At 39.8% G+C, this 71,696-nt stretch overlaps 2 protein-coding genes and 1 long non-coding RNA gene across 8 annotated transcripts; 1 reads left to right on the top strand and 2 right to left on the bottom strand.

Annotated features, from left to right (window-relative positions):
- Window positions 1-20,730: 20,730 nt before the first annotated feature.
- Window positions 20,731-25,118, bottom strand: LOC103155636 (uncharacterized). Its single transcript, XR_001659501.1, has 2 exons — window positions 24,610-25,118; window positions 20,731-20,971 (listed from the first exon to the last, which is right to left on the bottom strand). It is a non-coding gene; the product is annotated as an uncharacterized LOC103155636 (long non-coding RNA).
- Window positions 25,119-30,717: 5,599 nt separating this feature from the next.
- On the top strand, window positions 30,718-48,897 carry LOC103155635 (atlastin-2-like). 3 transcript variants are annotated; one of them, XM_016663731.1, is made up of 16 exons: window positions 30,868-30,949; window positions 37,773-37,939; window positions 38,188-38,397; window positions 39,927-39,944; window positions 40,354-40,488; window positions 40,585-40,689; window positions 40,788-40,838; window positions 40,921-40,977; window positions 42,142-42,234; window positions 42,396-42,534; window positions 42,629-42,756; window positions 43,017-43,073; window positions 43,491-43,562; window positions 44,969-45,400; window positions 46,558-46,572; window positions 46,815-47,000. In XM_016663731.1, exons 1-16 carry the CDS (start codon window positions 30,877-30,879, stop codon window positions 46,950-46,952), a joined length of 1,890 nt encoding a protein of 629 aa, XP_016519217.1. In that variant the 5' UTR covers window positions 30,868-30,876; the 3' UTR covers window positions 46,953-47,000. The 3 variants fall into 3 exon arrangements, with proteins under 3 accessions (XP_007577445.1, XP_016519217.1, XP_016519218.1); XM_016663732.1 differs by lacking the exon at window positions 39,927-39,944; XM_007577383.1 differs by lacking the exons at window positions 39,927-39,944; window positions 46,558-46,572; window positions 46,815-47,000 and adding an exon at window positions 47,274-48,897 and having other exon boundaries at window positions 30,718-30,949.
- A 723-nt stretch (window positions 48,898-49,620) lies between these two features.
- LOC103155634 (equilibrative nucleoside transporter 1) lies at window positions 49,621-69,850 on the bottom strand. 4 transcript variants are annotated; one of them, XM_007577378.2, is made up of 13 exons: window positions 69,734-69,848; window positions 60,772-60,854; window positions 60,528-60,609; window positions 59,543-59,697; window positions 58,896-59,035; window positions 57,502-57,636; window positions 55,888-55,985; window positions 55,724-55,805; window positions 54,885-54,970; window positions 54,506-54,617; window positions 53,289-53,374; window positions 51,094-51,293; window positions 49,621-50,840 (listed from the first exon to the last, which is right to left on the bottom strand). In XM_007577378.2, exons 2-13 carry the CDS (start codon window positions 60,798-60,800, stop codon window positions 50,729-50,731), a joined length of 1,317 nt encoding a protein of 438 aa, XP_007577440.1. In that variant the 5' UTR covers window positions 60,801-60,854; window positions 69,734-69,848; the 3' UTR covers window positions 49,621-50,728. The 4 variants fall into 4 exon arrangements, 3 of the variants coding, with proteins under 3 accessions (XP_007577440.1, XP_007577442.1, XP_007577441.1); XM_007577380.2 differs by lacking the exon at window positions 69,734-69,848 and adding an exon at window positions 69,559-69,583; XM_007577379.2 differs by lacking the exon at window positions 69,734-69,848 and adding an exon at window positions 62,476-62,577.
- Window positions 69,851-71,696: the final 1,846 nt, after the last annotated feature.

Raw genomic sequence — 71,696 nt, 5'->3', positions numbered from 1 at the left:
GCCGAGATTGTCAGCACCGCCGGTGCGCGATCGGGGCCAAGTGAATGATGATGTCGCTTAAAGCTCGCTGACAGATGACTTAGTGGGCTCGGCGAGGCTTCTTCCAGATACTCGTCTTCTCCTCGCCTCGCTCTCCCTCCGTCTCCAGGGACGGACCCTTCGTCCGGAGCTATTTTTCAGCCAATTTATTTCTTGATGTGGCCTAACCTGGGGCATCTCCCGCTGGGAGGGCTTTATGTGGTGATTAATGACGGGCATTTAGCTCAGGTACCTGGGGGAAAACCGGAGCCCATCTGTACACACACTGACAGGTACAGCGCTGCGCTCCAGGATGGGGCAGGACTGCGGCCGACTGGAGAGTGGCAGACGGGTGTGTGCCGAGTGTCATCGTGACACCACCAACCACGCGACGTCTCCTTCTCCTTTGGACGGACTTTTTCCTTCTCCTCTTTGTTTTTGCAGCTTCCAAATGTCTCGCCCAAACCATTAAAGCAACGGAAGCTGCGCGATTTAGACATCCATTATACGCTTGAACGGCTTGTCTTCTTCACTCCATCACGGCGCATCTCTCAGCAGGGCAGGCCCAGATGCCGGGACCCTAATGAGATTAGGCCGCGGACAGGTTGGTGGCCAGTTACCTGTCACAACCGCTCTGTCTGCGTGTGGAGAGATTTATGAGTGTGCGCGTTTGCGTGGAGGCAGACTTTTGCGAGCTCTCTCGGTGCTAGCGTGTCGGCTGCGAGTCTGCTGCCATGTTGATGGTGATTAATGAGCGAGGTAATCCATAGTCTCGTTCTGTCAGTGATAGACACATCAGCGGACCCCCAGAGCCCAATGGGCAGGCGGACCCACATGCAAGTACCGCAAAGCAGGCGGAAAAGCCGCTGCTGACTTTCTGACAGATTCTTGATTGTTTTCCAGTTTGTTGTTGTCTCAGAGGCTTTTGGATATTATCGCTTTAAAGTGAGTCTCACCGGAGCAAATTTTCATACTGAGGCTAATTTTGCTAGGATCTCGGGTTGGTTAGTTTAGTGTGGTTCCTTTTCTTTCATTAGATCAGCTGTGTTTCTGTTTTGCTTTGGTTCAGTTGCTACTTAGTGATTCTAGTTATGTTTACTTCAACTTTATGTCTAGTCCATTACTCTAGTTATTTCTTAGTGGTTGATTTATTTCCTGCTCCCTTGTGTACATTCCTCAGTCTGTCTTCTGCTCTGAATGAATGCTGAACAAGTTTTGTTCAGCATTCATCCTTCCCAGTATTTAAGCACCTTATCATCAGTCACTCCTTGCTGGTTCCTCCTGTTAGTTACTCATTCCGCCACATGTTCTCCTTGCTGGTTTCTTTCCTTTAGATTTTCCTGTGCTCCCATGGATTTTTGTAAGTTTTTGTTCTTATATTTTCATTAAATCTTCACCATCAGCTCAACGCCTCTGTTGAATCAATCATTCAAAATGAAACAAAATGTAAATCTACAAAGATGTAGTGAATTTCAAAAAATTACAATCGATAATCTTAAATAAGAAAGAAGCTTCTTTAGTGAAATTGAAAGAAGCACAGATAAGGTCAAGGACAGGTTGCGGTCCAGTTCCACAGACCTGTCCAGCCCCGAGAAGCTCGTCTGTGGCTGTCCGGTCTGATGATTAATGACCGAAGGGATGCGCTGGTCCACCGCAAACCTCTGCCCCAGTGACACCGGTCCATCTTGTGCCGTATTCTCCAGCACCTCCGGGCGGTACCGAGCCTTCAGGTGTCAGCTGCAACCCATCACACATAATGAGGATGATGACGTCTTAAACGGACACAAATCAAAACCTGTAGATGACGGATTAAAATTGCTTCTTAGTAGTGTATCTCCAGTACTGAACCTAATTTTCAATGTTTACTCGTAGCAACAGGGAGCAATGTTCCTACGTTATAGGAAATTCCTTTAAGGGCTTTTGTGTTTGTGTTACAGCCGGTGCTTTAAAATGTTGTACAGCAGAACAATAAAGATTGAAATTCTTTGGTAAGTCTATGGAAATGCTCTTTATTTAAGCAGTAATGTATCAAACAGGTTTTTGATGGCGAGGATATTTGATGTGGGCGATATGGGTCACTGCCAGAGCAGATTCCTTAATTACTGGCAAATCCTGTGTTATGTTCATAAACCGAGGATTACTAATGAAGACAAAACTGGTATTTGATCTGCTCCTTTCGCTTTCACTCTAAAATAAAGAGGTATTTTACTTTCTTCTTTAATGATGGATTCTTTTACATCCTTTACTTAGACAAGGCAAAACTTGCCTGAATACTTTCAAACTGAACAGAGATTGTTCAGAAAATAGTTTGATAGGCTTTTTTCTGTCTGTGAGAAAAACCTGAAAGCCCGTAAAGCGTTGAATAAGCAGCTGAAAGTTTGATTATCATTTTGACCAAAGCTTCTTTAAAATTCTGATCAGTAGAAGTCAGAAATCTTTATGAATTACAAACATAATGACTTTATACTCTACTTGGAAGCATACAGACTTTGGAGTTGGCTTTTGAAACACCACGTTGCAGAAACCCTGAGCCTCCTACCTGACCACCACTGAAAATAAAATAAGCAAATATAAGATTCTGCTATGAAATTACAAGTTGCAAATTAGTACTGGTTTTCCATGAAAACCCAAATTGGCATTACTCACTGACACTTTGGACATTGTGTCAATAATAAATATCTACTTGGTAATTGAGATTTTTAAAATTATTTCAAACAAAAAAAACAAAACAAAGGAAAACAATAAAAACAAACACAAATTTATGTACACAGTTTGATGCAAGCCATATTCAAATTGACACAGATGATGGTTTGCTTCGGTGAACGGTTTTAAATGTTTGACAATAATCTCTGCAGACGCTCCACCTTTGATCAAGTCTCAGTCATTTAAAAGGACGGCAGGCCATTACGCACTTTAAAAGGAGAGGCATGGTGAGCAGCCAGGTTATGCTCTTCTATTCTCCGTATTCTTTTTTCAGCGGAGCGGCCGGTGTCAGTAGGAGACGGCAGAACAATAGAGGTGAGCTCTCTGATCTCAGTGCTCCTATTGTGGCTCGTCATATTATTAATGTTCGTCTCTGAGAAAAGTCACGGCCTCTGCCTCGCAGCTCCTGCGTCGCTCTGTCATCTCCGCTCTGCTGGACTTCCTATCTTCTCTCTGTTGTCCTTCATCCACATGCGGCTCTGCATCCTCTGTGCCAGATCACGCAATAAATCTCAGAGAATTAAAGGGCACTGGGAGAAATTCGTGACAATCTCGCAAATCTTCTTGAAACGTTTTGGGCGTTTTAGACCAAAGTGATTGAGGTAAAAGCAAACCTGTTAAGTCTTTAATGAACTATAGCTGTGGGATAGTAATAAGTTTAAAGAACAATCCTGAAAAACTATTTTTTTTGTTCTTTTACAGTTCTGCTAGAGGGGGAATATTTTATGAGTATATCATCTGAATTCCTTTTGGAATACAGCAGGAGGAGCTGCTGTTCATTTATCAGTGCTACCATGGACTGCCTGTGCCTTGCTGTGCTGTGCTCCAGGTCAGGCGTCCTTCACTGAGGACTCAAAGTAATTATTAACCTTATGGGATTGCCCCAAAGCCCGCAGGTCAATCACTACCAAGAGTCAATCATCAAAGGTCATGACATGCCAACACCGTCGTAGAGATAAAGACTCAGGTTGGAAAAACCCAAGTAAAACCAACAATTTACACAAGCTCATGAATGGCCGCAGTTGAAAATATTAACTGACGACAATGTGCTTAGAAATTAGCATGGTTGTTTTTAAATTGCAAGTTTAAAATATATTTTGAAGCGTAGCAGAGAGGAGAGAGGTTAGACTTTCAGCAGAACTCACTATGACATCTGAGGAGTTTTTTCATTATTTTATGTCATTTTGATGTATTCAGCATTAGAGGTCTCAGCCCTGATTAACACGTCCATCCCTCTCTGAAACGTGTCTTTAATGAAATATAAAGAGGCAAATAAAAAAGTGATTATGATCTGACAAATTAAATGTTGAAGAAAAATATTCATGATCATGTTGCTGTCATCCAACAAAGTAATTTAAATCAGAACTACTGAAACAGAGAAAACTACTCTTCTAAATTTAAGGTGTTGATAAATATAGCAATACATTTATTGGTTGAGAAAACATTTATCAGATTCATTGCTAAGCAACACAGATCTCCTTTTTGTTCAGGTGTAATATTAAAGATTTTTGTTATGCTGCAGCTTTCAAACGGAAGAACGTCAGACACGACAAATATCCTGCAGCCTCTTGAGTGTGACACAACATGGGGAAAAGCTTATCTTTTTTCTTTTCCTAATCATGGGAACAGAAGACTGTGAATGTTCTCTACATAAAACTCCCTACCTTATACTGAAGGTAATTTATGCTGCTGCGGCATTTGTTGCCCACGGAGTCTTTGTGATGCGGCCAACAACTCTCCCAAGAGATGTTCGGGTTTCGCGGGGAATAAAGCGCCCGGTTCCTCCGGTCCAGCTCTATATCATATTCGGCTGGCTTGTTGGTGCCGCTGCGACGGTGAATGGGATGCCGGAGGCCCAGCCGCTGGCGGGTGGTCTGACGCCGAAAGGTTAAATATGGTTCAGCCGTGGACTCTCTCAAAAGATGTTGCTGTTGGATAATAAGTTATGTGGGTTGTACGTCTTCTCGCAGTCAGGAAATTGACAATACTGCCGCAGCGAGGCAGAGGTCTGTCCTGGAGCTGAACTTCATGGTTGACCATCCAGTTGGGACAAAAAAAAAAAAGAGAGAGAGAGAATCCCAAGATCAGTTTCACGGGGTGGATTTATTGACGGCTCATCAAAGCCCGGGCTAGACGAGAGGTGTAAAATCGGCACAATTGACCAAGCCTCTAAAATTGTTATATGGTTATATTCCGTGAACTCCTTGGCAGCTGAAACTATGACAACATATTTGAACTCTGTGACATGATGCAATTAAACAAAATGAATAGCTAAAATCCCAACAAAGGACAAGCATTTGGTGCCTCAACTCACATTTATTGCAACTGCATTACTTGTATAGTTGCAATTCTTTTATCATCAAAACATCATTAACATGTCACCAACATGAAATAGCATTTGTTTCTTTATATGTTTTTTTTATATATATCTTTTCCCCTGTGATGGATGTAAAGTCTTCATCTGAACAATTATTATAAACTTGTCAATTCTTCACTTGTGATAAAGTTACATTTTTCCAATCCACAGTTTAAAATCAGTGGTACCTAGCGCTGGCCCTTGAGGAACGGCCTGCATTTCTATGCCTGTTCAGTGTGTTATCTTCTACAAAGGTTTGTTAAAGACCCAATTATTTAATTTGGGTGTTTTCACCTGGTTTAAATTTCATCGATAGTTACTAAACTGAACTGTCTACAAAGATATTTACATATTAAAATTAAATAAATGATGGTCTTGACCTTGACAGGTTTATGTTCGTAGAGTAAATAAAAGTCTGATAAAACTCAAAGTTTGCAGCGTAAACACATGTTGCCAACGTGGTATGATGGAAATGTTTGGTGTTTCTGAAGTGAGGATTTGTCAAAGAGTTATAAGCCATTAATAATACGCCACGAGTGTGTCTTCAATCAGTGAAAATCCAGATTAGTTAGTCGTGGAGACTCGTGCAAAAGGGCCCAAAACCAAAGCAAACCACCTTAAAATGATGCAAGTCTTGGGGTTCTGTAGTGGCACAAGGGTTAAGCCCAACACACATAAGGAGGCCTTAATCCTCGACGCGGCTGTCACAGGTTTGATTCCCGGCCTGGTGACCTTTGTCTCATGTCTTCCCTCTCTCTCATTACCCTACTTTCCTGTCATAGCACTTTCAAATAAAGAGCCAAAAAACATTTAAAAATAAAATTACACAAGTCTCAAAAACATCAGAGCAATTGAATCAACATTTAAACAGTCAACATGTTTCATTTGGAAGTCACTTAGTAATTAGATTAGACTTCTAATCAATTAGAAGTCACTTTGCGTTTACAAAATGAATGGAAACAGGAAGTGGTGCACTACCTTACAGAGAAGTAATGATCACTAAAATAAAGTTAAATTGCTGAATGGTTGTACTTTTCTACTTCCCATGTAAATTATGACTGGCTTCAGAGTAAATAACCACCCAATGCAAACATGATGATAATTAAAAAGGGACATAAAACACAGCTCCTTTGAGCCATTCTGACATTTATCTTGACCCCTGTTGGACTAGCTGTTGGCTAGTCCAATCAGTCCAGACTCGTTGTTCTCTGGGAACAACGAGTCTGGATTCAGACCAAAAGAAACATTCAGTTTACCTCGGACATCCAAACTCTGCTGTAACTTGTTAACTTAGGAAATAAATAGCTTATTCAACAAATTTTGTCTATATGTTGTGTTTGTGGGGAACAAAGGCAGGAATAAAAAAACTCATGGAGCATTCACGCAAATTTTGCCTCTATTGTTAACTTTCTTCTTTCTCTCGTTTTAAAGCACTAGCAATAACAGGAACTTGTTTTGTATTAAATGTCGTCTTCTGAGCACTACCTCACATTAAGTGAGGATGTTAAAAATCACATTTGTGAATTAAATTTTGTGTAACGTGTCAGGACAAAAAAACGAATGGTAACTCCCACAGAACAGCTTTGACAAATAATGAATCAGGAAGGATTAAACATTCTTTAAATACTACTCTAGTCTACACACGTTAAAATAATCTGAAAATAGAGGTGCAATTAAAGGGCTGGACTTGCAGAGAAGAGGTGTGTGTGTGTTTGTGCAGAATGGTTCACAGGACGGGAAGGATCTTCAAAGTTTGGGGAAGGGGTCTCTTGCCCCCTACTGCAGCCTTGTTCACATGAGAATCAATCTGGTCCCAGTGTTTGATGTGAACCGCAGATAAAAGAAACGCAACAAAGAGCGACAGCGGGAAGATTTGGAAAGATGGGGAACAAACAGACAGAAAGATTAATGGGACACGCAAATAAAATCTGGAAGGTTATGAGGAGTGCCAGAGGTCAAATTTTACTACTTGGTTAGAGTTTAAGAAAAAAGAAAACAACCGGGGTTATAATATTGGTGAGAATTCAAAGAGGGATGATCAAACCAACTGATTGACAGGAGCATGCAGGCAGACTGATGAAGTGTCAGTCTGACACAACCCATCAGTCAGAAAGACATCAGAGGTTCAAAGCCAGCATGGTGGACACTAGCGCAGCGTCTCCTCACAGTGTCCCCCGTGACGCCAGGAACTCAAATTATCATCACAATACAAACTGCCTTATCATCATCACCATCACCATTATCATGAAAAATGAAAATCGGATTGAGCTTGCCGCAAAGCTTTCAAAAAAGGGACTCGTCCGTTTAAATCGCTATCTGTCTCGCCGATGAAGGCCTTCGCTGTAGCTCGTCTTTCCCCCTCGTGGACTTGTGTAGGAATGTTGTTTTATTTGTTCTCACCTCAATAAGACACCATTGGACTACATGGGGACAATGAGAGTCGAAGAGAGCAGATTTTTTTTGTTTTTATCTCATCTAAAACCGGCTCCAACAATGTTGTTCTTTCTGCTAATTAAGATGTTAGAGAGAGGGGCTGGTCTGACAGGGCCCTGCTTGGCAGGGAAGCAAAGAGTCAATGGTCCGGAGCTGAACAGGAGACATTTATGGGCTGCCTCCAGCCTTTGTCTCACCCCCCCACCACCGCCGCCACGGATCTTTTCAGGCCGGCTGCCTCTGTCTCGGTGACCTGTACAATGGGAAGAATGACACACCGAGATCTCAGAGTTGACCACAAAGAGCAGTCCCGCCGAACGAAGATTTCACGGCACTGAGACGAATCCGGACGCTGCCAAGATTCCACGGATGGTTATCACTTCTTCTCGGCTACTCCGTCCCTCTGCGAATGTGTCCCTACATGAAGACGGAACAAAATTACGTGTGCAGCTACGCACTCACTGGCCACTTTAGTCCGTACACCAATACAATTGTTTGTTGACACAAATGAGTCAATCACATGGCAATGACTGACTGCATTTAGGCATCTAGACATGGTGAAGATGACTTACGAAAGTTCAAACAGAAGGAGGGAGAAAGTGTTTTCACACCTGAAAGTCCAGTAGACCCAGTTCAATTTGGGACCAAAATTGCAACATTTGTTACATTTTCAAGTGCTGCAGTTCACATTCACACATCACTGTGTCAAACGATCCAAACCCTGTGGAAAACCTGCTTACCCCCTCGCCTCTGGTGATGCCTCACCAAGAACCACTGCAGGAAATGACATAAAATCCTAAGAAGACACTGAGCGCAATTTCTTACTTCACAAAATGCAATAAAAAATGGAGTGGCATCAGAGTTTAGCTGATGTAGGATTTCGCTGTTATTTTTGGTAAAAGGGCACAAGCCGTTTCTTCTCTAGCGCTAGATTTACACGATTGTTTTAGTTGTATTTACCCAAAATGCCTTGTGCTACACTTATTGCTTTTGGTAACGGTCTCCGATCCGCTTGGCGTTCACATATGATTTCAAACCATTTCAACTGAATGCATATTTTTGGGTGGGCCAGTTAGTTGTTTTTTTTTTGGTCCACATCAGAGTCCAATAGCACACTTGGAACTCCCCAAATGAACCAGACTTTCTAGGCAAATGGACAAGAGTTCAACTAAAGTGGACTAAACAGAGCTGGTGTGAATGCACCCTAAGTGACTTTGGACGTGATATAGTTGCTGGTCCCAACTGAGCATTTCAGATACTGTTGATGTTCTGAGATTTTCATGCCCTAACATCTCTCAGGTTTCTAGAAAATAAGTCAGTAAAAGCAACAAGTGCAGCCGACAAATCTGTAGGAACTGAGTGATGCAATAACGTCAATGTGGACCAAAATCTCTGAGAAATCTTTTGGATACCTTCTTGAATCTATGCCATGAAAACTTAAAACAAGTCTGAACACAAAAGATATCTTAACTGCGTATTTGTAAGTTGTACCTCAAAAGCATTACATCTAAGGCAAGATCATACCACATCTGCTGTAAAAAGTAATGCAAAATGAAGTAGAAATACAGACGAGCATCAAATCTGAAAAAGCTAATGGTAAAATATATCTTTCCAGAAGGGATTAAAAGAAATAGTAGACTTTCAACACAGTTTTCTCTTTTGCAGCAAGTGTTTGAGCCACCTGTCTTGCTGCAGAAGCGTCAGATCACCCCAGCAGGTTAAACAGGTGAGACTAAGGCAAAGCTCTGCATGGGCAGCTTGCAGAACATCCCTGTGCATGGGTTATGCACATTCCTTCTGTGATTGCGTGTGTTTTATGTGTGTATTTGAGCAGAATCCAGTCCATTTGATGGTCATCCAAGCATCTCAGTGTGTCAACTTGGACTTAGAGGCCGATCATTTTTCTCTCTTCAAGTCACTCGGCTCTGTCGCTGGCTCGAAGATGAAACTGTGTTCTGCTCAGGAAGACTTTTTTCTTTTCCTTTCTTTAAATTGAAGCTTTCTGTCGACTTAAAACAAATCATTTCCATGTCAACACCACCTGTTCCTGTCTTATCTGCTTGCCAGTTTCGGCTCCTTTAGTAACGGCCATGTGTTGTCGTAATGTAACTCCATTTACCACAAAGTGTTGAACAGCACTTTCAGACGAGCCCGCGCCTCGCACAACAAAGCGGCCCAATTATAGAGCCATTTATGTGTTTGTCAGGGGCTTCAAATGGGCACTGGTTTCTCAGGGTGGACATATTGGCGAGGTCAGGCGCGGCATCTAAAAAGGCAGCTTTATTACAAAACGACCCGTCCCTCTCTTAGATGAACACCCAAGAAGAAGAAGAACACACACAAAAAATAGGAAGAAATAAAAAAATGACAACTTTGTTCTTCACAACAGTTTGGCTCAGGCTGTCTGTCTGGCTGCTCTGCGGAGCGCAGCAGCATGTGTTTCAGGGATTGTTCTGGAAGGGGGAGAGCAGAAACAGCAGGGAGCAGAAGACAAACAGGCAATTCGTGACTCATTAAACACTGCTACTGTGGCCAGCACAGCGTAGGGGTGTGAGGACCACGTTCCAACCGGGTGATAAACCCCACCCCCAGCACCAGCTGGAGCAAGCATCTGTCTGCCGCACGCCGCACAACGCCTCGCCGCCGATTACCAGCAACAAGCCACATCCCTGCGGCTGGCCGCCGCCATTTTCAAAAGCCCTTACATAACCCGCTTGATTGGCCCACATGGGACCTTCAGGTCCACCAACCTGACTGGATTGTTAACCCAATCCCTTTGACGACAGAGGAGCAAGACTGCCTTTCTACTGTAGGTGTAGGTGGTGCACAAAATAGCCACTTGTTATCATCGGTCTCACTTTCAGGGTACGAAGTTAAGTCCAGAACACACTCTTAATGTCTTCCTAACCCATTAGCTGTTATTACCAATTAAGTGAAAGCCATGTGAAACCCCAACAAGGAGCAGAACTGGGACAGTGCCTTGCAAAAAACATGTTTGCCCCACTTGAATATTTTCACATTTTCTCACTTTATAACCACTAAACCTCCGTGTGTTTTATTGGGATTTTATGTGATGGATAAAACACAATCTAATGCATGATGGTCAGGTGAAAACAAAACGATGAATAGTTTTATATTTTCACATTTAAAAAAATCCTTAAAAGTCCATCTTTTACTTCAATACACTAAAATAAATTCCAGTATGACCAATTGCCTTCAGAAACCACCTAATTAGTAAACAAACAGAATTGACTGCTGTGTGATTTCATCTCCGTATAAATCCAGCAGCTCTATAAAGGCCTCAGACGAACTTTAAAAAATATATAAAAAAAACAGCATCATGAAGACGAAGAAACCCTGCAGACAAGTCAGGGAGGACGTTGTCTGCTGCACGCAGTGATAAAAACAATATCCCAAGCTTTGAGCAGCTCCAGGATCACAGTTTAAGTCAATCATCCAGAAAAGAAGAGTGTGGTACAACCTCAAGCTGACGAGCTGGGCGAGGAGCGTACAGGGATCCACTGCGGTGTGCCATATTGGCTAAATAATGATGTGTGTTGTGACTAACTATTTTCCCCATCATGCAGATATCAACAGTCACTGGTGAACATTTTGTTTAGTCGTTCGGTTTTGCACAAAACTCATCTATCAAGTGATGTCCATAATTTAATGTCACAATATGAATCCTATGAAAGGCAAAGCCATGACACCAAGTGCTTAGTTTATCTTTTTTTTTCTTCTTTTTTCACTGATTTTATTATCCAAACAACAACAGGCATTTCAAAGTAACCGTTCTGCTAGTGGACGTTTTTCATTCAGGAACTCTCCATTAGACCATCTGCCTCAGCAAGAAGAAACAGAGATCAGAGCAGAATATTAAAACAGTCGAGCTAAAGCACAAAGACATCATTAATCGACAATAACTTATGGACGCAAGGTAATTAAAAGCCTCCCTCAACTGGAAAAGCTCAATATCAGCACAACTTTGCAACGCTTTAAAAGTTTGGTCCCAGTAGAATTTAATGAGCTGCTAACTGCCTAATTAAATGCTGAGAGCAGATAAAAGCATGAAATATAGATAAGCTGGAAATGCTGCCTATGGCTTTGTGGTCCTTGTAGAGAAAGACTGTGATGTCTCCTGAAGCCAAAATCAGCACAACCACTAAACAGCGCGTCACCCTCCTCCCAGCTGTGACTGTTTTAATAAATAAGAGACGCTAAGCAAGCTGAATCACCCTCCTATGGAATAATGTGTTCAAAAAAAGTCTGACTATGAGCGATAAGCTGCCGTTGATGTGCCGCTCCAGAAGCCCGTGCCACTTTCTGGGACTGAGGGATTGGGGAGGTAATGGCGCTCACGGTGTGACAGAAGGGGCCTCTCCCCGGCAGCGGTAGCCGGGGTTGTAATTCTGACTTTTTTTGAGGTCTTTACGAGTCCCTCTCCTCGTTTCTCTGGAATATGAAAACATCAGCATATGGCTGCTGACAGCACCGAGGCTAAGGAGTCAATTTCCCCTACGTAACATTGGGACAGCGGTGACATTCGCTTTCACTACTGCCCCCCTGGCTCAGGCAGGGGGACAGAAGACAGCCAGGAAGAGAGGCCGAGACAGAGAGGAGACAGATGGTGAGCCGTGCAAGGACAGAGAAACTCAGATGGAAAGAAGGAGAGAGACTGACATGGTTTGCCTGTAATTTTTTTTTCTTTTGCAACAGCAGGTCTTCACTGCCACTCTGTTCACTGAGTTTCATGTGGCTACCAGGAGCAGAAAATCTGTCCATCAGCTGCCAAAGGTTCCAGCTCTGCTCCATTCCTCTGAGCGCCCTTAAAAACCTGCTGTTTCACACCCATGAATTACACTGTTTATGGCAATGGCTGGAATGGGCACTTTCTGGGCACCGTGCATATGTGCGCCTCTATTTCTGCACGGATACGAGGGTTGCTGTGTGGCAGATGGGAAGCAATATGGCACACCTCTGCCAGGACAGATGTGTCATGGAGCATCACAGCGAGCCAGAAGAAAGATGGAAAAAGCTCAAGAACATCTGGACCCGGGTGGCAGCCTTCACCCCCCTACCAACAAGCAAGCTTTTCTGAGGTGCCGAGAACCAGAACAGAGAGAAGGGAACATGGGGACGGGCTCGTTAGATGGCGCTTACATCATTAACTCCAGCGCCATCATGACTGACAGACGAGGTGTCCCACCTCCCTCAGTGAGTGCCGTCAATCACTGCTCCGTGGAGCGCCTCGCTGAGGCCGGTCCCAACATGGGCCTGTCATGGCCTGCTGCACAGCAGAACATTCCCACCACTCAGGGGGCAGCCGGGACAGGAAAAACCGGGAATTCTGCAAGGGCCAACCTGGGGAGTGTGTAAAGACGAGACGAGATCAGCGACTGGTTATAGTTGGAGAAAAAAATAAAGTGAGAGACTCTTGAAACGGCTCTCATTTCTTATCTAATATATTATTTAAAATCTAGTTAAGGAATCTTTGTTTTTCTGAAGACCTTTCGTTTGCCATCTATAAAAGCTCACAAAATGAGGGATTGCTCATTTTGTACTGGAATAAAATCCACTAAATTATTAGAACGCCTTCTCATGTCTATATTACGTACTTCTCCAGCTCTGACACCCAAAATGTTCAAGGGCTTCCTTTTTCTCGAAAAGAACAATTTCCTGAGTTGCAAAAATGAAAAATATAATGTTCAAGATATTGAGCGAAAATAGTCTTCTGTTATGTGAATGGTCTGTATAATACTAGTAGTATAAAGCTACTAACTTGCAACGGCTTCAGCAAAATGGCGCGTTAGCAGCACAATTAGCATTCAACAGTTCATAACAAACGGCACCTCTAAAAGAGGACGAACATGACGTCAGCAACATCACTTAAGCTTCGTACACGGAAAATAATACAGTTCAGACATTAATTACCGAACATCCGGATTCTTCACCCATTTTTCCATTAAGTCGTACGGAAAAGGATTAGGGCCACTGGGGAAAAAAATAAAACAGTTCTGACTTTAATCTCAGAATTCTGAGAAAAAAGTCAGATTTTTTTTTAATTATTATTATTTTTATTTATTTATTTTTTCCTCCACTGGCCCTAATCCTCTTCCGTAAAGTCGTCTACTCCGACAGATCTCGGCTCAAACATGTCTATGGGTTCAAAAATGTCCTTCTCTTCAGAGGTTTTTTTCAACTTCCGGTACTTTTAGACCTCTCCGTAACCACAGCACCACATACTGACAAAATCAAGAATTACATCCAGTACGTGAAATAAAAGCAACATTTACAAAAGTTTACAAAATATATATTTACAGGTAACAATTTCTCACCTGGTTACATAATATTCTTAGAAAAGTTAGGTTATAATATGCTATAAAATTTTTAGTTTGGTTATTTAAACCAACTAACTAAACAACTTTACAGTGTTGAGGTTGTAAAACTTATTAAAAGACCTCCATTCATTTTGCTTGGCTTCATATTTATGCAGTTGGAAGATACTTTTGAGTGAGTTCATTTACAAATGAGGATGTAGCAATGTAGTTAACACCAGACTTAATAATAAGGTTTTTGGAGTGAAGGTCTCTAATCAGGCTATGTGGCTTTGGTGCAGATATTTAAGCAAATTTAAATCAAGGTAAAAAAATAAAAAATAAAAAAAAAACTTTTTGGAAACAAATGAAAATTCACCATATATTTTACACTCAAATATGCAAAAACTGCTGGTAAGGATTAATAGTTCTAATGAGAGCAAATCAGATATGATTTTAGGATTCAGAAATAATAAATGACCTGCAGTGAACCCCAAGTATTTTGAGGAGTTATGGACCACAGTCACACAATACACAACTGAGATATTTTCAGCAGATCTTACAGCACAGAAAAGTCAAATAAATATACAGTTGAGCAGGCAGCGAAGCTCAATTAAACAATCCCGGAACAATTTCACAGCAGAGCAGTCAACAGGTAATTAGCTGACTTTCTTCAGTGAATACGAAGCCTGCAAATTAGCAAAGATTTGGTTTACGTGGAAACAGACAGGACTGTGGCGGAAATCAGTTAGAAAACTCAAATCTGTCTATCACTGTTTGATCACTGACTCATCCATTGGCACCTATGTCTCTGTCGCTCTCATAGATTTGCAAAAACGGTGGTGTGAAACAAGAACAGCCTTTTATTTACATAAAATCACTTGAACATTAATGGTGTAGCTCAATGTAGATACTCTCATACAGAGTGGAGAGTCAATATTAATGAAGGATCATATGAAAACTTTTTTTAAAAATTAACTGTGTTGCAAAATAATAATATTACGAATAACCACCACAACATTTATGAATTTATTTATTCATTTATTTTATTCATTAAAGTATTACATCACATGTATTACTCTTTTATTTATACATCACAAAAAAATTAACATTAATCTCTAAAGTTGTGTCTGATGCATTTGCAAAAAAAAAAACTACAACAATGAAAACATGATTTGTAATAAGAGGAGCTGCAAATAGCTTATCCAGGCGCTATAAAGAATCATTGAGCAATTTATGATTTCACTGAGATTTTTAAACAGCCTGAAAAACATTTTGTACGATCAACGTGGCAATGAATACAAACGTACCTGCGCAATATGAGGCGCTGGTACAGTCAAGTCAAACTTGTTTCGACTTGACTGTTTTCCACTGAAACAGCTCATATCTCACCTTTTACGTGGAAAAAGTCTCAGTTTATTTGCATTTGAAACATCTGGCAAACAAAGGTGAGTGTGCACGTTTGAGGGCCACTTTGTAAGTTTTCATTTGTCAGAGGGAAAACCTGAACATTGAAATGCAAACGATTGGAAAATGCAGCATGAAAACTAAGTTAATGATTTATTTGAATGAAGTAAGGAAGGAGGTCAAAAAGTCATTTAAGGCTGCTGTTTACTGGAACTGGGGAATGATGGTGTCCTTTTGTACCGCTATCAGCTGATTCGCAAAACATGAATCTTCAGACATTTTTGCAGCATGTTTCACTTACAATTAGGCAACAACATTTGCATCTGATGAAAAGAGAAGTGGAGAAAACCAGATGTGAATGAAGATGTGGGACATCCAAGCAGCATCTCCTTCAGAGTCAGAGCCATTTAAACCTTACTGCATAACCAGCTTATGAAAGTTTAAGCAACCTAAATGTCAGATGTTATATAAGGCTTTTAAATGAAGCCTCGATCTTTTCGGTTGTCCTGAGCTTTCTGAAAGCGCCCCTGTGTGATCTATGCACATTAAGCAGTGGGAAAACTGACCAGGAGCCTCATCTCCTTCCTTTCTCCAGCCCTCCTTCAGGTTCCCTCGGCTCTTTGAATAATTAGTGATGTGTGTCAATATTGTGGCCCATAGTAACCATATGGTGGGTGCAGGCAGACAGGCCATTGTTGCGAGCTGTGAAATATTGTGTATCCCTGCGAGGGCTGGAGCCAGCAGAGGCAGGAAGTGTTGTCGGGACTGACAGGGACATTGTGCGCCTGAATGGGCGAGTCCTCTGTGGCAGGCAGCGCCACGGACCCAGACAGAAAGTCTTGACCCTGGCAAGAAAGGCTGATTAGGCATGGTGCTGCAGGCCGCTCCTTCATCCACCCCCGCTTCTCCTCCACCTCCTCCCGCCGCTGGACGCTGCTAGGCTGATTCAACAAGGCCACTTAACTCAGCGTCGCCTTTTCAGCGCACACATAAAAACACTCATACATTCATGTCAAGGGTGGAGAGGAGAGACCAAGACGGGGACCGGAGGCTTTGCTCTCGGAGAGAGTCCACTCTGAAGTGATCTGTGGGAATGCTGACTGAATTCGTAACTTGCTTCAAATCTCAGCCATTTTCTTTTCTTTTTTTTTTTGTTTTTTGTTTTTTGTTGGGGGTTATTTTTTCACAGCCTTCCAGCCTTTAAAGAGAAATGTAATGAGTGTGCTAAGGAGACACCAGATTGGGAATGATGCTTTTTGTTGTTTACAACTGCTGCATGTCGCCAAAGTGTAATCACACAAACACATTAGTGCAGATGTAAGAGAAGGAGGCCAGCATTCATTTTTTGTCATTAACAAGCTGTGTGCTGCAGTCCCCGTATTAAAAAAGCCTTAAAATGGCACCAAAAAGAAAAGAAAAAAAATCTGACAAATATCACACAGTTAACTCTCCATTAGCCTTTTCACTCTCTGCAAACATTTAATTTCAGGATACATTTTTGTTTCTAATTTGAACAACATGAAGCAAACGTTTTGTTTGGTTTAAATTTTAAAAAGCAATCCATTGAAAGTGTACGTCATTTTAGATCAAACTGGATGATAAATTGTTTTCAGATGTAAAACCAACTATCTATTTTGTGCATATTGAAGGAACTAAACTTCTTTCTTGGCAAACAATCTGGACAGCTTGAGGCAAAGGAGCAACTTCATCTGCTTGAGTTTTTACTTCTGCTGATTCGGCTGACATCTCCCCCCCCTCCTCCTCCTCCTCCTCACCTCTTTCGCTTCTTTCATTCCATCAGCCTTTCCACTCTCTGCCAATTATCTCTCTGTAACTCTGTCACACTTTGTAGTGTCATAAAGGCAGCCCAAACTGCTGCCCGGCCCACCTTTATTCCCCCGATAAAGCGCGACAATTAAGGCTCATGTCTCTTTGCTCAGGGCCTTTGAGGAAACACAAAGCTGCACTGAGAAAGAAAAAAGCAAGAGGTGATTTAGCAGACATCTCTCTGCCAGTAGAGGAACGCGGGCGTGAAGATGCAAAACAAATCTGATCACATTAAGCTGAGGCCGGAGAAACTCTTCCCTACACAAACTCATCAGGTCACTTGAACTTTAACCTTTTGAACTGGAATCTTACCTTTGCTTGGATGGTTTTTTTTTTCTCAATTAAAGGTAAAAATCATTATTTAGAAGACCGATCTGAAGAGAAAAGCAACGTACACTTGGGTATTTTCCTGCCTTCCTTTAATTTCTTATTACATATTCATAACTTAAATGACATTTTAAGGTTTTTGATATGAAGGATTAAAGTTTTGCACAAATAAATTAAATTTAATTGTGTCTTTGGAACCAGTGCAGAGCTGGATTTAGTCAAATAAGGGACGTTTTGTGCCATATCCCCCTCCCACAAAACAAAACTTTTATGCAAATCACAGAACATTAGTAGGTAGATCTGCATATTTCCAGGTACAAACTGAAAGAAAACGTCTGGCGGTTGATTCCATGTTGGTCCCAAAAATATTATAATTTTCAAATATTTTAGTGTTAGTGTTGTAACATTTTAATGAAAGACCACATGCAAAATGAGCCCATGACTTTAATATGAGATCCAATGTTTGCAAAACATTAACAGTATATACAAAATACTATTTTTCTGCTGGGGCCATCCCCCAAAACTTGCAGCCCTGGGCTACCGCCCAAACCTTTATTAAAGTCTGGCCCACTCCTTGTGAACCACCTGCTATTTCTCTCCTTTCTAATAATGAAAAATAAAAAGGTTTAAATGTCTAAACACATATATTAAAAAAAACAAACATGTTTTCTAGGGCATGTTCTTAAATAAAATGGAGTTGTAAAATCATTAATCTGACCTGTTGTGAGATTGTAGATCATTTAAACCTGAACTAAAATGACTGCAGTTTGGACCTGCAGCAGAGAAGAGGATATATAACATACATTACTGGTCCTGTTATGCACTGAAGGGCTTTTCTGTCATTAGGTCGGTAATGGCCAAGAGTGTCTGCTCGTTTCCTCATTCAAACACTAATATTTGTGTTAATGTAATGTTCAATAGGCACTTAATCTTAGGTTGCAGAATGCCGACTTGGAATCAGAAACACATGGTGGCGACTTTTAATAGAAGCATCATCTTTGATTTTCCTGAACTGCTTTATTTTATTCCCAGCACATCATTTCAACATGTAGCAACCAAGTAAAAAATGGGATGTGTGAATAAAGACCAGAAGTCCAACCAGAGTATAAAATAATAATAATAAAAAAAAACACATCTCAAGTTTTTACCTGATTGCTGAGTGCAATTTAGTAAAAGTAAAAAAAAAAAAAAAAAAAAAGGTTTTCTACTTACCGAGGCCTGAAAGTTAAAAATGAAAGAAAAGCCTTGAAAGAACAGGCAATCGTGTTCGCAGAGAGAGCATTTCAATTTCTGCTGATGACAATTAAAGCAGAGATAATTACTGAGCGAACGCTAAAACATTTAAAACAAACAAATGAAAAAAAAAATAGAGGAACATTTAAAAAACACAGCATGAGTCCCTGCAGAAATGTCCAACGTGCTATTTTTCTGTTTATTGAGCTTTCCCTCCCTCCCCCTATATGCCAGGACTCCGGGGGGTAAGCTGAGAATGTGACTAGTCAGTGAACGCAAATTGAAACGTGTGAAGGAAAGCAGAAGACACAACGTTGTTAAAATCCATCTTCGGTCTGTGGAGGATTCAGGAACGTAACCTGTTATTATGCAGCATCTTTTCAGCAGAGATGATCGGAGGAGGTGTAAACACAAACTTTTCCACTTTAACTTTCACAAATTGATTCAGGAACAGATAGGAATGACTTAAATACAAAGTTTATTCAGCTCGCTCCTATGGACTCTGTCGCTGCCTTTAACCATACAGCTAAAAGGAAATCTGCAGAAAAGTCACAGCTTGTATAGAAACATAATTTATTTTGTGCATCACATAGGGGAAAAAAAAAACTTTTATATCTATATATATCTTCTGTGCATACTTAAGTCTGCTTAGGGCTGCAGGGAGATAATGACAAACCATATGAGCGATCGGATGGACCCCAGACAAACTGCCCGTACATGTCAGGGCCAACACAGACATACAAGCAGTCGGTCCTGAGGGACACTAGAGAGTCATCAATCCAACATGCATGAGGAGGAAAGGAAGCCACAGTAACCAAAGAAAAAGCCGCAAATCAGAGGAGACAGGATCAAATATCCAAAATGGAGGTGAAGGAAACATCTGAACCACCACAGCTTATCGTGGAAAATGAATTAGTCTCCTAAATGACTCCGACCAAAGTGATTCAGATCCTAAATTGTGTGTTAAACTCTGTAGAAGAATTGGTTTGGGTGTTTTCTGCAGGCTGGAGCACTAAGGTGTGTGTTAACACAAAGCCAAGAAGGAAAATCATTAGCAATGAACTTTAAGAAGCAATCTTTGACCTTTAACCTTGGAAATTTTTAAATGCAATGCCAAACACTGTAGGTGTAGGTTGAAAAATTGACTTTGACTGCACCATTTCACCGTTTTTATTATTTATTTTCATCTTTCAGAAATTGTTGTAAATTTGTGGCAGAGTTTAGATAACAGTCCTGATGGCATCACATATGACGAAGATGTGACTTTAAACTTAACATGGCTGCCTGCTGGTGCTGGGATTTTCATGCATGATCACCTCTCAGGTTTATAGCGATTGGTCTAAAAAAAAAAAAAAAGTGTAAATATCCAGAAATATCCAGCAGTTCTGTGCATTCATGCTATTTCTACTGACCAGGTCCATCTCTTAATGACCGGACGGTACCCCGTCTTCTGACGATTGTAAAACTAATACTGTGCCATGCAATGTTTAGATCAAACTGGTTTTTTAAACTGCACTCCAGCAGACCTAAATCTACCTGAACATGTGGCCAACATGAGCGATTTGTCTACCACATCTGCTGCCGACCGGCTGTAGCTACTGTGTGACGCTATCATGTCAATATTGACCAAAAAAGCAAAGGTANATCAGTAGGACTAAATGAAGTTTTTTTTGTACAACAAACAAAAACTGAGTAAATCTTACTGGAAAAAAAGTGTAAAATAACAGCATTATTATGATAATTCATCAGAAAAAGTTGGTTAAAATTACTTGATAAAACTGTTTTATTACAAAAATAAACCTTTTCAAATCACAGTTAAAATTTGTGCAAAACTATGGGATAATCTGTTTATTTCACAATTTAACACTGTTATAATTACTGTTTGGTCAGTAAAACAGTTTACATGTTCACTGTGTTTTCTACAGAATTATTCTGGCAACCACAGCTGCCAGATTTTTTTTGTAAAAACAACAGAATTTTTTTTACAGTGTATTGCTAGAGTCCATAGCCGACACTAGCAAGATGTACCTACAAAAATGGCTGGTTAGTGTAGCCCTATCACATATTATGTAAAATACACGCAAAAAAAAAAGTTGAACTTTTTTTTTTAAACTTTTTTTAATTTTACCTGATATAAAACATAAACATGCACTTAAAGTTTTGAGTATTTTGCAGGGGAAGATTATACTTTTTTCGTCTTAATGATCTCTCATGTCTGTGACAGGTACCAAAGCGACCTCGGTCAGCACAGATCTTTGATCCAGCAGTATCATGCTGCGCCGCCTCTTCGCTGTATCAGACTTGTTTTCCCGTCTCATCAGAGGTTATTTGGAAGTGGGTGTGCTTTATGATCCTGGAAAAAAAACCGAAAAAAAAACAAGAAAAACAAGTGAAAAAAAATGCTTAAAAAATTGGCTAATTATTACAGGAACCTGTACCTGATGCATGAAATCTATATTTGCACTAGATAACCAAATTTTTATTTGACTTGTTTCTGTCATATTAAGGGAAGATTCCTGAATAATAGCTAATTGGAGCGACGACAGCATGAGAAAACCTCTAAGACCCGGTTTGGGTCTTTTCTAGAGCCGCTTTCTTCTTGGCGATCCACGTTTTTCCAGATCGTGTTTTCGCTCAGAAGAGCCAGCTCAGCAGTTCACAGTTCCCTGGGAAGCGGGGCCTTGCTGCCGAGCGATGCGGCTGAAACAAAAGCTCTGACAGCAGAAGTGTGGAGAGAGTGATGAGACCCCATGCTGGTGAGTGAGCGAGCCTGGCCTCTGAGCCTCCTCTCCGGCTTTCCCTTTCACATCGCTGAACCCAGAGGTCTTTGCGCCACGGAGGCAGGAGCTCCCCAGGTTAACAGCAGTCACCTCTCAAGCTTCCTGTGGCCTTTGCAACATCTGAGATATCTTAGAAAGCCTGCTTTATTCATCACGAAACAGAAAGCAAATGCACTTCAAATTTAAAGGACAGTATTGCACTTTTTGATGTACATTCAACATCAGCTTGAGAGTGTCCTGTGTAATGAACATCGTATAGGACACAATGTGAAAATACTTCATCTTTTAAATATCAACATGCCTCACAGCCCTATCATGTGCAACAACTGTATTTCTGTTGTTGTTTTAATGAGGCACGTCCTGATGAATACCGCCTTCTGTTGATGCTAATGAGTGTTTTCTTCTTACTCTGAATTAATCCATCCATTCCTGTGTCAAAACTGTTGCTAAGGTCCTGGCAACGGGAAATGAAAGGTTTTTTTTTTTTTTTTTTTTTTCTGATTGCATGATTTTTCTGTTGCTATTTTTGTAGCAGAATAATTATTTTAGGAACCCTGACATGGGACATCTCAGTGTGTTTAAGATAACGTGTCAATCACTCGATTGCGCTGCTTCAGAATAATCTCGTCACCTTGGAGACCTGGCTTTCAACCCCTGCATATGTTTGAGCTGCAGCGATACGAGGAGCCACGGCGACACCAGCTTCCACCGCCTTTGCCAGCGTCTTGTTGTTGCTGCGCTGAATGTCAAAACAAGCACTCGGCTGGCTGTAGGGACGGAGCGGGGCGGGGGGGACGTCTGGCTGCGACGGGGCGTGTGACATGATACGGGACAATCAGACACCATGACAACCTGGCTGCAATGCTGTTGCTTCAGCAAACTGGCCGGACTGTATAAAGAGCCCAAGAGGGGAGACGATAAATCAGATGCAGGATTGACACGGGATGTTTTAATTTATGCAGAGGATTTAGCAGAAGTTTGAAATGCGAACGTTATCCCGACTCTTGCTTTCTGTCAGCTTCCTTATGTCACTTTAGAGATGATTAAAAAGTTATGTTGAAGAGGATTAACATAAGCGTAGCATGTGAAAATTATAATCCTAGTGGACTTGATTCTTTTTTTTTTTTTCATTTGTTTATTTAGGTTTGTTTCTTATTCTTCCAAGATGACATCAAACAAAAACCTTTTAATAACTCTGGAGTTATTTTGAAGCTAATCCATCTGTGTAATCCTGCTAATATACAGACCAGAAACTAAAGACTCTGCAAACAACGGATTTAGATTTTAAGACATGAAATGAGTCAAAACCTCACCCTCCCAGAATATATTTTTTAATCCTGAAAAAAAGTTTGTTTTATTTGTAAAACATAAACTTGAGTAAAGGTCAAATAAGCAGGATGAGACTTTAAATTCAGAAATATGCACCTTTTGTCGATGCCATCAGCTACAGTCAGTCTGATTAAACTGGAATAAACATCAGCTTTGCTGGCAACATTTTACTGCCAATTACTCATTTACATCACTAGAGTTTAGAAAAATTAATGCATAACTGTGCTAGAAGAGTACTGATTTATCCTGATTATAGGTGGATATTTAATTTAAATAGACTATTCTCAGTTCATTTATTTGGTTTAACAGAAACATTGATGCACACCCAGAAAATCCCAATGATGCACCTTCAAAAATGAAGTAAGTTATGTATTGAGTAACAAGGGATTAAGGATAATATTAAATTGCTTGGCTTGCTGGATCAAACTGATTTTTTTCTGCTGCAGCAGAAGATGGTGGTTTCAAGAATGTGACTACGTGAGATTCAAATAAAATTGTAAAAAGATGCCAAAATTCCAGCTCTGGCACATTACATACTCTAAAGACCTTGATAGAAAATGTCTCACAGTGTGGTGAAACAACATTAAGCCTGTCAGGACAAAATCCCAGAAATGTAGTTTAACACAAAAGACCTTGAAAGTTTTGGACATCAAGATGTGCTTCAGTAGAGTACCAGTTTAAGGGCATGCAGGCTTCCTGAAACAGATTAATGCAGATTTTCTTTTTAATCTTCCTCCAACAGATTTGTGTTATTAGTGTACCATCAAGGCTACATTTGATTGTAATGAATCAACTATAAAATCTATCCAGCAGGTAATTAAAGGAGAACCTTTGGAAGGGCCTATCTGCTGACTGCAGTGCAGTGGTTGTCCATAGTTAAATTTTTAGAGAAACTAAGCAATAATTTAACAACATATAACAATTATTTAGTTCTAAAATTCCCAGTTTGTCCGTGTGGATAGGCTGCGTTTAATAAAAGTAGCTTTAATAACGTGAACCTTAAACGATGACAGCAGACAAATGGCAAAGCTACGCAAATATGCACATGCCTACATTGCCACCTAGTGGTAGCAATCTGAAGTTTTTCATTTATCCTCAGCTTCATAGACCTAACTTCGTTCCTGAGACTACAGAGACTACATAAAATGCCAAAGATTGTGAAAAAAAAATTGCTGCAACGTTTAGTTAATTTAAGAGGTAACATTCCTGGAGATTACTGTTAATTTTGTACTGCAAGGTCACTGCGAGTAAAGGAAGATTATAAGGACCTTAAAAATAAGAGCATGGGAGAAATAGTATCATACAGGAAGACATGATTATACAGTAAATAGTATCTATTGACCCTGGAAGTTATTTGCACTGTTCCAACTTATAAATGTTACCAAAAGGCATCGGTTCAGGAAGTTTTCTGTTGTGAAAAAAATATATATTTAGGAATGTTTTACTTCTCTCTAACTTCGGCTTAATCTCTGGTTCAGACATTTTAATTTTTATTTAATCTATAAAAGCCCAGAAATGGCTCTCAGAAATGATGATATTTTCAGTCTGGTGTTTTCTTTTGTTGTTGTTTTTGCAAATTAAATCACATGTTATGATTGGTCACTCAGTTTGGTACTCTGTCATGACTCTGTTCACCTTTTATAAAAGCCCACTGATTGAACTTCAGTAGAAACAGATTGAAGACTAAAGTAAAGTGTACCGGCTGGGAACGCTAGAGGGAGCCTTTCGCTCAGCTTCTTAACTTAATCAGTGAACATGTCCGCAGAAAAACGTAACGGCATTGAAAATAGACCATCAGTTTTAGAGGCCGAGTGAGTTGTACTCCAGTTTTTAATCAGTGGCAAAGGCATGAATGCATTTAAGAAAAGAAAATGAAACTTACTCCTCAAACAACGTCCAGGTGGATATGATCCTCAGACGTCTCCTGTAAGACGCATGCTGTTTACACATCTGGTGACGTTAGCTTCTCTGAACCTCCCTCTAAATTTATCAGGGCCGGTTGTCACGTGTGTTTCTCGTGTTTCTGTGGCCGGTGGGACATCAGCTAAATTTAGCTCAGTCGCGGATTAGCACAACAGGTTCGCCCTTCTACTCTTTAACAAAATCAATTATGATTCATGCGTTGCTCTTAGAGTGATGAACCCTCATCGTCTATGTACCCACCTTTGATGATATCTCCCCCCGTCTTTATAACTCTTCCTGCTACAAAGTGAGCACGTGATTGGAAGAGGCCAGATAATCAGACAGGGACGCAGTATTTAACAATCGGATCATGTCTAGATAAAACTCTAAATATGTTTTACCATCGCCTGCCCTTAGTTTCCTACAGGAATGACTAGAGAGTGACTCCTAAATGTCACATCTAATCCGGGGATGAAGGCAGATCTCCTGGTGGGCTTTCCCCTTGGAGAGAAGTGGGCTCAATCAGCTTCTGTTATATACCCCATGTAAGTAAATTAACTAAAACACAATCTATTCTACCACAGGATTCCTCACATTGAGCTCCACCGTTCAGTTGTTTTTAAGTGTTGTGAAACTCTTCAAGCTGAAAGTGCATTTGGCAGCTTTTACCCAAAAAAGTAACCTAAGCACACATGTAGAAAGGCCAGTGTAAACACACCTGACAGTTTCTGCTAACACAAACAGCCTGGACCAAGGCTACTGAGAACCAGCTAAAAACAAATAACTGCAGAAAGCAAACTTTATTCTGCAAACTTTATTCTCGTCTGCAGAAATGAGTCAAACAAAACAAAACAAAAAAATCCAAATCAAATTTTTGATCACATTAGCACAAATGAAAATGCAGTTGTACGTGTTGCCAATATAAAAGATGATGAATTAATTAAAGTCATTAATGGTTTCAAATGGCACTATTAAACTAAACCGCCTGCCCTGTTGTCGTACGAAATTTAGCATTATAGAGCCTGAAGAACAGCTGCCCTCCTTTTTCTGCATCTGTGTCAGCACTGAGGCTTTATGGGTATTTATTTGAGAGTCATCACAACTGAGAGCAGTGAAAAACATTATAAACTGCAATAAAACGTGGCAGCATTTCCCTCTGTGCTGCATCACAAATGTAGAACTTATCAGCAGCTTATCTTACGTGGCTGGGCAGAATCAGCCCATGATAATAAACATAACCTTTGTGAGATGAAGGCTGTTTATATTTAGATCATAAGTAAAGCATAAAGGAATAAATGTCCTGAGTTTTTTTTTTCTTTTTTAGATTTATTCATCTGGCATTCTTAGAGAGTTGGGTTATAGTAGAAAGAGAGTTGGTTTTATGCTTCCAAATCCTTTTCAGTTTTCTGCCAGAGACCGACACGTTTTTGTTTACATCTTTTTGAAACGCGAGATGGTGTGCGCTCTAACAAGTGCACAAGATGTTGTTGTTGCTGCAGACACGAGTCAGGCAGGGTCATGCTTAAAGGGAATTTTAATGGAGAATGAGAGGAACGAACTTAATGTGCAAACAAAACTGAGCACAAGACGGACCCGAACGGCGAGGCACGAAGCAGGTCATGTTGGGATCTGACAAAACTGTGGAAACTGTGCCAGTGTGCAGCTGAAACCAGATCTTTACAAACACTGCACAAAGAGGCACACCCTTATTTCTTATCGTCTCGCATAAACTCAGTCTAAAACTCTTTCTGTTTTAGGTTAATTATAAAAATGAGTGAGAGAATTTTGAAGTATATATTTCCTTAGTTTTCAGTAGAACTGCCTTTTAGCTGTATGACTTGAGTCAAATCTTCTGTTTCCATGAAATTGCTGAAATTCTGGTCCACTACTCCTGACAGACCCGGTGTAAGTGAGTGAAGTTTACAGACCACCTGCTAACACATAACTTTTCAGCTGTGTCCACATATTTTCCATATGACTGAGATCAGAGGGAATGGCCACTCCGAAACATTGACTGTGTTGTCCTTTTGCAATGTTTAAGCTAATTTATTGGCGTAATAAAGGCAAATGTCCATTGAAGCAACTTTTTTCTAGCCACGCTTCCACTTCCTTTTCCAAAAAATGTTCTCTTCTAATGACACCAGTCCCTTCTGCAGCAAAAGAAAATCCCAAAACATAATGCTAAAAGCCCTATTTTTCAGTTGGTATTGTTTCCCAGCCTTGCATTAGCATTTTCAAGCTGTAATTTGTTTTTATCTTGCTTTTAGATTAATGGCTTCTTCATCTCTGAGTGGCCTATCAGTGCATGTCACTACACTTATGTTCCACTGTGGATAATGACACTTTCTGACCCTTCTCAGCCTTCACCTTCACAAGCTCTTGCTGTTGCAGGACTGATTTTTGCACCAAACAGTTAGAACAAGTCTCCTTCCTGGAAAGCATAATGACTGAACATTCCTGTTCAGGAACAGGGATGAACAGGACAGTACTCTTTTGGCACATCCACGGGTGAGTCTCCAGTTTCCCAGTCAGAAGATTTCAGCGATTTAAAAAAAATCGCTGTTCTTGACATTACAAATAAAAAAACTAATTTATACAAAAATTTTGATGTTCTCTCATCATTATTAGCATCTATTTTACTTTTCAGGATGCAATTGCATGCAACTTGCATGCAATTGTCTTTGTAGATGAACGTGTCCCCTTCACGTGTTGCTCTGTCTCCAAGGATGAACCAGACTTGCGTCAGTGTTGGTTTCTGTAGATTTTTTTTTCATGATGTCAAACAAGGAAGCAGTGTTTAAGGTGTTGCTTAAAGGGTTTATTTGGAAGTTATTAGTGGTAACTATTTCCTTAACCTGCAGCAGTATAAAGATGTCATGTCACGTTGGAAAGGCGAATACACCGAATGGTAGAAAGCTAACACATACTTCTATCAGTCAGCTGATTGGCCAAGATAGTGATCATTTTTCAACAAAAACTATGAGAGCAGGAAAGCACATGTACATACCAACACTCTGACGAAATAGCTACAAGTTTTATCCATTTTTGATGGAGATAGGTTGGATTGAGTCCCAGCTGATCTGGACTGATAAAGCCAAAAGGCTAAACTAGCACTAGCTTAACAGGGGAACAAGAAAACTGTTAGCACAAATTGTAACAGCTGTCTTGTGACATTGTTATTTTGTCAGACTTTTACTACTCCCTTACACACCACTCTGTTTCACTGATATGAACGGTTTCAGAGTAAGTTGTTTCAAATTTAAAGTCAGTGAAAAGGCCTACATCTGACTAGCTTGTTAGCCTTCCATCACTAAGAAGATTGTTTTACATTCCAACAAGCTCAAAGTGACATGACGTCTTCTTCAACAGGTAAGGGAACTGCTACTTAGAATAACATCACAAAAACTTCAAAAATATTTCAATGAACTCTTTTGGCACATCCACGGGTGAGTCTCCAGTTTCCCAGTCAGAAGATTTCAAAGTCATGACATCGCCGTCTGGGCTTTCCAAACCTAAATGACATTCATTGTCGTATAAATGTCAATGAATGTCATTTAGATGACACTATATTGTATGTGAATTTCTAACTTTGATTAAAGAAAATGAAATAAATAAATAAATAAAATCAGAAAATAATACCTCACTAAAAAACAAAACAAAACACATAAATCCCTCTAAGCATAAGAAGAACAAACCAGACAAAACTAAACACAGACACTTTAATATCATGACAACAAGAAAAACAGGCACACATCATCATCCTCTACCGTACCTAAAAGTGGGTGTGAGGTATTTTTCCCTACATATTTTTCTTTTTTCCACCAGGAGTGGATTGTTTTTGCCAAAAAAAAAAAAAAACAACTCACCAAAAATCACAGCTCATGTAAAAGGTTTATAGCATTTAGAGAAGCCTACATACTTGTAATGGAAAGATATAAATACTTTCTTACTTGCCTCCAAATCAACCAGTTGGCATGTAGATTTGGGCACTTATTATGGAGATTTGGTGATCCCAGTCTCCCATTCTTCGCTGCAGTTCTCTGACTGATGTTTGAATCTGTTCCCGACCCTACCTGCTAACTCACTGTGAGTATGCTGCAGTAGAGAAAACATATACTATGTAGAAATCAAGCTAAACAGGTCCTTAGCCAAAACTTGTTTCTTATTGTTCCAGTTGTTTAAATTTTTTTACATTTTGTTCTGACTATAGATATGGGCAGGTTTGGGTAAGTAATTTTTTCATCCCATACACACACATTTGTCTTTCTTGAATGGCCTGTTTCTCTTTCTGGGGAACAGAAGTTGTGGATTACTATTTCAAGGTTCCTGGAAATGGTGACTGACTTAAAAACAAAGCGTATATGAAGAAAATTGTAAATTAGATTATAAGGATTTTATTAGGTGCAAATGAATGTGGCGCATGTGATATAAACATGCATTTCTTAATAAACCAAACTTTTTACCACTGTTTAAGTGTACTCAAACTAAAGACAGAGTTTCTCTGTAGCTGTGAGACTGTGCTACTGCAGCAAAATTTGAATTATCTTGAAACGACACATCCTGACCAACGCTGCCAAGCAAAAAAATGTGGGACTGAGACTGAATAGACTGCTGAGACCTTCTGAGGAAATTATACTAATTTCCTCAGTGATAATGGCTCAGATATCTCAGTGGAATGTTGATTGAGATAAAATAAACTGAATGGGATCCTGTCAAGACAAAAGAGGAACACGGCCAAAGTTTAGTTGAAAACATTGCCATGAGATTCTGAAGGAGTGGTGAAAATGTGTTTTCAGGGATGCACTTTTATTATATTTTAAATATTAGATATTCTATAGTTCATTCGGGACAAAACTGAAGGCTGTCTTAGTAGATGGCACCAACCTTCAAAGAGCAAATTTTACTGTCAAACTGATCCATTCAGATAAAGTTAGAAATGTAATATTACATCTGATTCAAAGTTTGGTTTTTAAAAGTCTCAATAAAAATGTTACAAAAATAATATGTTTTGATGCGTTAATAAAGTTGCTAGAGTTAAACAGTTAGTCTCTCAGTCTATTGCAGAGACACAGGCGTGTGGTTATATGGTTTTGAACATTATTCACACTATAAGGCTATTTCTTGTGGTTGTGAAATTTATCTTTTTTTCTTTCTATTTTTAAATTAACTCATTTCATTTCTTATTGTATTCTTAGATCCTTACCCTCTGTAGTTATTTTTATATAGTAATGGTTGTTGTAAATTTTATGTATTTATTATATATTTAGATTTTCAATAATACATTCGAATATATTAGCAAAAATACATACCATGTAAAAATCAATAGCGGTGTACTTTCATAACCTTTTCAGCATACTTTAAAACAAGAGCCGCCCACCTTTTTATTTAGAATATATTAATGAGAAATATTTCATTAATATATCTAGAATATATTAATGAGAAATATGCTTTAAGTGACTTTTATATATGGGTAAGTGTATTCAATTTACACTTTTTGTAATACATATTTCTAATAGTTGAAAAAAAAGTAACTTTAATTAAATATATTGGCCACTTACTAGAAGCAAATTTGTGAAATATAAATAAAACTAAAATTGTTTTAAGCATATGTTTACAAATTATGTATATTTAATCCTAGTGGGTGTAGGAATTCCTGCTACATATGATAAGTATTACTGAAAGCCCAGAACGACTCGAGAAGCTCAACAAACATCATTGTCCAGTATCATTAATTCTCTGTTTAATATCAAGACCAACAGGATTCTCTGTCTTGGTGCCAGATCCTGCTCTGTCCAGGCCCTGATGTGTAAATATGGTAGCAGAAGGCGCAGCATAGACAGGATGTTTTATCTTTGTAAATCATCAGTGGAGCTCTTTCCAACCACATTTTGTGTTCTTGCTTGTTGGAAACAATAATAAACGCTTTATTTGCAGAAGCAACAGCACATTTGTTTCGAGGCTGGTGTACTCTTGTAGAAGTACATAGCTTTTCAACACGGCCAAAGAAATCAAATCTAACATCCGCGTAATGTTTGTATTTATTTATTTTTTCAAATAAGTAATGAAACGTGAATAACCAACCAGTTTAATGATAGAAAATGAGCAGATGGGAAAAAAAAAACCACAAAAAAAAAAACCGTGCAGCTTTGCAACTGCTGCAGCCTGGGGGCGGAGCCTTTTCCAGCAAGCAGCGCGAGAAGAATTAAAAATGCTTGACGTCAGCCACGTCAGATTTCAGTTGTCCAAGATGGCGAAGGCGAGCGGGCCGAGGAATAGAAATCACTTCGGTTACAACTCCAAAAGCCGACTCGAAGACGAAGGTAAACTCCCGCTGAATTATTTTGTCGAAATTTTAGAGAAAGAGAAAAGGGGTGCTACGTTTAAACGGGATAGAAAGAGAAAGGGTTTTATTAAGGTGGTCTTTGTTCCTCTCGCTTTTCCGTTAGTCAGACGTTTCTGTTTTCAGTTGGAGACCCGCGGTGTTGTGCCAAATCTGGGTTCCCCGGCCAGAATACGTCCTCTCTCCCTCTGAGACCCAAGCAGTAGCGACAGGCGGATGCAAACAAGCTCTGGTTCGGCATAATCGGTCTAGTCGTGTTTTGGCTGAGCATGTGTTGTTTGAATCAGATACTGACCCGGATACAAAACTCAACCCCGACACCTGTCGCCTCATTTATCCTAGCATTAACTTTCACCTGGCCGCTCCTTGATAACCGCCAGTTTCCTGCTGTTTTTATCTTTAAGTTGGCCTCTTTTCCCTTAGGTCGCTCAAAAAAATGCCTAAAAACCATTGACATTCCGCAGGGTATATACTCTGTATACGCTAATCTTATCCCAGTACTTACTCGGATATTTTTAAATGCACTATAAGCGGGCTGGAGAGTTTGCCAGCTAGTTTATCCCCTTAACTGTGAAGGAGCCCAAACAGTGCCATGCAGTCACTGGTTCCCTTGTTATCATGAAAATGACATCATTCTGGTAAATAATCAAATTATAACTACCAGTGTTTGTTTCATATTTATTTGGTGCAGTCATATTTACAATAAGATCTCATATTTTCAGTTTAAAAAAGGTGGAAAAGTACAGCTCAGTCTCGCATCCCAGAGGACGGGTCCACTCATCAGTCCAGTCAATCTGGTTCATTTTCTTTTCTCAGTCTATGACACATCTGTAATTCAAACGAGAGATTAAAAAAATGAGTGCGCCTGTATTTTCTGTTAACTAGTTCAACTGAATACGTTGTATTTTACTTGTTTTATATATATTCGGCCATACATAAGTAAATGTGATGCATGCTGTGCTGGTGGTCTTCTACGCAGAAATTGAGCATCAAAACATTAGCTAAAAAAACATCCAAAATCATGCAGTGCATGATGTTTTTATTTTCTGACTGAAAAAAAATTCTGGTAGCTTTTAGTATATGGACTAATAACTAGAATAAACACTTGCAAAATTGAATAGTATTGTGCTCATCCTCCTCCTTATAGAATAACTTTAATCAGCTTATAGTTTGCTGTATAAGAAAAGATGCCTTTGTCGTTTGCTAACTGTATTTTTATACCAGTGTTTCTGTAAGACTGTTGGGTGGCATTGCTTTAGTTTCCGTGCCATGGCTGTTGGTGTGTTTTTATTAGTGATTTTTTTGTTGTTTGTTTTGGGCTAGAAATATGGCCATGCAAATTAATTTGGCTGTATTGGAAGTGAGGGATTGTTTTAATTGGATGACCGTAAGTGTGTCGCAACAAGTGGGGGTGGGGTAGAACTGTGTTGCTCTATACCAGGGGTCTTCAACTCCACAATTCAAGGCAGCTATCCTGCTTCAACACACCTGAATCTAGTAATCAACTCTGGAGAACTTTACTGCATGCTTTAAAAAGAAATCAGTCTTTTGATTCATATGTTTTCATAATATGTAGCAGTTATACACTTAACCATGTGGTCTTATTTAACTTTTGTTTAACCGGTCAGGATATCAACCTTGATATGTTTTATTTACTTCCTGCAGTGGCAATCTTGTGCCATTTTCTTCTGCTATATGTGATACCATTAATATCTTTGGATTTTAAAATTTAGGATTAACAGTTTTAAAGACTTGATTTTAGGGAAACTGTAAGAAAATAGTTTTTTTTTTTTTAGCCATTTGCTTTTTCACTGTTGCCCCATAGTTGCTCAAGTCGTCTTAGACCAGTTGTGTCAAACTCCAGTGACGGAGCCCAGACTCTGTAGGTTTGAGACGTTTGTCTGCTCCGAAGTATCGCAGACAGACTGCTGACTTACTTTCTCAGCATGCATCATGTTCTCCAGAGGCCTGGTAATAAGTTATCATTCGATTCAGGTTTGCTGAACTCAGCGAAAGCTGTAACGGATGAAGGATTTTTGCTCTAAGAGTTTGGTCGCCACTGACTCAGACTTTGTATTTCTGAATTTGACCATATGGCATATGAACTCAATTGTTAGAATCTGATCCGATTGAATTTTAACTACGGGGATTTTATGTACGGATGCCGCTCAATAAATTAGAATATTACCGAGAAGTAAATTTATTTCAGTAATGGAAAGGTTTATGTTTATGTTGAATAGATTCAGTGATATATTTCAAGTGCTATATTTTTTTCTTTTGATCATGGAAACCCAAAATTTAATCAGAAAATCTGAAATAAAAAAAAGGAGACGACAATAAAAAAAGGATTTTTAAACAGAAATGTTGGTGTGCTAAAAGTATGTGTGTGAAAGTACACTTAGTACTTGGTCGGTTTCCGTTTTGCATGATATACTGCATCAGATCAAGGTGGCATGAAAGAGGTCAGCCTGGGTCAGTCAACTTCGGAGGTAACGTAACAAATGTCTGCATTGTTGGATCTGGTGTCCCTCGTATTATTATTAGTATTACAGCTCTGCAACACTGGGAAAATGTATAATTTGACTGTTGAATATTTGGATGAAAATATCAACTAGGAGTGTATGATTTCTTGTAAACATGTAATTTGTCATTTTCCTGACACTACTTCCTTTTCAGTCATTACAGTGGTCCCACCATAGACATGGAGCTTTAGGACCTAACTATTGCAGCTTTGCCTTGCAGTCCTCTCAAAGCCATGGCTATTTCTGCTGCATCTTTTCCTAACATGTTGTCCTTCCACTGAACTTTGCATTAATATGTTTGGATGCGACACACTTTGAACAGTTTCTGTAGCTTGACTGGGGAAACCAAGCAAGCAGTCTTGACCATGGTTGTGTGCACAACTATGCAGCCACAGTGTCAGCTGCAACCCATAAGCATCTAAATGAACAAACTCTTGTAAATGATTACGTTGTGTGTAATGCCTTTTTTAATAAAATAGGCATTTTGGATTGAAGTAATGAAATAAACTTATTTTTCAGTAATCATAACTAGCCTCACTTGTGACTGGATGTTAGTTGTAGCTGCCTTTTTAAAACCTTGAAGTGGCATTTACTCAAAATAATGAAACAAAATTAATTTGAAGATTTTTAAGTGTATGTTTTTCAATGTGAAAATTGATCTTTTGGAGAGAAGTGACATTTAGTTACATTTTCTGAGTGATTTTTAGAGGCTAAGGTACATTACGAGTATAAATCTGTTATCATATTGACCTTTATGTCTGATTTCATACAGGCTGACTCCATCTTAATCTGCACTTTGTCCTTGTTGGTTGGCCTGAAGCAACCAAACATTTGCCCTCCCTGAAGCGAGGATCAGATGGTTTGATACTGTAAATGTTGAAGTGTTTGAAAGATCAGATTGCTTTTACTCTCTGCATCACTGTTTCTGTTCGAGTTGAAGCTTTAGGACCGAGTTTTTTGATTACTCAGATAAACGAGTAATCAAGAATATTTCTAAATAAAACTTTAGTTGCTTGCAATTTTGCTTCCCATTTCTTACTCAATAAGTGTCATTTTTTAAAAAGTCTAGATTAATGATTTAGAGCATTGCTATAGTTAGTGGACCTTGGTGTCATCAAAGGCTATGTCAGATGTAGAGCAGGAGTCACGGGAGTTGAAAGCTGATTTTTGTGTTCAGTGTACTAATGTAGGTTAGACTGCACAGATGCAGAGTGAACGATGGAAGCTTATGAAAATTACAAAAGAGATGATTCCTGTTAACACACATCGAACCAGTGGCATCCGTTGGTAAATTTGTGAGGCTATTTATTTATTGGTCAGGTACAGGACGGAGTGCTGTACCTGACCTGCAGTAGTCCTTCTAGCCACTGGGGAATTTACCGACACGGTCCCTGCTTGGACTTTTCCTGGTAAAACCTACAACAAACTCTACTAGTAAGATGTTAATCCAGGGGTGGACAATCCTGGTCCTGGAGGGCCGGTGTCCTGCAGCTTGTACAGTTAGGTTCTCCAGAGTCCTACTAAATACCTCATCATTTGACTTCGGTGTGTTGAAGTAGAGAGACATCTAAAATTTGCAGGAGACCGGCCCTCGAGGCCTGGAGTTACCCACCCCTGGGTTAATCTAAAGCTCTACATTAAAAACAAAGATAAGAGACTAATTTGACTCTTTCAAGTTATTGATAAACGAAACATGAAGGGGTACTTTCAATAACTGCCCCAAATGGATAGAAGATATTATACATAAAAATAAAAAAAACACTAGAAAAGAAAGCCAAGCACTTCAGACTAGATGTGACTGCACATTTTGTTTCTGAACTAGCAAATATTAAACCTGTTTCCCAAAAAGATACACATTTACAAGAGTTCAACTGAGCAGCTGGTGTTTAACAGCTTTCCTCCTTTGACACAGAACGATGAATCTGGGCAAGAGATACTTTGCAGAATTGGATTTGAACATGATCACTTATTCTGTTGCAGTTCTGTAGTTTCCTGTCGTAATTCTAAAACAGCAGCGGTGCCAGTGCATTTAAATACAAACCTTTGGTAACAAAAAAGAAAAAAGAAAAAAAAAGACAATGAAGTTTGCAACATGATGTCTACACATTATACCAAATTGCAACCATCTCCCCAGTTTCGGAGTGTGCAATATTGTAATCACAAAGGACTGTTTGGGTGCAACATTATTGCAGCCTATAATAGTTCAGGTTCCAGTATTAGTTTGCCTCTTGGTTAGACTTTCAATGTCTTCATGCCCACAACTGATGGAGCTTTAATGATTGAGATGCCAAAGCTCAAGGAGAGTTGATGGAATGTGATGATGATGATGACGACAACAAGGAAGAAACTGAGCTGTGAAATGTCATTTAAGGACAGTTGAAATTTACTACATTTAGCAATTTCTTGTTTTGCTTTTGCCTTGCAACCTGATTTTCTTAAACAAAGATTTTCATAAGGAGTCTCTCTATAGATTTGGTTATTTATCATTGATTTGGCACTATAAGCTAAATGTAATATTAAAAAGAAGACATTCACATGTCTGTTATTTACAATCATAAAACGGTTCAGAATCAAAATCAGAAATCCTTTTCTTCCAACTTTTTCATTTCTTAGAGTGCAGTGCAGTAATTGTTGGCTGATAATATATTCCTAGTGTTATGAACTTGCATATTTCATGCTAATACTTTGCCAGTTACAGTCTGACTCCAGCAGATGTTCACAGCGGACACAAAGGACGTTGCTCAGAACGCTAGAAGTCAGAGTCATAAGCATACATGAGAACTAGAAAAAAGAAGAAAAAAGGCGCATATCTGATGCTCCTAATGGCAGTATTATCAATATTATTCCCATCTCAAGGTTTTCTAATCCAATGACCTGATATCTTGGTTACTTAAGAAGGATCAAAGTATGATGTCAGATTTTTCTTTTTGTTAGGTTTTTTTTTTATTCTTGCTTTGACCTCTTTATTATAAAGGTCCAGTCGGGATATTTGAACCATGCTGTGCTTCCTTGTGTACTTTCTCTCCTCCTCCACATGTTCTCTGTTGCAGTGCAATGCTGTCTCCTTGCAGTCCCTGCAGAATGCCGTCTTTGTGTCAGTCCGCTTCTCTCTACGGCTCCAGTCTGCTCCACTTTATTTCACTAAGTGCTTCTCTGGGCTGGATGGGAACCTGCAGTGCCACAAACTGAGGAAGTGTTCAGCGCTCATTTGTGTGCAGAGCAGATTACAGTAACCGACTTGTGCTTTAACCTTGCAGCAAGTCCAGGTTGATTATTGAATGTTAGATTTACTGTTTTTTCCCTGGTATAAGATTGTGGCCTTAATGTTTTTAAATATTCCCCTTAACCAGCTTCCAGAGTTATTGGTATTATAGTATGTAATTAATTATCTTATGATCTTTACTATTAGAAAATGGGAAAAAAAATCAATCAAACTGAAAGTTAAAGATTTTATTTCTTTGTCAGCAAGAAGTGGCAAAGTCTAAGAGAGGAAGTGTCTCTTAGACTTGTAAACAAACTGAAAGTGACAAGTCTTGATGGGAATTATTTGAGATGCTTAACTCCCCAGGTAACTTGGGGCGGCTAAGTGATTGAGTGACTGAGATATTCGGATGAGTAATGTTTGAAATTTGTGGTTCAACCTGTCTTGATACATTTTTGACTGAGTTCAGGAAGTTTTATTCAAACCTTTAATCTGAAAGAGTTCCCCGATTGAAAAGAAGGAAGGGAGGTTGAAATGTTTTGCTTTCAAGGGAGTTAATTTAAATTAACCGATTTACAGCTTGAAGAAGGAGCAGCTTTTCAATTGTGCTCATTTAAGTGCCTGAACGACTGCCACCAATATAAGCTAAAATATTGTGACACACAAGAGATGTGCAACCTGATTTATATTTAATTGGACGGTTATCCCTGAAAAATCAATGTGACAGACAGTAAATATAAAAATACTGTCCTGGTGACATACTTGCTTTGTGTCCCTTTTTCTTTTTCCCCGGCCCTTTGTGTATTTCACCACAAGGCTATTTTCAGTTTGACCTAGATGAGAAGTTCAGAGTGAAAAACAGTGTTCGGTGCAGCGCAGAAAGCAAGAGGAAAGCATCCTCTCTCCAGTTTGATGTAGTTTATTATTTTTCCTCGCAATCAAATGTTACATCTCGACTATAAAAAAAAAACTTGTATGCCTTAGTTTCGGTCTGGTTTACCTTCTGATTCTAACATTGACCTATCATGACGAGGTGACTTTTGTTTGTATGTTTATCTTTCTCTTTTTGCTTTCTGAAGGGTTTAAAGACATGGAAGATGGCCCGATCATTCGCCGCAGTCAGAGGGCTCCTCTCGCTCGGCCAGAAGACCTGATGGACGGGTTAAACATCAGGACCATTACCCCAGAGTCCTATCAGAGCGACAGCATCAGTCCTTCACCAGATGAAGGGATTGAAGAGGAAAAGGTAATATTTTAACATGTTTTTTTTTTTTTTTCTTTTAAGCTTCTAAAGGTCTTCAGTTTTTTTTCCTCCTATGAAAGTCAGATGTTTTTAAGGTAAAATTGTATCTGGAAGACAAAAAGATGATCATTGAAAAAAGGGAATTTAGAATTATAAATGTGTATGGCACAGCTGGTCGGCAGGGAGAGCTGTCTTAATCTTCATGAGCTCATTTGGATGCCAGTAAAAGCTGTTTTTGAAACTCCTTTTAGCCTGTGGCGGAGGAGAGGCCGGGGCCCGTCCAGATCGTCCGAGCCAACGAGAGCGATGGCATCTTTCAGCTGGACGCCGCTGCGCTGGAGAAGATCCTGCTGCAGGATCATGTGAAGGACCTGAACTTGGTGGTCGTGTCTGTGGCTGGAGCGTTTCGGAAGGGCAAGTCCTTCCTGCTGGATTTCATGCTGCGCTACATGTACAATCAGGTACGGTTAACATTCGTTTAGGATTTTAAAATTACAAGGGCACATATGCTATGCCAGGCAGAAGGTCGCATGCACTCACTGTTGCATGAAAGTCGTTAATTTTGGAATTTTAGTGGTGCTTTGAACTCCTTTTTTTCAGAGAGGAACATGTATACAACCAACGTCTGATGTTTGTATTATTGTGTTGTAACCAGAGGTGGGTAGAGTACCCAAAAAATATACTGAAGTAAAAGTAAAAAATAACTGTCCAAAAAAATTACTCAAGTAAGACAAGTAAAAAAGTATTTGGTAAAACGTCTACTCCAGTATTGAGTAACTGATCAAATTATCAATCATTTAATATTTAAAAATTACATCATCGGATGAACCGATGATGATGATGAATGTGTGGAAATGTTGGTATTTTAAGGAACAAAATGACGATTTAAATAAGTAACGATAAATAACAAAATTGGGCAAAATATTTTTTTTTCCCAAATCGGTTTCTTTCAATATAAAACTAATGAAACTTTAACCAAATCTGCAGGTGTGTGTCTTTGTCTGGTGATTTTTATCTTTTATTTTTTTTAAAACATGTTTGTTTTTTCATTCAGTGGGTAGAGAATCCAGAAATTTTACTCAAATAAGAGTGGCGATGCTTCATAATAAATTACTCATGTAAAAGTAAAAATACAGTAAAAATTCTCCTAAAAGTACTTTTTTTTTTTTCAAAAACGTTGCTTGAGTAAATGTAGCTAGTTAATACCTAACTGTGGTTGCAACACACAACTGGGTTCAAAACTGAACTATTTTCTTAACAAGACAAGTGCATCAATAAGGTTAATAAGAACAATCCCAATCCATCATTAAAAGCCACACATTAATATAAGTTCATAATGAGTGCATGTGAATTTTCTGTTGGCACAGTATATGTTGGGATTAACTCAATTCAGAATAGATTTTTATAAAATTGAAACATCCCAGTAATAACTCGCATAAGGAGGTGTTGGTGGAACTTGACAGTGTGGATCATAATTTTTTCACTACCTTCTCAGTGACCTCGGTAATTTCTTGGTTGATCTTTCTCCCTGCTCCATTTCTGCTGCATCTTTTTCATTTTAACACTCCTGCTAAAGAAAGAAATGCAGCAGAGCACTGGCTCTGTGTTGGACCCCATGGTGGAGACCTGCTGGTGAAAAGTCCACGTCTCAGAGTTTGAATGTGCCTTATTTAAATGCTGAACTCTTTCTTTTCTCAGAAGTATAAAAGGGAAACTTTGCAAAATGTCATGCTTTTGAATCATGTTTCTAAATGGAAGTTTAAAGTTCTCAGTTTCCTTTGACACAATGATTGTTGCTATGGATGAGGATTTTCTTTTCTTCTGTTGGATGGGACTGCAGCGGTGTTCCTTTGTTTGTGACAAACTACTTCACATTTTTGCTTTGTAGTGCAACAATACTTGAAATATGGCATTTTTTTGTAGAAGTGGATGACCATAATTTTTTATTACAACTATCTTTTCCCTAATGTTTTTATTGTTCGTTTTGCAGAGATCGGTCTCATCCAAAGTAAGTTTAAACCACTGTTTTTGGAATAACGCCTTCTCTTCTATGACACACTCTAAACAACTGCTGCTTGCTTTCATTTGTGATATTCTGGGTTGCACTGTCAAAAGGAGCCTTAAGAGACATGGAGACATTACCCGCTGCTAATTAGGAAGATATTTTACTGCTCACGCAATCCTTTGAGACCTCAAGACTCTGTCTCTAGAATGTTGTTAAAAAGTAAGCCTCCTGTAGCTTTTATAGGATTTGCTGCAGGGGGATAAACGCTACAATCCAACAACTTATTAGAGCATTTGAGAGTGCTGAAACATGAAATGTACTGCAGGTGTTGTGTGCCAAGTTCTGCTTAACTTGGGTCATTTAAGCATTTCCTTTTTTGTCTCTTCCATGCTGTTTTTCCACCATCGTGCAGCACAGTGACGCGTGGATAGGAGGAGACCATGAACCTCTGATTGGGTTCAAATGGAGGGGAGGCTGTGAGAGGGAGACCACAGGAATTCAGGTGTGGAGCGACGTGTTTGTGGTTGAAAAGCCTGATGGCAACAAGGTATGTTTTTTGTTTTTTTTAATTCCCTGATGTAATTGGAAAATCTTAACCTCCTTATTTAGAGTGAATTTTTCCACACTGACTTGTATTTTGTAGGTCGCTGTACTCCTCGTCGACACTCAGGGAGCATTTGACAGCCAGTCCACCATAAAGGACTCTGCTACTGTGTTTGCTCTCAGCACCATGACCAGCTCTGTCCAGGTAACAGAAAACATGTCATTTGTAGGAATGTTTACGTTTTGTTTCTGCTAGAGACAAACGTGTGATTTAAAATTTGTCCTCCATTTGCTTGTCTTCAGGTGTACAACCTCTCCCATAACATCCAGGAAGACGATCTGCAGCATCTGCAGGTTTGTGTTCCTTCTTTTCTTCAAAAATTAAATGGTTATTTTGACTTTTTATTCTTATTTTCTGATTTTGTTTTTCATGAAGCTCTTCACTGAATATGGACGGCTGGCAATGGAAGAAACTGAATCGAAACCTTTCCAGGTGCTCACTGTTTTATGTCTGAATCCAGAATATACAAGCATTTAAAACTAATTAAACCAAATTAAGTATCACCATAAAACATGCCTATTACTTATATTTGTCAAATAAAAATATAATAGAAAATGGGTCAAAATTTGCGCTGCATAAAAATTACTAAAAAATAAATTTTTTATGACTCTCTTACTCTATAAAGTGTTATTGGTGTTGCTGCTCAGTACTGGCCAGAATCAGATTTATGCTTGAAAATGCAGATTTTTAATGTCCAACCTGATGTAGTGGGTTTTATTAAAATAGGGGGAAAAAAACATAAATTCTTGTGTTTGGGGAAAAAGAAATCTCATCTCAACGATTCCTTATAGGTGCATCTTAGTACTTTAAAATCTCATTGAAAAGTTTTCAGTCCTTCAATTCAAAAACTGAAACTATTAGATTGATTACACTCACGGCATTTGATCGTAGTTAAGATGACTGACTGGACCTTTGTCCAGCAGAAGGTCATTGACATGGAGACTGAGCTGCAACATGTCCGTGTTATTGAAGCTGGCTGTTCAGCGTGCAGTGTCCAATCAAATTAAGCTGCTGGAACAACTTGTGCAAAATAACAAGTTGTGGCTGAAGTCACTGGTTCAAAGCCACCACAGACATACTGGCCTGTCTAAGACATATGGGCTAAAACTGTCACATTTCTTGAGTTAAAGACTCTCCTCAGCCAGAGACACTAGAAGTTGTTTTTATTTTTGACCCAGCGGGAGGAAAAATGACGAGACGTTTGTTCGAGGGAACAAAACTTTCTTTTTAAAAGTACATTTAATCGAATTTTGGAGCATTACGTTGGTCCTGTTGCTTACAGGATGCCGTAAAGATGCTGATCTAATGTTTTTGATTCCAAAAATAGACATTTAAATTTTATATTATCTCTTGAGATGTACCTTTGTTTGTAGTTGCTGAATAGCAGGGAGGTGTCTGAACTTAGTCACTCTTTCTCCAGCAGCCTGTCCACTTTTTAACCCTGGTTTATTCCAGATGATTTCTACTCTTTAAACAATCCCCATCAAAATTCTTTGTGAGCGCGACATCGCGTAAAACCCTATAAATCTAACTTATGTGTGTTCATTATGAACTCCCAAGATTTTCCTAACCATCTTTTTTTTATTTTTTTTAAAGTCCTTAATGTTCCTGATTCGGGATTGGAGTTCTCCGTATGAATACGATTATGGACTGAAGGGAGGACAGGCTTTTCTGCAAAAAAGATTGCAGGTGAGATTTGTTGGAAATGTTTGCTTGTTCCTAAAATGCATGGAGACGCGTGGATTTGATCTGAATAAGAAAACTTCTCCAGACATTTCTCCATAATGCCTTTTTCTATGAGACTTAAGCAAATGTAAATCTGTGCATTTACCGACCATTTGCTCTGACAGGTTAAAAACTGCCAACACGAGGAGCTGCAGAATGTCAGGAAGCACATCGACTCCTGCTTCAGCAAGATCAGCTGCTTCCTGCTGCCACATCCAGGCCTCAAGGTGGCCACCAACCCAAAGTTTGATGGGAGGCTAAAAGGTGGGTCTGAAATGACTCTCGCTCGTACTTAGAATCCAGGTTTTAATATCCGTGTGATGCTTGGATGAAACGGTTTTGCGTGTGTTCGTCTCAGACATCGAAGATGATTTCAAGACGCAGCTGGCTGAGCTGATGCCTGTGCTGCTGGCCCCAGATCAGCTGGTGGAGAAGCAGATTGGTGGAAGCAAAATCACCTGCAAGGATCTGGTGGAGTACTTCAAGGTGCTGCAGCGATTTCTGAGTATCTTCAGTGTCTGTTGCTCTCAAATTGTACTAATAAGTACACAAATTACAAAATTTTATTGATTCTAAGAAATATGTCTGTTGCCACCAAAGGCTTCTCGCAGCGTTATGGATGGCACGTCCAGTTTGAAACTTCCTGCTTTGTTTCCTCAGCGCACCTGAAGATTTTTGTCCAATTATTGATTTAAAAGTTTTAAAATAACGTTTGATTTGCTTGTCGTTTTTTTTTTTTTCTGCAGGCCTACATAAAGATTTACGAAGGTGACGAGCTTCCTCATCCAAAGTCCATGCTGCGGGTCAGTCGCCGTGTCTTCAAACAAAATAAAACGATTAATGGAGTCTGTTGAAAGTTTTGAAATAAATGTACTTAGTTTTTAATCTTTTCGCCTCTTAAAGCTGGGTGTTTTCTGTTGCTGTTTTATCCTATATTTAACGATATGTTAATGGGCTCATGAAGTTATTTCACAATGATGAACACGATCAACTTTCAACATCTGCAGAGCATCAAATTGTGCAAACATTCAGAGAGCGTTTGAGTTTAAAGGGCGAGACTAGAAACCTCGTAATGTTTGGGAAATGCTTCTAAAATCACAGGCCTGAATGAATTAACAAGTAGAACATTTTTATGATTGTCATATTTGTAAAACTTTAACATTTTCTTGGTCTGTTAATTAATTTTAAATGTCTTTTTTTTTTTAACTGTTTGTGATTAGGCTACAGCAGAGGCCAATAATCTGACTGCCGTGGCTGGAGCCAAAGACTTGTACGGCAAGAGCATGGAGAAGGTGCGTACATTATGATTAAAAAAAAAAAAAAAAACTCGCCAAAGCCAAAAATCATCCAATAATATGAGGAAAAGAGCACAGAGCATTTATTATCAGACTGTTTAACGCTAAACCAGCTGTTCACTCATTCAGGTGTGGCTGCAGAAGTGACAAAGCCTCAAGGCTTGTAGTCAAACTGAGAAAAGTCATTAGAGTTCTCATAGGATGTTTTGATAATAATAAGCTTTCAAGTGTTTTTCTCTTAAAAGCGGACATGCCACTGTGTTGAGGAATTTAACTCCACACATAAAGTAGTAAAATTGTTTTTGCTTAAACTGGGAACATGTGTGACATAGTCCTTGTTTTATTTATTTTTATATAATCGCATATTTTACCTAAAAACATCAAAAATGGGACTACATCTATTTATGAAGTAACTTATGGGATTTAAGGAAATGTAATGGCATAAAGCCTGAAGACAAAATGCTTGGTTCTATTTTGTCCATGTGACTGTGAACCTCTGGTCAAGTGGATGCTGCAGCTCCCCCTAGTGGCTGCTAACTGACAATTTGAAAAATTAATGCATAACAATAAATTGGCTTATAAAAAAATATGAGCACTGCTGCAGTATGGTTTGGAAATAGAAGTTATTTAATCAGTCTGACATTTTCCAGGCCTGGAGGGGGGAAAAAGTAAAATGTACTGAATCGGAATCATTTGGTGTTGGAGCAGCCTGCTCCTCTCGCTCTGTACATCAGAGCTTCTGCAGCAGCAATACGCAAACACACTCTGGTGTGCTGCTGATACTGGTTCCAATAAAATTCACCACAATTCATATAAATGTCACCCCTTTCATTATTTCCAAACTAAACCAAGCTGCGAAGCCAGGACACCTGAGACAGCAAAACCTGAAAACATAAAAAGTTTTGAACAAGTTTCAGATAAACATGAAAGGAGAAGTGCTGTAGCTCACTAGACTGAGGAACCAGATAAAGCACGACTAAATGGTTTAAACCTCAATGTTTGAACTGAGATCAGAGACCCACATCCACTGGTCATGTAAACATCTAATTGATTTTTATCCTTTTGATCTCTGGGCGATTAACCTCATTCTTCTGGTAACACAAAGTAGGTTAATTTGTGTCTCTGTGTGTTTCAACAAAATAAGCTCCTAAAACTACAGATGCATAATAATAACACAATTATTATTATTTTTATACAACCTACTAATGTGAAAGTGAGGAAAGGAGAAGATGACACGAAGTCACAGAAAAGTTCACTACTGCACTTATTGATGGGAGCCTTTATTCTGAGCTCAGTGTCATGTTGACGAAAACGGTTTAAGACGATTTGAGCCGTCATGAACTCAGTCAGGAATAATACTCTGGTCATTTTTTCTTTTATTTCTTTGTTTCCCGTCCCGACAGGTTTGCGGAGGGGACCGGCCCTACATGGCCCCGGCCGACCTGGAGAGGTGCCACGAAGCTTTCTGCAAAGACTCTGTCACGTTTTTCCGCTCTGTAAAGAAGATGGGCGGCGAGGAGTTCTGCCAGCGCTACCAGGACCGGCTGGAGTTGGAGCTGAAGGAGGCCTACACCAACTTCTCCAAGCACAACGAGGGCAAAAACATCTTCTATGCAGCCCGCACGCCGGCCACGCTCTTCGTGGTCATGTTTTTCACCTACGTGTTGTCGGGGGTGACCGGCTTCATCGGCCTGAGCGTCTTCGCGGCGCTGGCCAACCTGGTTCTGGGCGTGGCGCTGCTGCTCCTCTGCATCTGGGCGTACGTGAAGTATTCGGGAGAGTTTCGGGAGGCGGGAATGTTGATAGACCAGTTGGCCGAAGCGCTCTGGGAACAGGTGAGCAATCAGAGTGAAAGCTGGGCGGAGTGTGTGTTCCCCTTTCATGTTGAGAATAAATTGATTTCTGTGGGATTATGAAGCGTAATTTTGTTTACAAGAAATTCATCTTGGTCAGTAGATGTATTCTGAAACATTTGACCAAATGGAGAATCTTGACCAAAGAAGTGGAGCATTTTCTGGTTTTTAATTCAGGATACACTAACGGGAACAATCTGATTGATTGGGACAGTGTTTTTGAAACCTGCCTCAAAAATCCAGTTGATGCTAAATCCAGTTTAGGCGCTTAATTCTCAAGTAATTTCCATCAGGATAAACGTCAGGTGATTTTTGTGTAATTCTTGGCATTCTCTCTCTAGTCTCTCCGTTTTATGTAGTTTGCTTGAAATATGTTGCTTTATGTAAAGTCTTTTATTTGGATGTATTTTGTCATCTCATAAAAATATACTGTGTGGAGTCTTCAGAAATAAACACCTGAGCAATGTTCCTTAAATCTTTCATTTTAAATTTTTGGCAACGCAGGGCTGAATGAATAGTATTTTTAAAGACCTTTGGCCTTAATTATGAGCATCATTACAGGTTTTACTTGCTGTACTGATTTTTGAAGGGGCGTCCAGTTTGACACCAGTTTGATTTTGTGCAATGCAACATAGGTGTACCTTTTTTTTTTTTTTTGCTTATTTTGTTCCCCCTCCCTTTTTAGCTTTTATTATTATTGTGTCGTCATGCTCTCATTGTTTAGCATGATTCAGTTTCCACTAAGTGGAACACTGCAGAGGAAGCTCTGAGTGGTTAGACTGGACACTAACGTTTATCTTGGGTTAATTAATCACTGAGCAAAATGCAGGTGTAAACAAACTCAGAGCGTTTCTCTGACCACATAAACTGACAGGTGAACTGATGCACCTTCATTTGGCTAAATGTCTTCAAGGTCAATATCAGTTTTATTAGTGGCAATTTGAGTCGGTGATGTTACTCAATGTTTGTTTTAATGAGGGCGCCATGTTTACGCTCGAGGTCTAGAGCTCATGTTGTAGTTTTTCTTTCCTCCCTAAACCCGCCGTTAGCCAGGAGAAGCAGCTGTTTTCTGTCCCTCATGTCTCCTGTTGCTTCTCCTTCCTTTCTGTTTGTCTCTTCTTGTCTCCCCTGCTTTTCAGAGGACAGTCAGAAAGGTGAGACGTATCGGTTCCCGTTTCTCAATCTTCCGCCTGCCCGCCTTTCAAAGCATCCCGCCTGATTTCCTTTCCTTCTCCTCCTCCTCTTTCTTTTTTTTATGTGCTTGAATCCTAAGCGATGCCCCTTTTTTCTTTTTCCCCCCACTCCAGTCTCGTCCCACGTCCCTCTCTCCTGCCGTCCATCTTCACACCAGTCCTCCTCGTTTAACTCCGCTGTTCCTCCTTGCTTTTCCTTCCAGGTGATTTCCAAACTCCTGGAGCCCGTCAGGAGCCACCTGGCGTGGCCCCTCTCTCTGCTCCCTTCCCTCCCATCAGGAGCCACGCTTGGACTCAAAGCTCTGGTTCCGCTCAACAACAACTACAAGAAGACCAACTAGCTGCTGGCCAGCTTCTGGACTCTCAGACTCTTAACTTTGCCTCTCATGTAGAAATGTCCTCTGTTTGCTGCCGTCTCCTTTAATCATCTTTCAGTCCTTTTTGTGTCGGATTCTTGAACTTTGTTTTGCTCGGTGCGGAAACCTGCAGAGCTGCAGCCGTCTGTGGATCATAAAAAGGCAAACTGTTTATAATCTTACTTAGATCAAAGTAGAAAAGTGGTTTTTATTTGACCATCTTTGGAGCATGTTGGAGTCTGCTTCCTGTGTTCAGTTTCCCTTTCAACATGAATGAATGCTGATTGTTGTTTTTTTCTCCGTTAGGTTTTGAAGCCACTTGTTGAAAACTACATGGAGGACAACGTCCGGCAGACGGTCTTCAACTCCATCAGAGCCAGTTTGGTAGAACAGGGCACCCAGCCCACCAGGTTAAAGACTGACTGACCGCTCTCCCTCTTCGTGTCCCCCATCATCATCATCATCGTCGTGTTCCTCGTCTGTCCACTGCTAGAGCTGTGGGACTAGTTCAACACCAAAGCTGACCCTCTTTCTACATTTTGTTTTTGTCGGTGCCCAATCTCTCTGTTTTGTAGCCTTGCAGCGTGACCTGCTCTTCATCGCCCCCTAGTGCCTCACTCAACATGCTGCACACTCAAGGACCGAGCAGAGCGTCGTCTGCAGTGCTACATGTTGTCTTTTTTGTGCATTCATTGTTTTTTGCTGGAGTCGGACTGCACTCAGTTCAAGATGAAGGAAACTGACACAGCTGTGGGCAGCTGCTAACGATGAATGCACCACCCTTCAAAGTGCGCGTTTTCCTTTGTTTCCCTGACATCTTCTCAGCACTACTGACTCATCTGCTCGGAAAACCAACAACGGGTCGATTCCTTGAATTCTGTCAAAACGAAAAACACAAGCTACGGAAATAAAGCAAAGCTGTATTTCTTTCCCAACACTAGGAGGCGACGTTTTTAATGATCAAACTCTCTGGGGTCAGGCTGCCTTCACCTTTCCCTGTATCCCTTTAATACTTATAAATAACTGAAGAGCTGCAGGTAGCACCAAGTGTTTCCCTTCTGTCGTTTCTTTAAGGGGGTCTGTTGTTTTTGATTGTTTTTAGATAGCACAGTGTGCTTTGAAGCAGCCTTTGGTGTCTCATAGCAGATGTGCCAGTATTGAGCTCTGTGCATGCTGTAAAGAGCTTTTAGAGCCCAGCTATAGATGAGAGGTTAATTTTTAAACTGTTTTTTTTTGTTTTGATTTTTTTCTCATCCATGCCTTCCATTAAAGCTGCACCAACACACACTGGTTGCAGCCTCAGAAGCTGTGGGAGCTCCAGCTCAGACGGTCGGTCTCATTCACGGTTTGAGTTGATGTTCTGTGAAGTTAGCTTTGGATTTGTTGAATTGTTCCTTTTTAAAAATGAGCTGAACTTGAATCTCTTGCGGGATGTTTCTCAGCCAGGGCTGGAACCTCCCAGAAGTAGAATGAATTGGATTTTATTGCACAACGCGAACCTCCCTGAGGAACTCCGTCATGTTTGTTGATTCTTTTAGCTTTTCACACCAACAGCTGCACATGTCTTTCACGCCGATTCCATCCTCACCTCAATCAGCAGTCTCGTAATGTACAGTTTCTCTTTTTTCTGTGCTCGTATATTAAATCAGGCATGTTTGATTATTTAAATAAACAATGTACACATTTTATAGATCAGTTTTCCATGGCTATTTTCTTCCAGTCTGGTCTGGTAAAGGAGAAGCTCCTGCTGTAGGTTTCCATTAGCTGCTCATGGTCACCGGGACGGGCTGGACGGCTGCATGTTGTGGATACCTGTATCCAGACTGGACTGTTTGCTGGGCTGGAGACATTAGCCTGACTTTTAAAGATATCTCTGGTAATTTATTTTTGTTTAAAATGTTCATTTTAAGAATAAATCATACACACAGTCCTCTTGGCTCCTCTTATTTTTTTTCTGGAATCCCTTTAAGTCTTAATTATTTTTGACACTTTATGGCAACAAGGAGATAAACATTTCAACAGAAGCTTTACAGATTGTAGATATTACAAACTCAGATTTCATAAGAATAATCTGTGTGCTTTTGCAATCTCAATACTTATGAAAATCAAAACGTTTACTAATCCCTTCACCAAATGTTTTCTGAAGCAATTGCATAATTTGAAGACGAAACTCGTTTTGAAATGTTCTTGCAATGGTTTAATTTAACCACATGATGGCGCCAACTGCAAGGAAACGAGTGGTAAGCTAAAGACAATCAATTGCTAAGATATAGAAATTTAAAAGGCACCGATTAAAGACCATGATCACTGTTGCCGCAATCATGGGAATAAATGACCAAGTATGAAACAAGCGGCAAAAGATAAATGCTACGAACACATTGCTTATGGAAAATCTCGGCGTAAAACGTAAAATTGTTTCTTCCAACGACATGAAATTCGCTATTTTCCTAGTTTACAGGATTGTTTACACTTTATTTTAAATGCAAGATATTGAGCCATCTTTAAAGGGAAGTTGTGGGTTATTTGCTGGAGTTTAATGTTCAACAGATCTATCATTGAAAAGTTGTCAGGAATTCAGTTCACAAAGTGAAGAGCATAGATTCATTACACGCGGTGATACGAAGTTCCACAAATGACCACCAGGAGGAGTCGATGTTTTTAAAAAACGATTTATTCTTCCATTAAATACTGTAAGCTCATAACACTTAGACTGCTTTTAAAGCATTTGTTGGTTACGATGTGTACAACTGGTGGTGGTCTATATCTGGTCAATACTGGACATCTAAAGCAGACTTATAAAATACTAATAAACATAAACAAAAATACACACATGTACTGTAGTTCTGAAGTGAGTGCTTGGAAGACATTATAAACTATTGCTTGTATAAAAACCTAATTTTAAAAGAAGCATAAAAAAATGGCACTCTTCCTGATTTAATCACTTTTCAAATTAATGTAAGCTGCATGTTACGTTGCAGTCATTCAAAACCACATGCTTGGTGTAACAAAACAAAAAAAAATAACACGAAATGTGGGATTAAAATCTGAACAGACAATATTTTCCATTCAAGTCAAAATGTCATCTGATCTAAAACAAATAATGAATCCAGATCACTGCTGACAGAGAAAAACAATCTTCAGGACAAAAATTAATCTTTACACTGTTTCTGTTATTGTGGTTTGTTAGCAGGGAGCGTCCCTTCAGTCCATTGTGTTCCCGTCTCGTCTTTGTGTATTTGGTTTCTTCACAGGAGCTTGCAGTTCAGCACTAAGTGGCGTTTTTACATCTGTTATAACTAACATCGTATTCATGATCACAGCTTATAAATCGTACCTACTGGTTATAAATACTGGCGCGTTGAGGAGCCGCATCTCTCACCGCTGCGTATGCAGCTGTGACCAGATGTCATCTGAACGCATCTATAACGATGTTTCTGTCATTTCTGAAAACTGATCAAGAAGGACAAGAAAGTTTTATAAAAGCATTGTTGCTTAAACACTCGACTGTAGCATCTAGAGCTTTTGTAACACATTTGGTTTAAAGTAAACAAATTTCCTGAATCTGGAGTAAAAAATAAAAACATTAAATTAACACATTTTAGCTTTTGGCAGGACGAGTTCCTGCTCAACACGTGAAGGGCCGAGGGTTTTTTTTTGTTTTTTTAGTCCTCCCTGGTTTCTGCTCCTCCACCCCAGACAGGCTCATGTCGGGTGGAGGTGATGAGGGTGAAGCGGTCTTATGTACAACACAAACTCGGGGTTTAGATCACGGCCCGGATAGCAAAGGAGACCCCAGCGCCCAGCGCCAAGCCGAGGGACAGGAAGAAGGCCATGATTGTGCCTGCCGTCTCCGCCTGATGCTGCGGTACCTTCCTGCAGAAAAACAAATCACACAAGAGTTTACTAGGAGAGTACCTGAAACACCCGAGATCGTAGCAGAGGATAGAATTAGCATTTCTCCTCTAAACACGTCATAGTTTGTCTATTTACAGTAATTAAATGTGGCTCAGTCCAGACTTCAGCTCACAGTGGTTCAAACATTTAAACCAATCAACCCTTGACAGCTTTCCATCTAATTATGGCTGAGCAACGTCACCGGAGGTCAGAGACGGTCCGAAAGCCTTACTTGGGTCCGAAGCACATGCAGAGGCTGGCCAGGTATCCGTTGGAGAAGGCGAAGAAGATCATAAAGGCGATGTACCAGGCGTCGTGAGCGAACCACACGGGGAGGTATTTCCGAGGGTTGACGTTGCAGAGCATGAAGAGCGGGATGAAGACGACTCTGACGCCACACAGGACAGGAAGCCAGATGCTGTCCTTACCCGGCTGGACACACAGAGGGACGACACGGGACGGGTCAGAACTTCAAGTATACGGAGTACTGAGCGATAAACACAGTAAGAGCAACTGTCTACACTTGGGCGTATAATTTCACGTGATATTTTGTGGCAACTGTATGTCTGTGACTGCATGGTGGTGTGATCGTGATAAATGACCCACAAATACTGATCTGGACCAACATTACCGTTTGAAACAGTCTTCTTCAGGACGTCAAAGTGTGATTTATATCACTGGTCACTGCATTTAATCATATATTTGGAATTTACTGTTTATCGATGCTCTACAGGAGCCAAAAGTGGAGAAAATAGCAAAAATATCATTTTATAAGTATTTTTCTACAACGTTGAATCAAAACACTTTCTCAAAGCCTCATCCTGATTTGAGAACATTTGCGACGAACAGTTTTACAAATTTCACCAGTGAAAGGCAAGATAACCTCATTATCCCCGTCGGAAACATTATCTGCCGCCATCATTCCCTGACATCATCGTCTCTGTGCGCCAACCAGGCAGCAGTTCAGTGTTTATCACGGGATGAGGAGATTTCACAGAGCGGTCAACTGCAGGACCAGGAAAATCCAATCAGAGCGTCTTCATCTGACGATGATAAACGAGCTCACATGCTCCCGCAGCAGCTGACCGTCACGGAGCCGCATTCCTCTGCGGCGAGTTTGTGCCGTAACTGTACTCCGTTTATTCTTGATTCCTTCAAATCCGGTCAGCTCGTTCGCAGGAAATTAAAACTTCTACGGTTTTCCCTTTTTTCTTGACTTTCTGAATAATAACCTCCATGTTGTCTTGGGATAGAAACCAACATTTCCATGAATTAGTCAATGGTTTTACCTTTCAGCAAAAAACAAACAAAAAAAACCCATACAAATCAGAGAAAACATGAAACTATTTTCAATCTAGCTTTGTAAAAACATGTCTAAAAATAAAATATGTCGTTTTCAGATCAAGCTGAGATCTGAAATATCTCAGCTTGCATAAAGCAGCACAAGCGCCAGCATAATCCTTTTTTTTTTTCCAGCTGAATTGAGATCTGGACTGAATGTCATCCAGTTGAACCGGCCTGTGTTGATTTGGAGAGATTTAAGAGCCGGTTAGGAAACGAGGGAAACCTCCAGGAAAATGACTTCACCATCAAAGAAAAGATGTCTCGAGACATGATTTCCTTTTGCAAACTTCCCTCTTTGTTTGGTTTTGACTGGGAAGAAACGGCATCTTTTACCAAACTGAAGACGTTGCATCATTTTTTCCGTCATGTCAGCTGACGGCTCTCTTGTTGACTCCGTGTGCAGATAAATTTGCAGAGTTTGCACGTGTTTGTCCTGCAAATGCAAATAATACGTTGTCTTATTGTTTTTTCGTCAAATATTAACCTGGTAAATATGTATTTCTGTGTGCTTTTAAATGCATTTACAGTGGATCAGTGGGTAGAGTTAGTTGTCTTTGTTCATTGTCTGACTGGATGAATGCAGCTCTTGTGCAAAGTGCTTCAGTCGTCAGTTCTAGAAAACTACCGCATGAATTCATCCATTTACGATAAAAGCTGCAAATTCATGTTTCTGCACTATAAATGTTTTTTTTATTGCTGCTGAGAAATAATCCACAAATGTCTGAATGAGTCTAAGAGTCATTTAGTTCAGTGTCTTTGACCCCTCCACCATTGTTCTTTCAGGATCCCCACCGGGTTTTTTTCCTCGGACCTTTAGAGAGACTTCCTTCGCTCGGAAAGAAAAGACACAGACTGCTCTCCAAAGCAAACCTCTGATCTCAGCAAATAAACTCGCCTTCTGGACGTTCAACAGGAAACAACTTTTGTTTTTCCAGCGTTCCTCACATGCAGGAACAGCAGAGAGTACTCTCTCTCTGCTGTTCCTGCAGATTCATGGATGGTTTAAAGAGGCTCTCCTGCAGACGTACAGATGGGTCTGTTGGTGTGTTGCGGTTAAATCAGCGTATCGGCGCCGTTACTGACCCACATGCAGACGGCCGTCAGGCTCCTGCCGCCCCAGTCCATCACGTTGAAGAGGAGGAAACACGACACGGGGATGAAGTACGTATCTGGAGAAAGATCAAAGCAAAGAGACTTTTAAAACGGAAACATGACCGGGCGATAAATCGACTTTATCGACTCAATTTTTGGTTTTTGAAGTTTTAATTTTTATAGGTGTACCTCTGGTCACCTGTCTGCTGATGGGAACAATGTCAGCACGCCCAGGGCGGCCATCTTTTATTTGGACTTTCAATTCAGATCAACTCAAATATTAAGGGCTTTAAAAAAAAAAAAAAAGTACAATAATAAAGATATAATTTTACAAAAATACAGCTGTGATAATAAGAAAATAAAATTGTAAGACAATAAAGTTGGAAAAAAATACCGGAAGAGCGTTTCAATATTGCCAGAGCAAAGTCACAACATTGTGAGAACTCCGACACGCTAAATAAAATAAAACGAGGCGTTTCAGCATCTTGTGAAGTTGTACTCTGGTATCACTTTTAAAGATAAAGACATTCTTAATCTTTCAGCATGTCACTATCAAAATATTATCAGCAGCAGGACTTTGAAACGACGGACTGAGCTCCTCTAGCAGATCTTGATAACTCTGCAGAAGCTCTTTTTCTCATTAAAACGCCTTTTTGCTTGTTATTTTAAGATGTTCTGGTAAACGTGGAGTAAACTTGAAAACAGGAAACCAAGGAGATTTTATTTTTAAGCCATTTCACCCAGCCCTTCTTATAATGCACTAGAAATCAAACATTTATGTAAAATGGAGGCCGAGGTGAAGATGATGTGAAAACACGGCATTCTCCTCGTTAAGTGACATCCATTAAATTAATTTCAGTTTTCAAGCAGCAGCACGATCTCGTGCCAAAAACTGAAGTTTTAAACCTTTAAATCCGACTAAAATTATTCAGAAATGATTCACTTTATTTTTCACAAATTTACTCACAATAACTTCCAAACTTAAAAGTCAATTTTAGACAAAACATTACTGATGGTACTTGAAGGACCACCTTAATAAGTTAGGATAAAACTGAAAAATTTCTTGATTTTAGTAATTAAAAAAAAAAAAAAAGCGATTTAAGAGAGACGATTTCTCCCAAAATCCTGAAATATTGCAGGAACTTTTTTAGGCACTGGGAACTTTATTTTATTGCATTATGGGTTATAATCTCTTGTCCCAGACTCACCCCAGGCGCCGCCGCTGGTCGCCACCGTCGAACTGACGTCTACGGTCACCGCCGGGAACGTTCCTATGGTGACGGTGAAGATGAAGCACACAGACAGAGCCATCACCCAGATCTGAGCAGAGAGCACAAGGATGACATTATCGATATTATTCTCCGTCTCTGTCATCGTCGTACATCTGGTCGCCTCTCTGCAGCGACGACGCAACATCTGACAACATGCTAATTTAAAAACACTGAAACGTCTGACCACGTGTTTTACTACATTTACTGAAAGCTGAGAGGTTGAAGGAGACACATTAAGCTTAAATTATCAACATTTCTGTAGGTTTTTCCACTTTAAGTCATCACTAATAAGATGTGAGCAGCCGATGATTCGGACCCGTTTGAAGATGTTGAAGACAGACGTGCCGCCGCTGGATTCCTCCTCCATCAGATCCGTCCCCGGACGCTTCTCGTCCTGATTGTCTGAGCAACAAAATAAACAAACCAAGATAAGGTTTTAGTTTGAGATCATTTCCTGTACCTTTCTTCAGTAGCCAAACCAAACATCAACAACCCAACACACACACACACACACACACACACACACACACACAGTCAAGTCACAAGCAAAATATGATTACATTTTCCCACTGCAGACGGTTCTGCCTAGACATGTCACATGGATTTACTGTCTCCAAACGGAAAGTTGGAGAAGCGTCTCGGTTTCTAATCTCTGCTGGATCAAATGTCATTTCAGAAGTTTCCAGTTGTTTCCAGTCAAGCAACAATCAGAGTCTGAAAAGACAATATTCGCCAAAGCAGAGCGTAGCACTTTTTTTGGAAAGTCTGGTAGAAAATACACTTGTTTGTTTTGCCGCCAGGAAGAAAACAGGCTCCCGGTTTTGCAGCGACAGGTGGAGTTGAATGCCAGGTGAGCACCCGGATTTTAAATTTAACTCCAGACTGCAGAAAGAACTGAAAACTTTGCATTCAGCAAAAAAATAAAACATAAAATAAAATAATGCTGAACTTTGCAAAAATAGTTGGCTGTTTCTCGTGATGTAAAAATAAAAACCGCATGCAGACTTCCTGGCATTTCTCAGATGGAAAGCTAAAGTCTATTAGAGGCTAACAGGTTATTTTTGTTCACAGATATTGCAGCATCTTTCTGCTGAGTAACTCAGTTTAGCATTCTCCGTTTCAAATAGAGCAGACATGCGATAATGTTTCCTGTACCTTTCTTCAGTAAGTCCATCTTGTTTTCCTCGTCAGCAGATGGTGCCGATCCGTTACTCTCCATGTAGAACTGGAAGAACTCCTGGTGACGAAAACACAACCATCACGACGTTAACGAGGACGGCAAGAAAAGCAGAGCTAGTGTCAGAGTTGGTGAGTTTTACCATCTTGGGCAGCACGAAGTAGGACGTTATGGCCAGAAGAATAACGACGCACGCCGTGATGAAGTAACCAAAAGCGCTGTCCTGCAGCTTTGACCCACCTGAAGATACAAAATCACAAAATTATAATGTCTTTTTAACATCTATATTCAGAAAAAAAAAAGAATATCCGGTGGTGTAATTATTATCAAATACATGTTTCAATGTGCAAATGTGTCCAAATTGGAAAAATATCATGTGGATGATTCTAATTTTTAATTAAAACATATTTTGCTCTTGAGAATCTGGTTAATAGCAGCGTTAACTGAGAAATTAGGGAACTTTATATGAGGTGGTGTGACGGGTTCATTAAGAAATAAAGTGTAAATCCCTTTCGAGCAGTGAAATGTGGAGGCGAGTGGCTCATAAAGCCGGAGTTAGCAGCTAAACTAACCGAAAAAAGTCCCAGCAGTTTTTATTGAAAGATAAACAACTTCTAAGAAAGAGATTCGTTACCAAGCAGCCAGTCCTTACGGGGGAGTTTATCTATAATTACCCAAGACATAGACTCATTACTAAGCATATTTAATAATAAACATGTGTGGGAGAATCAGTACTGAGGCTGCTAAATCATCTTGTTTATTGTTTCTCAAGAGCCTCAGTGATGATTAAACCGGATCTATTCAGGTTTGTGTGAAACAGAAACTGCAGATCCATCAGCTGTGAGTTGAACCTGCAGCTCTTCCACTGGCCCGCCTCGAACCCGTACGGTCTCGGTTCGTAGTACCAGCAGAACCGATCGACGTACGGCACCAAAACCATTTGATTGACAGCTGATGGCAGTCATTGTTCGTCTCGTGATTTACGTCACTGACGACTCCAAAACGACCCTTAGCGTTTAGAGTTTAGCTTTAGATCGCGGACGTGCCATCAGAGAACTGCATGCAGGAGTTTAATCATGAGAATAATCAGGAGCAGCAGCAGGAACACATGCGGAAAGTTTGACCGTGGATTAGCAGCGCTGCTAGCATCTCTGAAACACGGACAGAACCACAGCGGCCAGCTTTCTGACGGAACTGCTGTGTGAAACACAGGAACTACATAATATTAACTGAATTTTATGTTTCATTTGGTTTAAATAATAATAATAATAATAAAGTTTATGCATAGCTACTGGTTTACATCTTTTGACTCCATTGCCTAAATTCAAAAGGTTGTAATTAAATTTACATTCATGGTGAAATAATCATCTGATCTGGGCCTTCATCATTATGTTTGGGCCAGCATTGAATTTCTATAAGACAAAGTTAAATATCTGGACTTATTTTAATCCAGCAGAACCAGAACCTCAACAAACATCAGCAGAAAGCCGAACACAGCAGCTACTGCAGCTGCTCACGTCCCGCCAACAATACGAGGAATAGACCGCGGAACGGAAAAGCTCACTACCTGGTGCAGAACCGAACCAGTGGAAAAGTGCCTTAGGTAAACCAGAACCACCACTAGTGTGCGCAGCTGTGCTTTGACTAGACCAGAACTTTGTAGAAAGCGCTGCCATCAGAGTGTTAGAAAGGTGTGTGTGTGTGTGTGTCTGGCAATAGATGTGGTCTAGTGGTGCGTTTTGTGAGCGATGCTTACTGGCCAGGGCGCAGATCATGGAGAAGGCAGCGAAGGTGCCGGCCAGACCCTGACCGCTCATGATGGGAGTGGTGTAGGAGGCGGGCAGAATCCCTGCGAGTCCAAACAGACTGCCCTGGAGAACGGCGCCGAACGCTGGAGAGACACGAACACCAAATGGCTTAAAACACAGAGGAGCACATAGAAAGACACAAAGAAGAGAAACTAAACCATTACTCCGCTACAGAAAAGACTTCCTTAACCACAGAATGATATGAGTCTGAGCTGCATGCAGAAATAATGAGCTGAATATCAAAGCTCCAGAGGTCATCATGTTCTCCTTTAAAGAAAGAAATAAAAACACATCGGGCTCCTCGTGCATGAGAACAAGCAGGTCAGAACCGACCCAATGGGAGAAGAAAGAGGATGAGCTTATTCCCGCTGTGCTGTGACTTGTTGCGAATAAACAAACGCAGCGAGAAGAGAGTGCGTTGAGAATCCCAGCGTGAAGCTATGCTATGTGCTGCATGCTCTTGGAGGTTTTCCCATCGCTACAAAATTCCTAATGTGAAACGGACCTGGAAGAAGACAAGTCTAATTCAGTCCGACAGAAGAGCTCCACCATTTATACAAGGTTGCTTTAACTAGGCCAAGGTTTAATGCTGAAGTCACTTTGCCCTCAGTTTGCTAATGTTGCGCATATTATCCACCGGAAACCTAAAAGAACATACTAATAAACATATTTTGTACATTACTATGTGTACCACTGTGCTAATGAGATACAAATAGGCAGCACTGAAAATAATTTGTTTGTTACAGCAGCTTTTACTGCATTTAACGGAAGCCATATTGGATCATGGGGTCAAAGTTGGCGAGAGTTCTCAACCTTCATGAATCCCATTTATATATTTTTGTCTTTAAAGTAAATGTATGTTTCAAAACATTTTAAGAAATGATAGTTAAGTAATCTATACATATGAAAATGTGTCAGTGAGCTAAAACTGAAAACACCCGACCTTCCTGTTTGTCTTTACCTATAACCTGATTATTAAGCTCCTCTAGTTTAGTATTTATTTTTTTGCCTTTCATTTCAGTGACATAAATAAATCAAATCAAATAAATACAAGATTATGAGCAACAAAAGTAAAACCCTCAGTTCTGACATGGAGGAAGGCTGGAGATCCACATCATCGATCCCAGTGTTCATGCACTATTTAAACGAAGATTGTATCAAAAGCTAAACTCAGTCTTTAAAGACGTGAAAGGACACAATCTCCCACACAATCTTCTTAATTTTCTCATGCTTAGACAAGTAAAAATATGTCAACATATGTTGCAAAACAGGAACATGGTCTGTGAGCGACTCCACAGAGGGTTTATCGTTTTAAAACTTCAGATGTAACAAAACCACTTACAGTTGATGCAGACAATCTTAATCATGGTGAGGGTGAAGAAGGGAACAGGCTCTACGTCCACTTTGACCATGATGGCCGTCACCATGAAAACGAGGAAGATGACAGCCAGGCTGCCTGAGATGCGCAGCTTCTGAGGGATTCTGAAACAAAGCAGAGCGATACAGAGTGAGAGAAAATCATTCGCCTGTTTTCTGACCACGATTCTAACAAAATAAGTTTTAGAATAAATGTAAAGCGCAAAAAGGGAAATGCTGGAAAGTCACGATGTCCCAGCTTTTCTTCTGTGGCAGGAAGCAGAAGGAAACCAAAATAAAGTAGGTGTAAAAAAAAAAGAAAGAGAAAATTCAAGGTGAAAAGAGGGAAGTGGGAAACATAAATATGCCTGTGTTTGTTCAAGGAAAACATTCACTGAAGTCTAATTAAAGCAAACACAACATAAAGACACATCCCTTAGGAGAGGATAAAGCGGATGCTTTGCCGGGTCTCATGTTGCATGATCTCTCCTTCAGTAAATATAGCAAAGGAGCAGCTACTTTAAAAAGTAAAAAAAAAAAAAACATCCTGTGGATCTACCACAGTTATTAGAGATATTTCCAAACAGTGACTGAGCATGTTTGACTTCGTGTGGCGAAGAAGACGAGCGTTACCTTTGGTGTATGAAGGAGTTGAGGCAGGTGAAAATGAGCAGAGGCACCATGGCGCACAGCGTCATGACGTTGCTGAACTTTGACTCCAGCACGTTGCGTTCTGAAGTCGCATTGTTGTTTTCGGCTATCGGATCTTTCAGTCGGCTTGTGAAGTACTGAAGGAGAGCAGAGAGAGGAGTGCGGATGCATTAGTGCAGCTCTCCCACTGCCTCAGAGCAGAACACAAATTACTAAAATGTTTTTTGGGGGGGATTTGTCTCTACCAGCTTTGCACATCTGGACTGACGTTTTTTGCTAAAGAAGCTAAAACTCAGTCAGATTAAATGGAGAGAAACTGTAAGCTTCAGTTTTCAAACTCTTCAATCTCTCAAATCAAAGATGCGTCATGCTGGAAGATAAACTATTTCCTGTTAACTCTGACCAGCTCGTTATCACGGCTGGAGAAAATGGTTCCCACAGCATGATTCTTCTTCCTCCATGTTTCATTGTGGGGATGGTTTGTTCAGCGGTTCTTTTCTGCCAGACATAGAGTTTGCAAATGGGAAAAAATAAAAATGTGATTCTTGTGTGACCTGGAGAAAACTACAAACTGGTCTGATGTTTTTCTCACAAGATTAACAGAGAGAACAACCGGACGATGCACTGGTTCCTTTTGGTCTCTTGCACATTCATATTTGTGAATTAAACATGAAAAATGTGGAAGTACTGAAAAAAAATATTATGTGAGGCAATCAGGGTGCCATGAGGAGAAACTATTTCAACATAAAATTTCTGTCATTTTCCTAACTAGTCTTATTTTTTAGAAAAGTCAGCATTTCTTATTGCTCATAAAAATAATTTAAATTTGTAAAGGATCAAGATAAATCCACCTAACTGGATTATTTCAGATACGCTGATTAATATGTGAATTTACAGTTAGTTTAGGTTGTGCAGTAAAATACAATAGGCTCTCTGGTAAGATGAAGAAACATCTTGAACATCCTACCATTGTTGCTGTCATGAAGAAATTCCACGGTAAAAGTGTTCCCAAGCCCAGGATGAAGAAAATAATCCATACTGCGTGGTATCTGAGAAAGGAAATCCAGACGAGAGTTCGTCAGTGAAGCCGTTTGTCTTTAGATCAACAAGCTGATTTCATCAGGTCTGGTTGTCAACAGACAGATGCTGAAGACAGGAGCGTTTCGTTCAACACAGAGATGTTATCTCTGGTTTACAGTAACGTGTCTCACCTGTCCTGAGGTGCGTTGATGGCCGTCATGGTTTTCGGTCTGTGTCTGGTTTGTGTTCAGTCTTTGATCGGGGGGCACCAGGTCTGAAATGAACAAAAAAAAAAAAAAAAAAAACATCAGCGAGCTAAAATTGATATTTTACCACAATCAGCAGAATCTATTCCTTCTTCATGTAAATAGATGTTCTAAAATATGGAAAAAACTGATCTGGTTCATACTGAATGTTAATATGTTACAATAACAGGGTTTCCCTCAGTGTATTATAAGTCTGGCGGGCCACCAGGCTTCACTTGTGCCCCCACCAGGCTAAGCATTGCTTATTTATTTAAGTGTTTTTAAAATGTTTGCATTTATTAAGACTGTATAGTTGGTGTTCAGGTGTTAATCTTCCAATCTTTCAATAGCACATACCGTATTTTCCACACTACAAGACACACCGAAAAACCTTCAATTTCCTCAAAAGTCGACAGTGCGCCTCATAATCCGGTGCGCCTTATATATGGACCAATATTGAGCCCCAACAGGTCTAGCAACTACGGTAAGCAGCTACCGACTTCATTTTCAGCCGTAGAAGAAGAAGCGTGCGGTGCATGCTGGGTTAGTTGTCAGGACACTGGTTTATAAAAGTTAGACTTTTTTACAAACCAGAATCAGGTCGTCTGCAGGTCATTTAGCACCACGTTCTCCACGAACAGAGAAGGGTGACCATCGTCCGGCCACATTCCGGCCCAGTCGCGGAAGGCTCTCCTCGCCGACTGGAGTCGAACTGTTTTGTTGACATTCACTTTAGTGCAGCTCCATCTAGTGGATGCATAACGTAACTCCAGCCTCTACTGTAGCGTCTATTCTATGCGCCTTATAATGCGGTGCGCCTTATATATGAAAAAAGTTTTAAAATAGGCCATTCATTGAAGGTGTGCCTTATAATCCGGTGTGCCTTAAATATGGTAATTATCGAGTGATATTTTCAAATTTCCTGTCAACTGTAAACATTTTTTTAACTCAAAAACACAACAGCCGCTGGATGTTTAGCAAGTTTTCTGGGGGAAACCTTGAATAAGTAACAAATATTCCGATCTTTGTATGTTTGTAATATCTCCATTTGTTTAGATTTGGTGTTTTGGAGGCAGTGCTGTTTATTTTAAATGTTCAGAGCTACTTTTTCCTCCCCATCTGGTAACTAATTATATTTACATACTGTGTCCCAAGCTTCTGCTGTAGGTTAATTAATTCACAAATTGTTATTTTCCAGGCAGCGACATTATTTATAAAAGCAAGAACTAAAACTTGGCAGCAAGCTGGCACAGGCTGCTCAAGTAGACATCAGCAGAAAGAAGAAGAGCAGATTTCAGCCTGTCAAACGATCGTGGAGTCTTGTTTTCAGATGAAACCGGCAGATTAACTTTTCAGCAGAAATCGCTGTGGCTTCTGGCCAGCTGAGTTGGCAGAGCATCACAAATCTTAAGAAACAGATGTGGCAACAACTCTCCTTCCTAATTGGAAATGTTTCAGTCATTATGCAGCCGCAACAGCAGAAGGTGGTCAAATGCAGCAAACAGTTTACAGAAACCTTACCGCTTATGGATAAAGTTAGGCAACGACTGCAAAAGTCACAATTCAGAATGCCGCAATATCTCAACACATTTCTCTACACTCTCTGAATAACAAAACGTGACAAAGTACCCTGAAACAAAAGAGACTTACTGTCCAGCACTGGAGACTCCAGCTTCCTCTCATCGAATAACACAATGGCTGAACAAGCTCCGCACGCCTCATTTATACCACAGAGAGGTTCACTAGGTTAACACCCTGCTAAACACTAGACCTGGCCCACTCTGCATCTCCTCCTCCAGCCTCTGAGAACTCGAGGATCCTCAACCCAGCCCCTGTTGTGCAGCTTTACATTCACATTCCTCTCACGCACATGTGACCATCCCTGGCACATCGACGTAAACTCTCGAGCAATTATGGAGCGATGTTTGGTCCTGCATTTGGTCCTCAGCGAAATGACCACAAACAAAAAGCAAGCAGGCACCCCAGCCCGCTCGCTTTTTACTGTTTTTATCCTGTTTTCACTGTCCTAGCTAAAATAACACTCAATGTGACGGGACACGTGCATGTTTTAACCTCACTTCAACACATCATCTACAATTTTGCAAATTGCAAAGAACTAGATGAAGGCAAATTTGGTTGTCAAATAACTCGACCTGTGTGTCTTGATCATTCTTCCTCTGGTTTGAAAACCATTTCGTTTTGTTCATCTGAAGAACTTTCATCCACACATTGATTTGTTCCAAGCATCTGTTTGATGCTTGAATGGGTTCAGAGTCACCTGGTGACATAATGTAGACCTGAGTATCATCTGCACAGCTACAAAAGCTATTACTATTACTTATTATAATCTGAGCTAGAAGGGGAATGTTAATATTAAGAGGGGCTCCAAGCTGGAGCCCTGGGCAACACCGCATCTGATTTTTCTCAGCTCCAATGAGAAGTTACGTACTGACACAAAGAAGTTCCTGTTTTTCAGATCAAATCACACTTATGGACTATACCGGAGACAAAAAGTTAATGCATTTGTTAATTTGATTTAAAGTAAATCCTAGAAACATTGCATTATTGCCGTAATTCACAATTTTTTGAGCATTTTCATGAATTGATTGAAAAGTGTTTGGATCATCAAGGTGAAAAAAACTAAACCTGAATGATGGTACAAAGAAAAATAAACCACTGAATCAGTCTTCAATTAAATACACAAACACTGCAAGATGCATAAATATAAATACTTGTGCAATCTTAAACCTCATTAATGTCAAATGTAGTTTACTGGCGTAACAAATCACATGGTGCATCTGACTGGTCCTGACTACCCCAGGACTTTGCACACAGAGTCCTACATATGAATGCAGCTAACGCACGATTAACCCATTAGGAATCACGGATCGCAGCGACTGGACTGAGGAACCACTGTCTGGGGAAGGCATGAATGTGGGCTGGGAAAACAGCTTTACTTCTGCAACAAAGACATTCCTGGAGAACCCAGGAGCTATCTTGGGTTCTCCCATGATGATATCCATCTTATCATCCGTCCCCAGAATGTTTTAAAAGAACTGAGAGCTTCATTGTGTTTGTGTGTAGGCTCAGTTTTAAATCCAAAATACCCGCAGGAGGTTCTTTTCCGAAGGAATAGAAAACATCTTTCAGCAGAACTGGAAGAGATGCTATAGCTGACATTATGTAACGGTTAATTACAGACCTGCTTCTGTCATGTCTACTGGTAATTGAACAGAACCAAGGAGAGATGCCGAACGTACACATCTATTATCAAATTTACCAATAATTACATTTCGACCCAACAGTAACTGCTGTTCAGTCAGCTCTGAAACACACACACTTCTATTTCTGACATGGTGGGAGAGCAATTTAGTTTTTTTACCTATCATCTTTCTCCTTTAAGATCTTCATAAAATGTAGTAATTTGTGTGGAAAACAAACTCAGAGACACAATAGGGATCCCATTAAGTTCAGCTCCACCTAGCTCTGGTGTAGGTGTGGTTGCTTCGACCCAAACTTTGTGGTTTGGAAAAATCCTACAGTCTGAAACAACTAGGAAAATGTGAAATCTGATTCAAACATTTTCCAGGTCCAAATAAAAAAAAAATAAATAAAAAATTAAAAAAAACCAAAAGGCTATAAAGAACAAAATTATATTCTCAAGAGTTTGTTCTTGGTTCTACTGTTAATATAATAAACATGATGTAAAATACATTAAAATAAAGAATCTCAAAATCTATCCATCCACTAATCCAAAAATCGGACCTCCCATACATCATCCATCCATCCATCCATCGTTGTCTATCAAATGTGTATAAACTCTGCACCAACCCACACTTCCAATTGTCTTTCATTCTAGTTTTAATCAGCTCCACGTTCTTGTCTAAACTCTTCCTGGACTGAAGAAATCATCTAAAAATTCATCATGTAATATTTTGTTTTACTTCAATAATGTTCCAGACTTTGACTCTGGAAACTTGCATCTAGGAAAGTCTGGGACTCTGTCCCGGAAAAGCTGCAGGAACTCCTGGTTTTTGAAGAAAATGTTTATGAAATAAAACATCCGAGCTGGCTCTGGTTGTCACCACAAGCGTCTAATCTCTCTGCTCCGCTCAGCCAGCCAAACCTTATCATAGCCAGCAGCATCATAGACAACAACAGCGGCAACAGGACCCCGTTTAAAACATACCGCTAAGGCCATGCTCCTGTAAAGTCTGTCTCTCTCACAGCGCACCACGCTCATGAGCCAATTGGCAAAGGTTGCCCGGTACTGGAGCGGTGCCCAGCAGAAACACAGCACTTTGCAGTCTGTGCAGTGGTGCACTTTCACACATTTACTGGTTGTCCTCTCTGTGACATTCAGAACTGGAACAGAAACGTACCAGGTTCAAACTAAAGCTCTGTTCTCGTTTTTCTATTTTTATATTCAGTCGGATCACGCCGATATATAAAAAAAATGCAATTAGAGGAAAACACAACGCTGAAGTTTAAGAGCCGTGGATGTTGAAGGAGTTTAAAAGGACACGAGTTCATGTTCCTCACTGTATGCCATCTCTAACAGAGTTACCTTTATTATCAGACTGAGGAATAGTTTGATGCTGGTCATATGATCAGGGGAATAGAACATCCTTCTGGAGGTCATTTCCTTGTGCTTATGGAAGCTAAACACACACAGACATGCAGAAACACTCTCTCTCGCACACACATAGCAGTGCCATTTCATCAGGACAGATTTAAACCTGAATGTTTTTCTCAGAAGTAACAGGAGGAAACGAATCAACACACCAAAACTATGTAACAAGAACACTTTTAGAAATAAGTTTAAAGAATATTTCATCTATATAACCCCAAATGAGTTCAAATATGTATGAGAATAAATACTACAACAATATCTTGGACAAAACTCATGTTGAGGCTTTCTAATTGGTCCTCAGATGACCAATTAGAAAACATCTACAGACCGATTCATGCTTATCCTGTTTCTTAGAGTTCAGCTATCTGCAACCAAATCAAATGTTTCATAACAGGACAACAAAGAAAGGAAAGCATTGTCCTCCTTATCAGGTCATAAAACATTAATTACAGCCTCAAAAGAACAACAACCATGTGATATTTGTACACATTAAGCTGCCCTTTAAATAATGATCAATTCAGCATGTCTACAAAATGGTCTCCATGTATTATTCACTGAAACAGGATTAAAGTAAACCATTAACTTTAAGTAAACCATCATTATCAGGCGTCCTGATAACGATGCATAAAGAGACAAAGAAACCCACTGGTGACAAGAATCAGAACCAGCTGTGTGGATCCTGCTGAAATATGACCAACTATCACCGTCTGACCAGCAAAAAAGTGCAACCAGGTCACATTGACAACCACATTCTTCTGGGTGGATGTTACTGCTGAGTGGATAAGACTTCAGAACAGTAAATTCACTGACTTTAATAATTGATTAAGGTCCAAATGTTTCTCTGGAAACGCCTTTAACAGCAGCTCTGACACACAACATGACATTTCCTTCACTTCTATTAAATATAAATAACCTCTCGAAGCAGGAAGACTTGAAAATATATATTAAACTGTGTCCTTGTACCTTCTAATAATCTTCCTCCAAATATCAAATTGGAGTTGCTAAGCTTTGAAAGTAAGAAAAAAAAAGAGAGAGAAAATATTCACAAAATGTGGATATTAAGTGCCACAGAAGCTCATTTCTCTTGACCAACAGAACATTTTTATTTCAGTAAAAGCAATAAAACACTGAGGCGAACTGCACACTTTGCACGCTCTATCCACAGACGGTTGAGATTTCATACTTGCATGCTTACTAGCAAGTTTGATGAGTTATTGAAATATATCAGCGCTGCCATCTTGAGAATACCAGTTCTCCAAGTATCTACATTTCAGCTGCATGACTTAGAGATCTTATGGTTTGCTAAACAGTAAACAGACCAAAACCGGAAATGTGTTTTGATCAAACAAGATTAGGATTGAGCCATCAGGAAAACAGATAAATGCCGACTTTCAGGTATGGTGGGGGATTCATGATGCTGCGGGTCTCTACCCAAGCTTGAACACTGGGCAAGGCAAGGCGGTTAAGTTACCCAACATCACAGAGTTGAGATGAGTTTGAGAAACCGCAAATGTTCAACTGCTTTGGTTCTTCTTTTGAACAATAATGAGGAAATGAAGCAGCAAAATGACTCAAGTTTTCTCCTTACTTCAAACAAGCATCATCTAACTTGAAACCACCAGCCTAGCATTTTTTTCACCTGTTGTGGTTATGCAACAATTAACTTATTAATATTTGAAACCTTTTGAGACGGTAGACAGCGTTGGTACTGGGTGTCGCTTTGATGGGCCATAAAGAACGAATCATGTTAGTGAACCATGCGAGTGTGACATTGAAATGAAGCGCGATCAAACTCTGAATCATCTGAGTTTTAGGCTAGAAGTGACCATGCTTCTGTTTAAGCTGTAAGAGAAACTTGAAAGACATTTGAAACCTTTGTGACAGCAATAAAGTTTTCATTAATTCATTGTCCAGAAGGAAAAGAAAGAAAAGAGTCAAGACGGTGTTTGTTTTCTAACATTGCAACATGTTTTACTGTAGCAGATGTGCGCCAACCAACTGGACAGAGAGTAAAATTAATCAGTTTTCCATGATTTGGTTCCAACTGAACATCAGAAGGTCAAATACTGGAAACTAATGTTTTGTTCATGAAGTGCATCACAAATCAGCATCTCTTTTGACACACTTTTTGTTCATCTTTATGAAGAATCAGATAAAAGTTATGGACGTGCGCTTTAAAGCATAAAATGTGATCATTGTAACCCATTTTTCCTGTTGGATTCAAAACCATTACACTGATCAGAGCATCTGCAACGCAATTTGTCTATTATGGCCAAAGTTTGTTATCAATTGTTCACACAAATTAGTTTGTATTTGTCACAAGCCTTAAAAAAAGAACAACCACTTTCAATAAAAGTGGAAATTAGGCTGATATTTGGATCATTAAGACAAGCTAAGAGGAAACGTCCTTGAACTTAAGACACAGCAAATGCTTCAGGAAGCTAACAAAGTACATACTTCCTTCTGTTTACTCAGCCCTGGTATGTTTCGGTGTTTGGACCCAAACAATGCTACAGTAAGTGATTTCAATCCTGTGAATCACTGACATTTTTATCTCTGATATATAAAGATCCAATCAAGAACAGGAAACAATAACAAGACAAGGAAACAGTCACTTACAAGATACATTTAGAGTAGTGCAATTAAGTGAGGCGGAGGATTAAAAGGTCTGACGTCTTTTGTCGTCAGCCTGCCAGCTCTCCACCCCAAATGATTCCCGCCACTCTGAGAGCAACGAAGAGCCCACCTCCAGCTACCAGCCTCTGTAGTTTGTAGTGACGCCTCCTCACCACGTGGCAGTGAGTAAGAGGGCAGTGGCTGGTGCGTCCTTCTAGTCTCAATCTAGTTTTTATACCTCAAAACGACTACCTCCGTTCATCCTGCCTTCACAGGCGATAAAAAAAACAAAAAACAGATGCCCCTCTGACTTTGATTTAGCTTCAACTCATCCTGAAACAGGTGTGAAAAAGAAAATCCCACCGAGGGGCAGATGTCGGCTCACATCAGCTGTTTGCTGAAAAACAAAGACCCTTCTCTTTTTCTCCTTGCTTCAGGGTGAACGGAGTTGGGGAAAAGCACAAACGCTCTGTCAGGGCGGAATAGAGACACTAATTTTACTTTATCTTTAGCCTTTCCAAAAAGTGTAATTTTCTTCACTTGAATTTATTCTCTTGTAAATTAAGGCCTTTGCTTCACATTCAACCCGAATATGAAACAAGAATGAACTGGTAATTGGAACAGTTCATTCTTGAAAGCAAAGAAAAGCAACGTCAGATTATTATTATCATTATTCAGAACTGAATATTTCTTTACCATCTATTGTGCCACTGCCACATGTGAAAATCTCACTAGAACAACTAAGTTTGATTTCAAGTTATTTAGGTGTGTAAACAAGAAGATATGAAATATATTTGTCCTAGGTTATAGAAGTTGTTTTTTCAACACATCTGTTTTTTTTTTGTTTGTTTGTTTTTTCAGCTAAACTGTACTGGACATATTCCACATTTAACGCTGGAAATGTTTTTACCTGATGTACTTATGATCAAAATGTTCATATCACCAAAAGCAAGCAAACAAGTGTAGACTTTTTGACATTCACTACACATGTAAGGTACATAAAGACGTAGTGTTTTAGCGAAGGAAACAAACATGTTTTCCGTTCAGGACATCGACCAGCTGATAAAGCTTCGCCTCTTATCTCTGCTCTGTCCTGTGATGCAGCAGCCAGGACCACGTGTTCCCACTCAAGACTTCATTTATAACAGCGAACCACGTGTTTTTATACTCTATGTTTACGCAAAGATTTTAAACCTCGAGCAAAAATATCCGACCTCCGACACTCTAAACAAAGACGCTGTTTTAAAACATTTCGCCCAAAGGAACAGAGTCTCAGCCCGGCGTGGTTCACGGTTTTCACCGCTTCAGGAAGAGACTGTTCCGGTGGGTTTATTCACTATATTGCACGATGAAGCGAATGGCGGTAAATTTAAGCCAGACAAAGTAATGCGGCAATTAAAAAAACAAAAAACAAAAATCACACATATTAAACTTCCATCTATGACTTCAGCAACAGCAAAATAAGACAACAAAAAGAGTCTTACAACCACTAAATTATGTCCGCCGGCGCTATTTTATCATTCTGTCCCGTTATTTTTCATGACTTGAGTTTTTTGAAGCTGAAGACAAACTTCATCGAGAAGAACCGGTCCGAGCCAGACTGGCTGCGGCGTGTTCATCATTTTATTCACGTAAAGAAGCAGCAGAGAAACGTCTTACCGTGTTAAAGTCGGTGTTGTCCGCCTGAGTCTGTTTAGATACAGCGACAGCTTAGTTTTGCAGCTCTCTTCTCACTCACTCTGAATGGATGACCAGCGATATGGGCGTGTATCAGAGACAGTTCAGACTCTTAACGGTTTGACACATTTATGTAAATGTTTTGTAAGTCTGAGGGATCCTGAAATCATTACAGTACTGTGCTCTTCAAATTATCTTTTTGTATGGAAAACTTACGTTTATATGTAGGGAAACGGTTTGATTGTTGCACCATCATAACTTTCCAACTTTCATACCTCGAAAAACTGAACGGAAATCATAAATGATATGTTCTAAATGTACCTGAAGTGTCACTGTAATTTGTGTAGGAGGGGGAGTTTCTGAGTAACCTACATTTTTCTGGGTGCTCTTTTCAAACGCGTTTTGTGGTAGATAAACTTTTCACATCACCATAAAAAATACACAGAGTGGCCCATAAGTTTCCATACATAGGAGAATGTAAATGTTATTTTTTTCTATATGTATATTTCAGATACCCAAGAAGATGCGTTTGACAAAAGAGGAAGTTTTTTATTTGCAAGTTTCAGAAAACTGGAAATGTTGCAAATCAACAACAAAGTGGTGCACGTATTAATATGTGTATTCAAAACAATGGTAATCATATAGAGCACTTTATAGCAATAAAAACAGTTATCCAATATAAATGTTTATTTTTTTTCTACGTATGGAAACTTATGGCCCAAACTGTACAAAGGACCTTTAGACGCAACAACTCATTCAGCTTTTTGAGTCTTTAAATCCAAATTAAGTATTCTTAAAAGCACATTAATGCGCAAAGTAAAATGCAAAATGTAAAAAGTAAAATGTCTTTTCTCTGTTGTGTGATTGTACGTGTACCTGTAGTGCAATTTATCGTTGAGTTTGAGTGGATAAACCTTCAAAAAGAAGTGAATAGTTATAAAGAAGAAAAGGCACATTTCTATTTAATCTTCCTTATGCCAATATTGGAAATTAAAATCAACTGAAATCAAGTTACATTTAGATGTGACCTAAAAATAGAGTCCAGCTGTTTTCAGATGTAGCGTATTATAGCTATACCTCACAGTTTGGATACTTTCTCATTCAGTGTTTTATGTTCCGTGTTTTCTAAAACACAGAACTAACCAGATTATTCCCAGATGCCTTTCTTGGTAAGACTTTCCAAGTCATCATCTGTAAGTGTTTTTATTATATCCTTGCAGGAGTTTCTGCACACGCAACATTTATTTCACTCCCTTCTCAAGTCCAACGTATCCCATCTGATTTGAGTTTAGTTTGGGTGTGGAGGCCGGGGGTGTCTTGTGGCTGACCGGCCTGCTGGACACTCACAGTAATCCAGATGGGATGGCAGGACTACTTGGAGATAATATCCATCCTTTAAATATATGTATGTATATATATTTTTTTACAAATCTAACCAGGTTGTTGTGTCTAACTTTAAAAGAGTCGTGGAGTCTGCTGAACTTCGCTTCCTGCTGTGAGTTGAACTTCACATTAAATAAGTTTGATGCTATGTAATGTTGTGATGCAAGATAAAACTGGAAACCACAAATGCAGCAGCAGATAACGTAAATATGAGCAGCCCAAATGCACAGTTCACATGTAAACACCTCAAGGCTGCACAGTAACTGATGGGTAGAGGATTGATCTGAGGTCAAACGAGGCCAAAAACGATGGTTTGAGTAAAAGTATCAAAAAAAGAGAAACACAGCAAGGCGTGTGAGAAACCGAATAACGAACGCTGTCCTTTGTTCAAGAAATACAATGTCTGAAGAAATGCATGTGAATCCAGGCTGAAGGTTCAGGCTGACGTCAGTCTAATGCAAATGAGAACAGAATAATCAAAAGCAGGAGATAATGGCGTGTCTGGGATGAAGGGGAGCAGCGCAGAAACGTACCAACATCCAACCATCGTCCTTTATGTAAC

Source organism: Poecilia formosa, unplaced genomic scaffold, assembly GCF_000485575.1.
Source record: "Poecilia formosa unplaced genomic scaffold, Poecilia_formosa-5.1.2 Scaffold439, whole genome shotgun sequence".
NCBI classification, from domain to species: domain Eukaryota; kingdom Metazoa; phylum Chordata; class Actinopteri; order Cyprinodontiformes; family Poeciliidae; genus Poecilia; species Poecilia formosa.
This window is presented reverse-complemented; position numbering and strand designations above follow the sequence as displayed.

What these genes read in the sequence shown, in the direction of transcription:
- LOC103155635 (XM_007577383.1), top strand. Translation starts at nt 30,718, where the DNA reads ATGATAGAAAATGAGCAGATGGGAAAAAAAAAACCACAAAAAAAAAAA. An exon ending in CCATGACCAGCTCTGTCCAG is followed by an intron (nt 40,690 to 40,787) that starts GTAACAGAAAAC and finishes GCTTGTCTTCAG; the next exon opens with GTGTACAACCTCTCCCATAA. An exon ending in ATCCAAAGTCCATGCTGCGG is followed by an intron (nt 43,074 to 43,490) that starts GTCAGTCGCCGT and finishes GTTTGTGATTAG; the next exon opens with GCTACAGCAGAGGCCAATAA.
- LOC103155634 (XM_007577378.2), bottom strand. Translation starts at nt 60,800, where the DNA reads ATGACGGCCATCAACGCACCTCAGGACAG. An exon ending in TAAGATTGTCTGCATCAACT is followed by an intron (nt 57,637 to 58,895) that starts GTAAGTGGTTTT and finishes GTGTCTCTCCAG; the next exon opens with CGTTCGGCGCCGTTCTCCAG. An exon ending in CATGATCTGCGCCCTGGCCA is followed by an intron (nt 55,986 to 57,501) that starts GTAAGCATCGCT and finishes TTGTATCTTCAG; the next exon opens with GTGGGTCAAAGCTGCAGGAC.